This window comes from Tamandua tetradactyla, chromosome 25 (assembly GCF_023851605.1).
Source record: "Tamandua tetradactyla isolate mTamTet1 chromosome 25, mTamTet1.pri, whole genome shotgun sequence".
Lineage (NCBI taxonomy): Eukaryota > Metazoa > Chordata > Mammalia > Pilosa > Myrmecophagidae > Tamandua > Tamandua tetradactyla.
This window is the reverse complement of record NC_135351.1, coordinates 2282326-2354414: the sequence shown is the minus strand read 5'-3', so window position 1 is coordinate 2354414 and position 72089 is coordinate 2282326. Positions and strand designations below refer to the sequence as shown.

The window sequence follows — 72089 nt, the reverse complement described above, 5'->3', positions numbered from 1 at the left end:
AAAGAGAGAAATTAGTGCCCTAAGACTCTTCTGCTGCTTTTTCCCGGAGACTGAGTGGAGTTACAATGATGGCCACCCTCAAAGACAAACCCCCCCCCCCCCAGGGGATCTGAAGTTGCTGTTCAGAAGCAGTGATCAGCAATCCATTAACACTCATTCCCTAGGATTTTTGAGGAATAGGTCCAAAGAAGTCCTACTTTAGCCCTCACTGCTGCCTTGCATGCTGTCAGGAAATGGAGAAGGGTAGTCACTGCATGGAGGTTGAAATTCAATGACATTTGCCACAGTTTACCAGCCTCTTTGTTCAGCTCTTCTTGGGATGCTGCACAGTGTTTCACTAGACTCCAGAGTTTCAAAAGAGTTAATTCAGACAGTTCTCCCAATTCAGTAGGTGTTTTGGTGGAGGGGTTCTTGGGGCTCCCTACGCTACAATCCTCCCACACTCCTTCACTGATGCCATTAATTTTAAAGCACACTTATTTTAATCATAGATAGAATATAAAATACTTAATGTTCACTTTAGTATTCACTCTAGCATACTTAAGGAAAAGATAAATGAAATAATCACTCATATTTAAAGAGATAAATTGCAGTCTTCATTGAGGAGATTAACTGGTGAGCAGGCCAAAAGAATTAAGTCAAGTGAAGACAAAATTTAAGTTTATCTTCAACAAATAATGTATTTGAAGGAGGAGCTAGAAATCGTAGGTGGATGATCCACAGAGGCTTGTGAGAGTGAGAAAACTGCATACAAACCAGGCAAATGACATCAAAGAAAAATCCATAAACCAATATAGTTTAATGGAATCAAGAAGCTAATAATAATAATAATAACTGCAAAATTTTGAATAAAACGTGCATTTGAGAAGAAAGACGAATATTAAGGGTGGAAAATGATAAAGTAAGTAGAGATTTAGAAAGGGCCTTCACAAAAGGCAGAATGTGAACTCTGATATGTGGAAATACTTGAATGGAAAATTCAGATTTTGAAGACATATATTCTGAAACATAGTGGGTGACCAGATGGCCAAACATTTCAATGATTTAAGAACCAGGAGAAAAGCTTATATGCGACAGAAAAACAGGGAAACCTTTCTTTCTAAAAACAAACAGACAAACACCAAGTGTAATGTTATGAATTAGAAGGCACGTCTGCCTTCACATCCCAGCTAGATAACCGCAATGGAGGAAGGGGAGAGAAGAGAACTATTGAAATAGCAGCAGTGTGTAAATAAAAAAAGCCTTAAAGCTTTTGCTTATTATCATATGACAACTTTTCTGAATCTGCGTTTTTGGGTTCATAATGTAGAATTAATGAAATCTACCATGCTTGCCGCAGAGTTCTGTGAGGATGATGTACACTGTCATGGTGCAGTGCCATGTGAGCGTAAGTTATTGTTTGATCTCTCTTACCTGAAGACTAGGAAGATCTTTGGGAGTTATCTATGCCAAGAGGCTAAGTGTAACCTCAAAGACAAAGCTGACTTCCCCACCCCTCACACTTGGTTAACCCACATGTGAAACTCAACACCTGTTTGAACTCTCCCCAATAATCCATTCTTACAAACGCACCATACCCAATTCGGGCATTTCTAAAGATCTTTCAATTGCGGTCAGCCATCCACTCCACATTGCATCATCGACTGGATCCATGGGTATCACTTCTGTTCTGAGTTCCATCTCATGCCTCCATGGTGTGATTTTCTTCTGGTCCTTCCCTCTTCTTCTCCCAAACAAGGCCCATCTTCCTGGGTCTTTCCCTTGTTCCCTCCCCTCTCTTCCTCTCCCTGTATCACATAGAACAATTCAGCTTTCTCTCTTACCGCCCCCAGAATTACAAGAATTCCTCCAAGATACTCAGGAGAACCACCTCCTCCCCATTAATGAGATACATTTACTTAGCAAGCAATTAGGATAAGGAGAGCAAAAACTAATAGCAAACAAAAATAAATTTTAAAAATTCACATAAAAAACACTGGTAGAAATTTTACTGCTTCACTGGGATGTTATACAAATAATTCATTTATTAAACAAATAATGATTTGTGTCCAATGAAGGAATGTTATAAGCCAAGTAATACAAAGAAAGACATTATTTCTTTTTTTTTACATGGGCAGGCACCCGGAATCGAACCTGGGTCCTCTGGCATGGCAGGCAAGCATTCTTGCCTGCTGAGCCACCATGGCCAACCCTATTCTTTTTTTTTTTTTTTTTTTTTTACATGGGCAGGCACCAGGAATCGAACCCGGGTCCTTGGCAGGCACTCTACAAAGAAAGACATTAGCTGGAAGGCACAGTAGAAGCTCACAGGACCATTTCACACAAATACCCAGGAATCTAAGAATTTCAAGAAATTCCTTCTGTGAATACATACTCCTATGGGGGAAAAAATGTATATAGATGAAAAGTAAGACTTCCTGGAAGATGGCGGCTTAGTAAGACGCGCGGATCTTAGTTTCTTCTCCAGGACACCTACTAGGGGAGTAGAAACGATACAGAAAGCGCCCAAAGCCACAACAGAGATAAAAAAGACAGCGTACCCCATCCTGGAACGGCTGGCTGGCTGAGAGAAGCAGCTCGGGTGAGATCGCGGAGGCGCGCGGGCCTTACCGGGCGGGGTGGCAAGCGGCCGGAGTTACTCCCTTCCCCCTTCCCAGGCCGGCTGGGAGAATTGGAGAGGTGGTCCCCTGAAACAAAGACGGCTGGCGCCCACACCACGCACAGCCCCCGGACCAACTGAGAGAATTGGATCGGAAACCCCCAGGCCGCGGAGAACGGTGACCCCGTGACTCCCGGGGAACGTGCACTCTCTCGGGCGGGCCGCTGCCGCTGGCGCCCTCCCACCACGCTTGTTGCCCAGGGCCGACTAGGAAATTCGGACGGGCTCTTTCCCTGGCTGCGGCGACCAGCAACCCTCCCTGCGTTCGGACACCCTCCCTGCGTTCGGACCCGGCTCAAGCCGCTTCGGCTAGCGAACCCCCAGGACGGCGAGAGTTTTCCAAAGTTTAAGGTCCCACAGCACCTTTTACTGGTGGGACCCGCAGACAAACGTGTGCCACGAGCGCCACCTACTGGGCAGGATAAGAAAAACAGAACCCAGAGATTTCACAGAAAAATATTACAACCTTGCTGGGTCCAACACCAAGAGAAATCTGAATAAACGCCCAGACACCAGCAGCAGAAGATAACTGTCCACACTCAAAAGATTGAGAATATGGCTCAGTCAAAGGAACAAACCAATAGCTCAAATGAGACACAAGAGCTGAGACAACTAATGCTGAATATACGAACAGAAATGGAAAACCTCTTCAAAAATGAAATCGATAAATTGAGGGAGGACATGAAGAGGACATGGGCTGAACATAAAGAAGAAATAGAAAAACTGAAAAAACAAATCGCAGAACTTATGGAAGTGAAGGATAAAGTAGCAAACATAGAAAAAATAATGGATAGCTACAATGATAGATTTAAAGAGACAGAAGATAGAATTAGTGATTTGGAGGATGGAACATCTGAATTCCAAAAAGAAACAGAAACTATCGGGAAAAGAATGGAAAAATTTGAACAGGGTATCAGGGAACTCAAGGACAATATGAACCGCACAAATATACGTGTTGTGGGTGTCCCAGAAGGAGAAGAGAAGGGAAAAGGAGGAGAAAAACTAATGGAAGAAATTATCACTGAAAATTTCCCAACTCTTATGAAAGACCTAAAATTACAGATCCAAGAAGTGCAGCGCACCCCAAAGAGATTAGACCCAAATAGGCGTTCTCCAAGACACTTACTAGTTAGAATGTCAGAGGTCAAAGAGAAAGAGAAGATCTTGAAAGCAGCAAGAGAAAAACAATCCATTACATACAAGGGAAACCCAATAAGACTTTGTGTAGATTTCTCAGCAGAAACCATGGAAGCTAGAAGACAGTGGGATGATATATTTAAAATACTAAAAGAGAAAAACTGCCAACCAAGACTCCTATATCCAGCAAAATTATCCTTCAAAAATGAGGGAGAAATTAAAACATTCTCAGACAAAAAGTCACTGAAAGAATTTGTGACCAAGAGACCAGCTCTGCAAGAAATACTAAAGGGAGCACTAGAGTCAGATACAAAAAGACAGAAGAGAGAGATATGGAAAAGAGTGTAGAAAGAAGGAAAATCAGATATGATATATATAATACAAAAGGCAAAATGTTAGAGGAAAATATTATCCAAACAGTAATAACACTAAATGTCAATGGACTGAATTCCCCAATCAAAAGACATAGATTGGCAGAATGGATTAAAAAACAGGATCCTTCGATATGCTGTCTACAGGAAACACATCTTAGACCCAAAGATAAACATAGGTTGAAAGTGAAAGGTTGGGAAAAGATATTTCATGCAAATAACAACCAGAAAAGAGCAGGAGTGGCTATACTAATATCCAACAAATTAGACTTCAAATGTAAAACAGTTAAAAGAGACAAAGAAGGACACTATATACTAATAAAAGGAACAATTAAACAAGAAGACATAACAATCATAAATATTTACGCACCGAATCAGAATGCCCCAAAATACGTGAGGAATATACTGCAAACACTGAAAAGGGAAATAGACTCATATACCATAATAGTTGGAGACTTCAACTCACCACTCTCATCAAGGGACAGAACATCTAGACAGAGGATCAACAAAGAAATAGAGAATCTGAATATTACTATAAATGAACTAGACTTAATAGACATTTATAGGACATTACATCCCACAACAGCAGGATACACCTTTTTCTCAAGTGCTCATGGATCATTCTCAAAGATAGACCATATGCTGGGTCACAAAGCAAGTCTCAACAAATTTAAAAAGATTGAAATCTTACACAACACTTTCTCGGACCATAAAGGAATGATGTTGGAAATCAATAATAGGCAGAGTGCCAGAAAATTCACAAATACGTGGAGGCTCAACAACACACTCCTAAACAACGACTGGGTCAAAGAAGAAATTGCTAGAGAAATTAGCAAATACCTCGAGGCGAATGAAAATGAAAACACAACATATCAAAACTTATGGGACGCAGCAAAGGCAGTGCTAAGAGGGAAATTTATTGCTCTAAATGCCTATATCAGAAAAGAAGAAAAGGCAAAAATGCAGGAATTAACTATCCATTTGGAAGAACTGGAGAAAGAACAGCAAGCTAACCCCAAAGCAAGCAAAAGGAAAGAAATAACAAAGATTAGAGCACAAATAAATGAAATTGAAAACATGAAAACAATAGAGAATATCAATAAGGCCAGAAGTTGGTTCTATGAGAAAATCAATAAGATTGATGGGCCCTTAGCAAGATTGACAAAAAGAAGAAGAGAGAGGATGCAAATAAATAAGATCAGAAATGGAAGAGGAGACATAACTACTGACCTCACAGAAATAAAGGAGGTAATAACAGGATACTATGAACAACTTTACGCTAATAAATACAACAATTTAGAGGAAATGGATGGGTTCCTGGAAAGACATGAACAACCAACTTTGACTCAAGAAGACATAGATGACCTCAACAAACCAATCGCAAGTAAAGAAATTGAATTAGTCATTCAAAAGCTTCCTAAAAAGAAAAGTCCAGGACCAGATGGCTTCACATGTGAATTCTACCAAACGTTCCAGAAAGAATTAGTACCAATTCTCTTCAAACTCTTCAAAAAAATCGAAGTGGAGGGAAAACTACCTAATTCATTCTATGAAGCCAACATCACCCTCATACCAAAACCAGGCAAAGATATTACAAAAAAAGAAAACTACAGACCAATCTCTCTAATGAATACAGATGCAAAAATCCTCAATAAAATTCTAGCAAATCGTATTCAACAACACATTAAAAGAATTATACATCATGACCAAGTAGGATTCATCCCAGGTATGCAAGGATGGTTCAACATAAGAAAATCAATTAAGGTAATACACCATATCAACAAATCAAAGCAGAAAAATCACATGATCATCTCAATTGATGCAGAGAAGGCATTCGACAAGATTCAACATCCTTTCCTGTTGAAAACACTTCAAAAGATAGGAATACAAGGGAACTTCCTTAAAATGATAGAGGGAATATATGAAAAACCCACAGCTAATATCATCCTCAATGGGGAAAAATTGAAAACTTTCCCCCTAAGATCAGGAACAAGACAAGGATGTCCACTATCACCACTATTATTCAACATTGTGTTGGAGGTTCTAGCCAGAGCAATTAGACAAGAAAAAGAAATACAAGGCATCAAAATTGGAAAGGAAGAAGTAACACTATCACTGTTTGCAGACGATATGATACTATACGTGGAAAACCCGGAAAAATCCACAACAAAACTACTAGAGCTAATAAATGAGTACAGCAAAGTAGCAGGTTACAAGATCAACATTCAAAAATCTGTAGCATTTCTATACACTAGTAATGAACAAGCTGAGGGGGAAATCAAGAAACGAATCCCATTTACAATTGCAACTAAAAGAATAAAATACCTAGGAATAAATTTAACTAAAGAGACAAAAAACCTATATAAAGAAAACTACAAAAAACTGCTAAAAGAAATCACAGAAGACCTAAATAGATGGAAGGGCATACCGTGTTCATGGATTGGAAGACTAAATATAGTTAAGATGTCAATCCTACCTAAATTGATTTACAGATTCAATGCAATACCAATCAAAATCCCAACAACTTATTTTTCAGAAATAGAAAAACCAATAAGCAAATTTATCTGGAAGGGCAGGGTGCCCCGAATTGCTAAAAACATCTTGAGGAAAAAAAACGAAGCTGGAGGTCTCGCGCTGCCTGACTTTAAGGCATATTATGAAGCCACAGTGGTCAAAACAGCATGGTATTGGCATAAAGATAGATATATCGACCAATGGAATCGAATAGAGTGCTCAGATATAGACCCTCTCATCTATGGACATTTGATCTTTGATAAGGCAGTCAAGCCAACTCACCTGGGACAGAGCAGTCTCTTCAATAAATGGTGCCTAGAGAACTGGATATCCATATGCAAAAGAATGAAAGAAGACCCATCTCTCACACCCTATACAAAAGTTAACTCAAAATGGATCAAAGATCTAAACATTAGGTCTAAGACCATAAAACAGTTAGAGGAAAATGTTGGGAGATATCTTATGGATCTTACAACTGGAGGCGGTTTTATGGACTTTAAACCTAAAGCAAGAGCACTGAAGAAGGAAATAAATAAATGGGAACTCCTCAAAATTAAACACTTTTGTGCATCAAAGAACTTCATCAAGAAAGTAGAAAGACAGCCTTCACAATGGGAGACAATATTTGGAAATGATATATCAGATAAAGGTCTAGTATCCAGAATTTATAAAGAGATTGTTCATCTCAACAACAAAAAGACAGCCAACCCAATTACAAAATGGGAAAAAGACTTGAACAGACACCTCTCAGAAGAGGAAATACGGATGGCCAAGAGGCACATGAAGAGATGCTCAATGTCCCTGGCCATTAGAGAAATGCAAATCAAAACCACAATGAGATATCATCTCACACCCACCAGAATGGCCATTATCAACAAAACAGAAAATGACAAGTGCTGGAGAGGATGCGGAGAAAGAGGCACACTTATCCACTGTTGGTGGGAATGTCAAAGGGTGCAACCACTGTGGAAGGCAGTTTGGCGGTTCCTCAAAAAGCTGAATATAGAATTGCCATACGACCCAGCAATACCATTGCTAGGTATCTACTCAAAGGACTTAAGGGCAAAGACACAAACGGACATTTGCACACCAATGTTTATAGCAGCATTATTTACAATTGCAAAGAGATGGAAACAGCCAAAATCTCCATCAACAGAAGAGTGGCTAAACAAACTGTGGTATATACATACGATGGAATATTATGCAGCTTTAAGACAAGATAAACTTATGAACCATGTAATAACATGGATGGACCTAGAGAATATTATGCTGAGTGAATCCAGCCAAAAACTAAAGGACAAATACTGTATGGTCCCACTGATGTGAACGGACATTCGAGAATAAACTTGAAATATGTCATTGGTAACAGAGTTCAGCAGGAGTTAGAAACAGGGTAAGACAATGGGTAATTGAAGCTGAAGGGATACAGACTGTGCAACAGGACTAGATACAAATACTCAAAAATGGACAGCACAATAATACCTAATTGTAAAGTAATCATGTTAAAACACTGAATGAAGCTGCATCTGAGCTATAGGTTTTTGTTTTGTTTTGTTTTGTTTTGTTTTGATTTTACTATTATTACTTTTATTTTTTTCTCTATATTAACATTCTATATCTTTTTCGGTTATGTTGCTAGTTCTTCTAAACCAATGCAAATGTACTAAGAAATGATGATCATGCATCTATGTGATGATGTTAAGAATTAATGATTGCATGTGTAGAATGGTATGATCTCTAAATGTTGGGTTAATTTCTTTTTTTCCGTTAATTAAAAAAAAAAAAAGAGAAGGGATAATTGGAGATGAAGGGATACAGACTGTACAACGGGACTGGATATAAAAACTCAGAAATGGACAGCACAATACTACCCAATTGTAATGCAATTATGTTAAAACACTGAATGAAGCTGCATGTGAGGTATAGGTTTTTTGTTTTTGGTTTTTTTTTTTTTCTTTCTATTATTGTTTTAATTCTTATTCTGTTGTCTTTTTATTTCTTTTTCTAAATCGATGCAAATGTACTAAGAAATGATGAATATGCAACTATGTGATGTTATTAAGAATTACTGATTGTACATGTAGATTGGAATGATTTCTAATTGTTTTGTTAATTCTTTTTTTAATTAATAAAAAAAAAAAAGTAAATGAGCAAAGCATGTGTGGAATTGCTAAAAACAGAAATATAAGGGGTATCAGAAAGTAGTACTCAATTATTTGCCAGTGATTTAATCATTAAGGAGCATGATTTTAGTGTAAGAAGAGATCACTATGGGATGGCCCTATTTGGGAATGCTGCAAGGTTGACATAGGTTAAAGTGCTCATGAGTAAGCCACAGATGAAAATGAAGGAGCAGCAGTTAGGAGGCAAGGTATGAGAGAAGACCCAAAGATAAGGAAGCCTGGGACCAGGAAAGAGTGATGAGATCATTTTAGGTGCAGGCTTCACCTGGTGAAATAGGAGAGGGAAGACTGAAGCATTGTATCGGAGAGTCTTGAATGTCAGGCTAGAGCTTACACACAGGAAACTCAAGGTTCTTGTGTAGTGGCATGACATAATGAAATTAGAATATGAGTAAGATTGGTCTGATGGAGTCTGAGGGAGGCCTACAGGATGGATTCCAGCAGCTGCTTTCAGGAAGACAAGGAGGCAATTTCATTGCTCCAAACTTGAGATGAAGAGGACCTGAATTTCAGTAGTTTTGAAACAGAAAATAAAAGAAAAACCAGAAAGTTTCAGTAAATGATTCAATGTAAAGGTGGGGAAGTAAAAGATAAGGAAAGCAAAAAGTGACAGTATCATGATTAGAAATAGAGCTGGAGGAGGGGAGCGGTTGATGGAGAAAGTTGGTGAATAGATACAGCAAGGAGTTTGAGAAGTGGGAAGAAAAAGTCAGGAAAAATCAGAAAATACGTCAGAACTAAAAATTATAGAGGATCTCCCCAGCTTCTTCCTTCCCAGACTTTATTCAAGGTTCAAACGAACAATGTCAACCTGGAGATTTTGCCAGAAGGTCCACTTGTACCCAGAGGTACCATTGCAGCTGGTGAGAGAAGCTCTGTCCAGTGTGGCAGCTTCAAGATGGACATGACTACAGATCCTGCTTCTAGATGGGGGCATGATGGAGACAAGAGGCAGTGGCCTCTAAAAGCAGGAGTTTGGTTGGGATCTGCTACAGTCTGGGTACCTTGGAAGCTTCTCTTTTTGAATGTGCTGAACTTCCTGGCAAGTAGAGTAAACCAAGAAAGGCAAATGGAGAAAGGGAAATCACCTGAAATGGCAAAGTGTGGAACCCCAGAGCTCTAACCAAGCCTCATATCGAAAACCTGGTGGGGTGGGATGGGAGACGAACTCTTACGAAGATAACTCATTTGAAAAATTGTTTAAATTTAAAAATTTTTAAAGCTCTTCCCTCACTGAAATAAATCTGGATGCCTTACTTGGGGCGCTTCATAGAAAATTGTGGGGCTGCGGTCTTGTAGAATATTTAAAAAGGACTTGACATTTTGCCAAGGAACTGCTTAGAATACTGTCATCTTTGATTCTGTGTTTGGAAAAGTCATACAACCATGGCTGTCTTTTTCCAATGGAAACAGCAAAATAAAACTTGTTCAGCTAAACCATGCTGATCTTAAAACATTCCATCCTCTTGAACAACCAGATTAGCCTGCAAACCTCATGTAAAACATTTTAACTTCTTCTGACATTAATTGTTTAATGAAACAACAAAAAAATCTAAGTTTTTAAATACATGTAATCTGTTGCCTTAATGTTTCTGGACTATAATGAGAATAGCTGCTGTTTAATAGAGCATGTCTACTTGTTTTAATCATTAGAGCATGTTATTTCATGAAATTGCTTTTTAACAAGCCACCGATGAATAGTTTACCCTTGATATTAGCATTTTTAACTAATCATGGGCACTAAACCAACTGAGGTTTTCCTTTCTCTTCTGTTTTGGTTCAGGTTGTCTGAGAGAGCAAAGAAGATAACTTTGAGAGTTGTCTTTTATGGAGGAAAGAAAATTAAGGAGGAGCATAAATTAGAGGTCAAGCAAAAATAATGACAACAAAACTCAAGAAAATGTAAAGAAACTCACTGGCAAGATCATTTGTTGGTCTGTATAAGAAGCAAACAAATCATCAATGTTATTACAAAAATAGCATCGTAAGAAAATGATGAACCACAAACACACACATACTTGCCCCTCCAGGCATCTGGGTACTGCAACACAGTTTTCAAGTACTGAAACACCACCGCGAGTAATTGTCAGAATTAAAGACACAACCACGGAACTTTAAAAACACTTGCTGTTCTAGGCTCATTTGAAAAATGATGAAAAAAGAGATACCTTCCAGCAAATAAACAAACAAGAGCAATTATTTCTACAAGTCACTGCGTGTGTTTATGTTTTAATGATTTGCTAGGAGAAGAATTTCATAACTAATTATGCCTAATTGTTAAGAAACTCATTTTATGTTTTAAATGCTTTCCAGTTCCAATAGATAAGAAAACAAACATGAAGAGAGATATAGAGTAAAATAATTTTCTACTATAATAGTGCAGTATTAAGTTACATGTAGTAGACATTACAGTCCTTATAAATTTATGTATAAATGTGATTTCAGAGTTTTCTACTACTTTTTTCTTAGAACCAAAAATTATGAATTAATTCCCCCTTAATTTATTATGCTACTATCAATTAAAATGTATTAAGCAAACATATAGAATCATAGTCACTCCACATTTGTAAAGACAGCCCATTTGGAAGGTAAGGCTTGTTGACTCTAGGGTGCAATTTAGTAAAATGGTACAGTTTAGTACGTGTCGCTTCACTTATGAATCAAAGTGGGTTAAAAGAGTTACTCTCACTTTTCTGATGGCTTAAAAACCAGAGAGGGGCTTTACGTTTACTGTAGTACTCTAGACCAACACTTCAAGAGAAATAGAATAGACTGCAGTGCAAACTACATGTGTAATTTTAAATTTTCTGCTAGACAAAGTAAAATTAACTTTAATAATATATTAAATTTAACCCAAACATACAAATATCATCATATGGCATGAAATTAATCTACAAAACCACTGATACATTTTACATTAAAAGTCTGGTACTAATTTTACACCTAAAATACATCTCAATTTAGTCTAGCGACATTTCAAGTGCCCGATAGCCACATGTTGCTACTGACTACCATACTGGACAAATTAGCTCTATATCAACTGTATCGATCAGTGTGCTCTCAAAAATAGATATAAAATGCAAATGACATCAACTATTACATTAATCCAATTTTTAAAAATTTGTGGTGGGAAGAGCAAAAGTAGTAGATTGAAGGAGACTGGTGTTATTAAATATATTTTAAATGCTTTATTTAATTACTTCTTTATAATATTGCCATATTTTAGAAAGACAGCATAATACTAAAATGTGCCAATAATAGAAATAGCTTATTGAAGAGGATAACGTTTGTTGCCATTTGTCTTTCATATACAAATAGATGAACCATGCAGGCTAACATCTGCACAGGAAGATGAATGCAAGATTCCTTTAAAGATTTGATTTGAACTATTTTTAAGGTAGCTGCAAATTAGTGGGAGACAATTATTAAATTAAATATCAGGAAGATTTTTCTGCTGCATACACTTCCAGAGCATATCACCATGTGAAAATGTAAAGATTATGATAAAACCTAAATAACCCATGAATAAAACATCATCTGAGGAATATTTTCTGTGCAAGATTGCCACTGGTTTGCATTCTACCATAATAAGGCTTCCATGTTAGTTGGAAGGGTTTCATTCCCAGGTATCTACTAAGTAAAGCAATGGTCTAATGGAGAACACACCAACCACTTGGAGAAGAGCAAGTTTTACTCCCATCTGGAGTACCTCTTAACTCAAGGCCACAGCTTAGTAAACTGAGTCTCCTTGGAACCAGAGACTCGGCCCATGTAGGGTTGACTCATCCATCCCATCAGTTTCCAATAGGGAGTCTCACATGAGACTCTGGAAACTGGTCTTGAATCCATTGCTCATGTCACTAAATCTCTCTGCTGCTTGTCATACAGAAAAGAGAGCACTTCCACCTCTCCAGACACTTGAGTGTAGCTCACAGTCTTATGTTTCTGGAAATCACTGGATCTTAAAAAGAAATCCAATCAATAACAAGAGCACACAGAAATTTTAAAGATCAATGAAGCAAAGAAAATTATTATGCTGAGCTTTGCAAAAACCCTAACTCTCAGTATTTAGGAAAACAAAATGGCTCATTTTTGTAATCACAAATGGGAGGCAGATAGATTTGACTGCAAAAGAAGAGGAGATGCCCATGAGACCACAGATGCAGAGATTGGAAGAATGTGGCCACAAGCCAAGCAATGCTGGCAGATACCAGAAGCTGAAAGAAGCGAGGGATGGATTTTCCCCTGGGCCATGAGATACCTTGTTTTAGCCCCATAAGACTCAGTTTGCAACAATGGCCCCAGAACTATAAGAGAATAAATTTCTGTTCTTTTGAATTACTGGGAAATAAAGTAAAAATAGAAAACTCATTTGTAAGAGACACCATAGTAGTAAGAATGACATGGCTTTGGAATTCAGACAGATCTAGGCTCAAATTCTACCTCTGCTAGTTACTGACTGTTTAACTTTCAGCATCATTATGACTTGAACCTTCAGTTTTCCAACACATAAAATACAAATAACAGTTCTATGTCATGGGATAATTAGAAGGGCTAAATAAGACAACACATGTAAGGCATCCAATGTGCCACCTAGTACATAGTAAACAATCAATCAATAAATGATAGCAAGTATTATTAATTAATTAATGAGATCCATGATCCTTTAAAAACTCAATTTCATACCTAAATAAAAGTACACACTGAAGCTCTATACCAAAAAAACAAAGTCAAACCAGCCTGACAAATAAGAAGAGCATTTGATTTTGTTGGCATCTGCACCAATATATATACTTAGTGTGCCATGAGGTCTTAAGTATCTAAATACTGTGCAGAATGATATATTCCCATGTGTACATTGTGAAGTTCAGATAATCTAATGCTGAGCTCTCAAGGGAAAATGGGGTGGATCTGTATGGATATTTCCGGACGCTTTAGATATTTAGATGGCAGGTGGTCGTTTCTAATCACACAAGTGATCATGTGAAAAATGCACTGGCATCTATTGAGGACAGATGTTCCGATGGGCTTCAGATTTTTATTCCACTAAACCTGCACATTCAAGGAGAAGATGGTACGGGAAGGAATTTTGTAACAGTGGCCTTTTCAGGACTGTACCCCTTCTGTACAATTCTTCCACCTCGATAACAACAGGGGCTAAAATCATCCATTTATTCTATATTATAAAAATGGACTGTGGAGCCAGGAGATGGTGGCTCAGTGACAGAGTTCTGTTCTGCCAAGCCAGAGACCCGGGCTCAATTCCCAGTGCCTGCCCAAGCAAAAAAAAAAAAGAATGAACTGTGTAGTTCAGGGGGCAGTTTAAGCCCAGAAGCAGCAGCAGAGCTGCAGCACCCCTTCTTCCATTTTCTTTCTTAAATTGACCTGAAAAAAAGTAGCAAGGGACAGGTTTTAGGAAAAGTGTGCAGGTTACTGATAATGGCTATGTGTTGCGTCAGTTTGAGACTGTTGTGTACCCCAGAAAAGCCAAGTTCTTTAATCCTCATTCCAAATGGTTGGGTGGGGTATTTTTGATTAAGCTGTTTCCACAGAGATGAGTCTCCACCTGTTCAAGGTAGGGTTGCTTCCTAGAGTCCTTTAAGAAGGAATCATGTTGGAAAAACTTCAGAGCCCACACTGCCAGAACCTTTGGAGAGGCAGAAGGAAAACAAGAAGCCAGGAAGAAAAACCTAGCAGAGGCCTTCTGCCTTCTCAGCTGACAGGTATCCAAAAGCCAAACACCCCAGCAGACACCAGGCATGGGCCTTCCCAGCTGACAGAGGTGCTCTGGACAACATCAGCCTTTCTTGAGTGAAGGTAACCTCTTCTTAGTACCTTAACTTGGACTTTTTCATGGCCTTAGAATTGGAAACTTGTAAGGCAATAAATCCCTTTTTAATAGCCATTCCATTGCTGGTATATTGCATTCTGGAAGCATGAGCAACCAAAACATGTGTACCCTCAGATGAGGAGGTGAAACCTGATTGGGTGATGAAGCAGTGGTTCTGCTATGCTGTTAATTCAATATTCACAAAACTGTTGTGAGTGTGTCCTCACTCTGCACAGGTGCTGTTCCTTGGGCTTTTGGAGTCTCATCATCTACATTCCACATCTGGGTTCTGCCAAGTAATTGGTGTGGGACTTTGGACAACGTGCTTCACCTTCTCAAGCCTCTTTCTCAGAACTTGAAATGGGATCATAAGAATACTTACCTATTACTGCTGTGAAAAATGCAAAATGTTTATTGCAGTGCCTGATGTAATAGACAATCATTTTCTCCAAGCTCTTTCTTGGCGTTGGAAAGACTAACTTAAAATTATGTTCTAAATCTCTGAATGAATCTGTAGCTTACCAAAGAAATAATAATAATACCTCCCATTTCTGAGTTCAAGGTACTTTACAGCTATTTACCAGGTTAACAAAGCTATTGATAGAAATTCTACTATCCCCCTTGCAGCTGGGAAATTAAGTCTCCATGGATGGCAGTGCTGGCAGTCAGGGGTTCAGCTAAGGTTGGAGTCTGACCCCAACACCCACATCTCCCATTTTGGCACATTATCTTTACCTATGGCATTGACCTTTCTATGAAGGAAAAAATGTGAGCTTGAATCCAGCCTCAACTCCCAATTTTATCCATGTTGTAAGGTTTGGATTTTTCTGTATTTTTGGTCATCATTTTGATAAAACAGATCTAAAGAATTCTCTTCCTAAGGACTTTTCAAACAAAAAGCTCTACTGTGTAAATAAAAGCACTACTATCGTATCTCTATGTCACCCCGAGAGTGCTGTATGTGGAATAAAAGGTGTTCCTCTTCTTCAAAAATGGGACTTTTCTTGGTTTAACTTTTAGACATAAACAAACTCATCAACTAAAAGATTTAAATGGTGGGTAGGAACCCATCATAGAGACAGACCACATAATTCCCACTGACCTAAAATCCTTCAAAAGGCTAAAGTATTTCCCCGGTAAAGACCAGGCAAACCTGGTTGGACACCTGGTTCTAAAATTTCATCATACCTGTCTACTATTAGTGGACAGCTTTAGGGAAGGAGCATAAGAAAAGACGAATTCTAGGATACTCAGTGGTGTACACCTGTTGCTCCCTTCAGAAGCTGAGAGCCTGGTTATTAAAAGAGCCCTGTGAAATACGCTATTCACCCTTCCCATCAGATAAAGCATCTCCTCCAAGGTACCGAGCGGGTAGCACTTTCATATTCATATTGCTTGATAAACTCTGGAGATCATCTCAGAGTCATATCGCTCCAGAGCCCACCCCACCCCAGTTAGTTTCCCACAGCTATTGTAATAAATTCCCACAAACCTAGTGGCTTAAAGCAATATGCATTTAGTACCTTACAGTTCTGGAGGTCAGAAATCCAAAGTGGGTATCACAAGTTTGAAGTCACAGTGTGAGCAGTGCTAGCTCCTTCTGGAAGACAGGTTTTCTAGGGGCAAATCATTTCCTTGCATTTTCCAGGTTCTAGAGGTCACTCACCTTGCAAGGTTGATCTTCCCCAGCTAACCATCACATCACTGCAATCTCTGCTTTCAACATCCAATCTCCTTCTCTGACTGGGACTCTCATGCGTTCCCCTTATGATTCCACTGGACTCACTCAGATAATTCAGGATAATCTCCTTATACAAGACCCTTACCTCAAAATATTCAACTTCCAGAGACTTCCGTGTCAAGATGGCGGCTTAACAATGTGCGCGTTTTAGTTCGTCCTCTAGAACAACTACTAAATAACCAGAAACAGTACAGAACAGCTCCTGGGGCCACGTCAGTGACCAGACACACAGTGTACCCCAGTCTGGACCAGCTGGACCAGCTGTGAGACCCCCCAGAACCGTGAGTTCCCAAAGCTGCGGCAGCCAGCGCCCCTCCCCCACAGGCCACTTCCCAGAGGGGAAAGGAAAGGACTTTACCAGCAGCAGGGACTGGGCACAATAAAACGCCAATTGTGGAACTAATTAACAAATTCTGACTACTAAAAATAGGCCCCCAGCTTAGGTGAACCTGATCAAAGCAGAGGTTGCCCATTTTTGCCCTGTCGCCAAGGGGACAGGACTGACAGAAAAAAGGGGGGAAAAAAAGGAAACAGAGGTTTTCGTGGTTGTGTATCTACAAAGGCTTGACTGCCTCTGGATACAGTGGCAGAACTTTTCAGGCTGCAACTGCCCCAGGCATAGGCAGAAATGAGCTCTTTTGGGGGCTTGTCTGGAGCATGTGCCTTCCCCAGGGGAGGGGTGAAGCCCAACTCAAGTGGAACCCCTCCATCAAGGAATTCAGACCCCAGGGCTTGGTAATTTGAAGCCATTAAAACCAGCCTACAACCTCTCCTCTGTCTCCACCACACCCCCAGCAGGGAGAGTCTGCCAAAGTTAAAGGTACCGCATCATCTTATGCTGGTGGGACCTGCAGTCAGACAAGCGCCACACACAGGGCAGGATAAGAAAAACAAAGTCCAGAGACTTCACAGAAAAGTCTTTCAACCTGCTGGGTCTTACCCTCAGGGAAAACAGATGCAGGTGACTCTTTCCTCCTGATAGGAGGCCAGTTTGGTCTGGGATAATCTGGCTGGGTTCTATAATATCTAAGTAGACCCTCCTAAGTGTGCGTGTGGGAAAGGCACCACACAAGCAGGGCAAGAAACAAGAAAACAAGAACTGAAAAATTCTCCTCTGTTAAACAAAACTTAAGCTAAAGGTCCAGATAAAGTTGAACAGAATATCAAAGAACAGATAGACAACAAATTCATCCAGCAAGAAAACCCTAGATAAAAGAAGCGAAAGCAATCTCCAGAATAAACTAATTAAGGTAATTAAATGTCTAGACACCAGCAAAAAATAACAAATCACACTAGGAAAATTGAAGATATGGCCCAGTCAAAGGAACAAACCAACAATTCAAATGATGTACAGGAGTTGAAACAATTAATTCAGAATGTATGAACAGACATGGAAAACCTCATCAAAAATCAAATCAATGAATTGAGGGAGGATATAAAGAAGGCAAGGAAAGAACAAAAAGCAGAAACTGAAAGTGTGAAAAAACAAATCACAGAACTTACGGGAATGAAAGACACAGTAGAAGAGATGAAAAAAACAATGGAAACCTACAATGGTAGATTTTGAGAGACAGAACATAGAATTTCAAAACTGGAGGATGGAACATCTGAAATCCGACAAAAAACAGAAACTATAGGGAAAAAAATGGAAAAATATGAGCAGGGACTCAGGGAATTGAAAGACAATATGAAGCGCATGAATATACGTGTTGTGGGTGTTCCAGAAGGAGAAGAGAAGGGAAAAGGAGGAGAAAAACTAATGGAGGAAATTATCACTGAAAATTTCCCAATTCTTATGAAAGACTTAAAATTACAGATCCAAGAAGTGCAGCGTACCCCAAAGAGAATAGATCCAAATAGACATACTCCAAGACATTTAATAATCAGAATGTCAGAGGTCAAAGAGAAAGAGAGGATCTTGAAAGCAGCAAGAGAAAAGCAATCCATCACACACAAAGGAAGCCCAATAAGACTATGCGCAGATCTCTCAGCAGAAACCATGGAGGCAAGAAGACAGTGGGATAATATATTTAAATTAGTAAAAGAGAAAAACTGCCAACCAAGAATTCTATATCCAGCAAAACTGTCCTTCAAAAATGAGGGAGAAATAAAAACATTTTCAAACAAAAAATCACAGAGAAATTGTGACCAAGAGACCAGCTCTGTAAGAAATACTAAAGGGAACACTAGAGACAGATATGAAGACAGAAGAGAGAGGTGTGGAGAAGAGTGTAGAAAGGAAGACTATGAGTAAAGGTAAAAAGAAGGAAAATTAGACATGACATATAAAATCCAGAAGGCAAAATAGTAGAAGAAAGTACTACCCATGCAGTAATAACACTGAATGTTAATGGATTAAACTCTCCAATCAAAAGACATAGTCTGGCAGAATGGATTAAAAAACAGGACCCATCTATATGCTGTCTCTACTCAAAGGACACGAGGCCAAGGACACAAATGGACATTTACACACCAATATTTATAGCAGCATTATTAGCAATTACCAAGAGATGGAAACAGCCAAAATGTCCATCAACAGACAGTTGACTAAACAAACTGTGACATTTACATAAGATGGAATATTATGCAGCTATAAGACAGAATAAAACTATGAAGTATCTAACAATGTGAATGGACCTTAAGGACATTATGCTGAGTGTGATTAGCCAGAAACAAAAGGACAAATACTGTATGGTCTCACTGATATGAACTGACATTAGTGAATAAGCTTGGAATATTTCCTTGGTAACAAAGACCATCAGAAGATAAAAATAGGGTGAGATAGTGGGTAATTGGAGCTGAAGGGATACAGATTGTGCAACAGGACTGAATATAAAAACTCAGAAATGGACAGCACAATACTACCTAACTGTAATGTAATTATGTTAAAACACTGAATGAAGGTGCATGTGAGAATGATAGAGGGAGGAGGGCTGGGGACATAAATGAAATCAGAAAGAAAGATAGATGGTAAAGATGGAGATGGTATAATCTAGGAATGCCTAGAGTGTATAATAATAGTGAAATGTACAATGTACAAATTTTTTAAATGTTTTGGCATGAGGAAGAACAAAGGAATGTCATTATTGCAGGGTGCTGAAAATAGATGATAATACTTTAAAATGTCACCTTGTGTGTGAGACTAAAGCAAAAAATGTTTATTTGTTACAAAATTTATATTTTGACTAGAGCATTTCCTAATATAACTCATGTAGATAGTTTGATTGAATGTCATAAGTACTTGCAATCTCAGGTAGGACATGAGATTTTGTTGATTTGCCCAGAGTGATCCCCCGATGAATCCCAGAGTGATTTGATCAGTGACTGGAAAAGTATTTGCAAGCCCCATTCGGGGAATAGTGAGAGTGGGGAGAACTTCAACTTCCCCAAGTTGAATTCTTGATATTCTCACAAGCAGTGTGGCCAACCAAAGCTATAGGCTGAGCCCCCATTCTTGGGGTTTGTTCATATGAAACTTAACCCCACAAAGGATAGGTCAAGTCTACTTAAAATTTAGGCCTAAGAGTCACCCCCAAGAGAGCCTCTTTTGTTGCTCAGATGTGGCCTCTCTTCCCACCACCATGACGAGCAGTCTCACCACCCTCCCCCTCTCTGCGTGGGACATGACTCCCAGGGGTGTGGATCTTCCTGGCAACATGGGACAGAGATCCTGGAATAAGCTGAGACTCCACATCAAAGGACTGAGAAAAACCCTAGAATGAGCTGAGAATTAACATCAAGGGATTGACAGAACCTTCTCGACCAAAGGGGGAAGAGTGAAATGAGACTAAATGTCAATGGCTGAGAGATTCCAGAGTCGAGAGGTTATCCTGGAGGTTATTCTTATGCATTAAGTAGATATCACCTTGTTGTTCAAGATGTAGTGGAGAGGCTGGAGGGAACTGCCTGAAAATATAGAGCTGTGTTCCAGTAGCCATGTTTCTTGATGATGATTGAACAATGATATAGCTTTCACAATGAGATGCTGTGAATGTGAAAACCTTGTGTCTGATGCTCCTTTTAGCTACTATATCAACAGACGAGTAAAACATATGGAATAAAAATAAATAATAGGGGGAATACATGTTAAAATAAATTTAGTTTGAAATGCTAGTGGTAAATGAAAGTGAGGGGTAAGGGGTATGGTATGTATAATCTTTTTTTTTCTCTGTTATCGTTTTACTTCTTTTTCTGTTGTCTTTTTATTTCTTTTTCTAAATCGATGCAAATGTTCTAAGAAATGAATATGCAACTATGTGATGATATTAAGAATTACTAATTGTATATGTAGAATGGAATGATATCTTAATGTTTTGTTTGTTAAATTTTTTTAATTAATAAAAAAGTTAAAAAAAATATTCAACTTCTCCATTTGAAGAATTCCTGATATGTAGGGTCCACCAAATCAATAGGCCAAGCCCTTGATCTTGGGGGTTGCCCCTGTGAAATTTATTCCTGCAAAAGATAGGCTAAGCCTACTTATAATTATGCCTGATAATTATAAGAGATCCTCTCTTGTTGCTCAGATGTGGTCTCTCTCTCTCTCTCTAAGCCAACTTGGCAGGTGAACACACTGCTCTCCCCACTACGTGGGACATGACTCCCAGGGGTGTAAACCTCCCTGACAGCTTGGGACAGAACTCCCAGGATGACCTTGAACCCAGCATCAAGGACTTGAGGAAGCCTGCTTGACAAAAAGGGGGAAGAGAGAAATGGCTTAGAGATTTCAGACAGAATTGAGAGGCTATCCTGGAGACTATTCTTATGCATTATATAGATATCCCCTTTTCAGTCTATGTATTGGAGTGGCTGGAGGATAATACCTGAAACTGTTGAATTGTATCCAGTAGACTTGAGTCTTGGAAGCCATTGTGCAGCTTTTACGATGCGTTTGTGTAATTGTGAAAACCTTGTGTCTGATACTCTGTTTATCCAGGATATGGATAGATGAGTAAAAAATATGGATTAAAAAAAACAAATAATAGAAGGAACAAAGGTTAAAGTCAATTGAGTAAATTGAAATACTAGTGGTCAATGAGAAGCAAGAGTAAGGAGTGTGGCATGTATGAATTTTTCTTTTTTATTTCTTCCTTTTGCTGGAGAGATGCAAATGTTCAAAAACATGATCATGGTGATGAATACACAACTATGTGATGATATTGTGAGCCATTGGTTGTACACCATGTATGGACTGTGTGTGAAGATTTGTCAATAAAACATTTTTTTAAAAAAGATCCTTACCTCAGTTATACCTGCAAAGTCCCTCCTTCCATGTAAGGCAACATATCCACAGGTTGTGGGGATTAGGATATAGATGTCACTGGCCATCACTATTCGGCTTTCCACCACGCCCAAAGTGGGGACATGAGACTGGATGGAGAACAAACCCAGTAAATAAACAGCTTCCCGCATTAAGGTTCTGCGAGTGAGAGCACGTTCCCCTCCCTTGAATGGGTTTGCCGTTTCTCTGGTCCCAAGTTTATCAGCTTTAACAAAAGCACTGGAGGCTTTGGACTATATTCACTGAGAATGAAAGGAACAACTGAAAGAACGCTTCCATGTGACTTATGGGTTCTAAATCACTCATTTAAAAAAAAAAGAGTAGAATAAGGGACAGATGTATAATAATAAATTATTTCATAATTTCAAATAATTGAACATTGATCTCTTTTTCTATTCAAATATGCGAGATTTTCCATTAGAGCATTTTGTTGACTTTGACATTTTCAGAAAAGGCTAATAAAGAAAAATAATAGAATGTAATTGGAAATCAAAACAGAGTTGAACCCAGAAAATTATTGTCTATTACATCAGTTAATGAACAATTGAGATCATATTAATTTTATTTTAGAAATTACATTAACCCTCAATAGCAATTAACACAGAAAGAGATTATTTGTTTAAGTTATCTGATAAGACAGGTTCATATATTTAGTGCATTAATCTAAGAAAGATATTAGTATCCAGGAAGTCATTGATCTGTTCACCCAAATCAATGTCAGTGAAAACAGCACCCATTTTCCCCCATTAAACTGCACACTGAATCTGAAACCTTACTGCAACTATTGATAACAGAAAAAGAAGTTCTGGCTACTAGAAAATATGTTAAATTGGTTTTTCTGTGTTAGAAGCACCAACCCTTACCTATTAGCATACCCATTCTAAAACACTTATGGTAATGATCAAAAAAAGAATAAAGCAAAAGAAAAACTAAGATCAGCATTTGGAAAATATGTTCAAGTACAACAGTAAAACCACAACCAACCAATGTATGGTTAACAGTTGAAAATTTACCATGGGATAATCATTCTCCACAGATGCTATACATGTAACAGGAAATATACAAATACTCAATTTGTAATCTTTATGATTGCCCAGAAGGCATTGTCCTTTGCTACCTCTAGATTCTTCCATTTTCTTCAGAGTCCTCATGGTTTAATTGCTTAGGTTTTGTTTTTGAATGTTAAACATTTTTATAGATGAGGTAAAATAGCCAATCAACTCACATGAATAAAAAAATAAACCTCAGTTGCTCCTATTCTATCATCCTCTGGACAGAGCATTGTCAAGATTCTGATTTTCCTGACTATTAAAATGTTTCACTGTTAAGTGATGGGTCAGAAATGGAGCTGATATAGTTCTCAAGACAATCTGAAAATTGGCAACACATTGAATTAAATCCTACGGTGGCTGAAAAATATATTTAGTAAATGACACAAAGCAATGATTGCGGTCACCAATACAAACTATCACAGATACTTGGAAAGGCAAAAAAACCCCAAGGCATGAGCAGCAAAACAAGAGACTATTGGACAACTCAAGGAACATATACTGAATACATGCTGCATGCTGGGATATTGGGTACCTGGATCTGTTAGTCAGTATTAGGGACACAAAGTTGATCTAGTCATATTATTGACCACGAAAGTTCAAAGAAGATGACCATAGCAAGTAAATATAACACAATATAGTAGTTATGATTAAAAAAGGGAAATTTAGTTAAAATTTAGTTTGGTCCAAGGAGTCAGAACAGTCACAGAAAGCAAGTGACATCTGAAATGAGTATTGAAAGATGAGTTTCACCAGTGTGATGGTTTGGAGCTATGTGCCCCAGAAAAAAGTGCTCTCAAAGTTAATCCATTCTTATGGGCATGAATACATTATAAGAAGGGCCTTATGATGAGATTTCTTTAGTTAAGGTGTGGCCCTACCCAATCTGGACAGGTCTCAATACTATTACTGGGGTCCTTTATGAGAAAATGAAGTCCAGACAAAAAGAAAAAAGCAGCAGAGGGAACAGCCAGAGTTGAAATCAATGGTACCTAGAAGAGAAGATTGAGACCAGGAGATACTACCATGTGTCTTGCCATATGACAAAGGGGCCAAGGATCACTGGCAGCCAACCCTGGAAGGCCAGTCTTCAGGAATAAAACATTGCCTTGATGATGCCTTGATTTGAACTTTTTCCCAGCGTCCAACCATAAGAAAACAAATTCCCACTGTTTAAGTCAACCTGTTTCATGGTATTGCTTCATCAGCCTAGGATACTAAAACAACCAATGAGGGAAAAAGGAGAAGGTAGTTCCTTCAAGAAAAAAAGAGTGAGCAAAGTAAGAGGCATGCAAAAGGCATGGCCTGTAGCTTGTATGGCTGGAGTAGAGAAATATGTACATGATGATGGCTGGAGATAGCCTCATAGGGGTAAGCTGGGGCCAGAGTGTGAGGAAGCTTCTTGCCATAGTAAAAATCGGCCACAATTCTAGGCAATGAATGTTACATTATGAAATGGGAGTTTCATAATCACATCTATTTTTAAAAGATATATTAGAGATTCTAAGAAGGAAAAATTAGAAGATAGAAAGAGTGATGATGGAAAAAAAAGTTGGAATGCAAGAGTCGAAACAAGATATGATTAGTGTATTGGGCATAGAAATGGCAGTGCTGAGAGCAAGGTACAAAGGTTTATTAATGGTGGACTAACCAAAGGCAATGAGGAAGATGAGGAGAACAGTTGTCACGAATGATTCTCTAGTTTCTGGTGTGGAAAATTAGGTGGATGGTAGCACCAATAACTAAAGTAGGGAAGGCAGGAGCTAAAACACATTTTTAAGTCCAATTTATTGAGATATATTCACATACCATGTCATCACCCAAAGTGTACAATCAGGGGTTCACAGTATCATCATATAGTTGTGCATTCATCATCATAATTTTTGAACAGTTTCATTACTCAAAAAATGCATAGAAGAATAAAAGTGAAAATGAAAAAGGACACCCAAAACATCCCATGCCCCTTATCCCTCCCATTATTTATTTACTTATTGTCCTTATTTTTTCTTATCTGTCCATACACTAGATAAAGGGAGTGTCAGCCACAAGGGAAACACATTGTAAGAAAAAGGTGGTTTGCCTTTGGAGAAGCATAATGGAATAATAACCTAGCTGGGACCAGGGAGTGTTGATCTGGATATATAGAGCAGAAGAGACAGCTGTAGTCATGGGAACAGGTAAAATCATGCTAAAAAAAATAAATTCTGTTGGATTTCATATTTCTTTCCCTATACAAGGAAGACAAAAAGTGTAGGGAAAAACACACCATCCTGGAACTCTTAGAAACCTGGAGGGACTATAACTTAGTACAAGTTTCTGGAAAGTAAGTTTTCCAAATATGTCAATTGTAGTCTAGAAGTTCCAGTTCCAAGAATTTACCCTAAGAAATCACTGAAAATATGATCATGAATTTACTTTTAAAAATACTGCGCAACCCAATAAATCCCAGAGTGATGTGAACAGTGAATAAAGAAGTATTTGCAAAGTCCCCTTGGGGAAATAGTGAGAAAGGGGGAAAATTCACCTTCCCTATTTGGAGAATTCCTACTATTCTTGCAAGGAGTGAGGGCAACCAAAGCAATAGGCTGAGCCCTCCATCTTGGGGTTTGTTCATATGTAACTTATCCCTGCAAATAAAAGGCTAAGCCTACTTAAAATTAGACCTAGGAGTCACGCTTAGAGACCCTCTTTTATTGCTCAGATGTGGTCTCTCTCTCTCTCTCTCTCTCTCTCTCAGCCAACATGACAAGTGAACTCACTGCCCTTCCCCTCTCTACATGGGGCATGACTCCCAAGGATGTGAACCTTCCTGGCAACGTGGGACAGAAATCCTAGAATGAGCTGGGACTCAGCATCAAGGGATTAAGAAAACCTTCTTGACTGAAAGGGGGAAGAGAGAAATGAGACAAAATAAAGTGTCAGTAGCTGAGAGATTCCAAACAGAGTCGAAAGGTTATCCTGGAGGTTATTCTTACACATTATATAGATATCCCCTTTTTAGTCGAAGGTGTATCAGAGAGCCTAGAGGGAAGTGCCTAAAATTGTACAGCTGTGTTCCAGTAGCCACGTTTCTTGAAGATGATTGTATAATGATATGGCTTTCGCAATGTGACTGTGTGATTGTGAAAACCTTGTGCCCAATGCTCCCTTTATCTAGGGTATGGACAAATGAGTGAAAAATATGGATGAAAATAAATAAATAATAGGGGGAATAAATGTTAAAAAAATAAATAGATACACGGGGGAAGGTACCTATTGCAAACTATGCACTATGGTTAACAGTAATATTTTAATATTCTTTCATTAACAGTTAACAATTGTACCACACCAATACTATCGGTGATTGGGTGGGGAGGGAGGGAGGATAAGGGGTTTGGAAAGATTTGGATTTATTTTTTATTTTTATTTTCTTTCTGGAATAATGAGAATGTTCCAAAATTGATCATCGGGATGTATGAACAACTACGTGATGATACTGTGAGCCAGTGTTTGTATACTTCAGATGGTCTATATGGTGTGTGAGTGTATCTCAGTAAAACTGTATTTAAAAAAACTGCTGCTTAAAAATATTTTAATATTTTAAAATTTCTGGTAATGCTTAAATATCAGAAGCATTATACATGATCAGCAAAAAGAATGGTTAAATTACAGTATTTTTATAGTACCATAGCTAAAAACTATGTTTTTAAGGAATATTTAATGCCACGGCAAACTCCTCACAATAAAATGTGTGGCATGATGCAGTTGACCTAATAGGTAATATTACAGAAGTTTCAACAAAATTTTTTAGATGGAAATGCATAAAAGCGTTAATAATGGTTTCCTTGGGATAATGGAGTTGTGGATAATTTTCATTTCCTTTTTATATTTTAATATTTTGTCATCATCTTGTTCAAAAACATGATCCCTTTTTTTGAGCAGAAAAAACATTTTTTAAATCATTAATGGAAATGGTAAATATATATTTAGTTACAAAATATGAAGAGGATGAAAAATGAAATAAATGCACTTGAAGGAGAAGGGCAACCCATCCATGTAAGCTAAAAAGAAACAGAATAAAACTGGGGAGGTAGTTGTGATAATTAAGTTCATGTGTCAACTCAGCTAGGTTAAGGAGTCCAGTTGTTTGGTCAAGCAAGAATTTGCCAGATTGTTATTGTAAAGATATTCCACAGATTTAAATTACTAGTCACTTTATTGAATCTATGACTGATTTTATCTATGATCAAGAAAGAACGATGCCTTCCACAATGAGAAAGTCTCATCCAGTCCGTGGAAGGCCTTAAAGAGAGAATTGATGATTTCAGCAGTGAGAAAGAATTTCTATCTCTATTTCAGGCAATCACCTTCTCCTGGATAATTCATTGAAACCTTCATTGGGGTTTCCAACTTGCAACCAGCCCTGTGGAAATCAGACTTATCATTCCCCATGGTTGAGTGAGCCAATTCCTATAATAAATCTTATAATAGCACCTATATACAGTTTTGTTTCCCTGAAGAACCCTGACTAATAGATACAGTAATCTAATGTGGGTCTACTTTTTCCCCCTGAGGTTACTCAAATTTATGTAACTTTTTCTCTGCACAAAAGACACTATTCCAGTGCAACTGACTATGAGAAAATGATATGCTGAGCTTGTCTACATCACTATGGCACTTTTTTCTCATTAAAATCATGAATTGCCATTTGGGATCAAAAAAGAAAAGAAAAGATGCACAGTAAAGCATCTTTTGGGGGGATATAGCAAAAATAATTAATATCATTATCCTCAGATTCCTGAATAAATTTGATATCTTCTCATGGTAATTATCTGGCACTGGTTGCAAGACGCGTGTATATTTGCTGACTATATAGAGGCAAATTATCGTGTTTGCTATTTGTTAAGTCAATTGATAAGATCCCAGTACCTAAATATCATAAAATGAAATGGTCTGTGAAAACTTAACATTAAAATTTGACTAAAGTACCGGCCCCGCCCCTTGCAACCTTAAAAGTTCTGATTATTTTTATTATCTATGGCGCCAGTCTATATTTGAAGGAACTTAACCAGTACAATGAAGAAAGTGATTTATTTTTGCCAACAGCTTCCTTGTTTTGTCATCACATGTCCAATGATTTTTTTAATAAGATATCTCTTCTTTGATAGTTCACATGCAATTGCTTTCTTCTTGGGTTTTACTGTCTCCTTCTAATCCAACAAGTAATTAACAATGCAATTTTCATTTATTACAAGAATCTATCCACTTGTTAAAAAGGCAAGATGAAGATACTAGGCAGATAGAGAACTATTTAAAGTAGAACAGACCAAGTGTGCTGAAAAGCATTTATTTCTGCAGAAGACACGCTCAGGATAAATTAATTGAAGAAATGAATGCAGTGCCAAAATATGTGTCACAAAAAATAGGTATTATATGTAGTAAGTATTAGAGATAAGAGGTAGAAATATAAGAAGACAAATTTAAAGGCAGGATTTGGAAAGGCAAGAAGCCGTGCTGGGTAACAAAGCTTGATTAAGCAAAGTTCAGAGTCAAGAGTGAGACAAGCCAATGAGAGAAAGAAAGATTCTTTTCCCTAGACCAGGGAGTTCAGGTTGGAGGGCAGAACTGATAAACTCCAATGGTTAAAGTTGTCAACTATAAAGGCAATCTTGACTTGGAAGCTAGGACTGCAGACTTGAGAAGTGGGCAATTGGGAAGCTACTGGAAGTTCCTGAGCAAGGGAGTGAGATGCTCAAAGCAGCGAAGAGGGTGTACTGAACTGGAGCCAAGAGAGATGGGAGGTAGCAGGTAGAGTGAAAAGCTTTACTTCAACCTATGGGTGAAAAGGGGAGATTATGTTCTAAGGTGGTATCTATATGTTTTAGTTTTCTGGACTGTTCAAGCTAATACTATGAAATGGGTTAACATAAGCAATGAGAGTTTATTCACTCACAGTTTGAGGCTGGGAAAAAGTCCAAATCAAAGCAAAGATTATGCTTTCTTCCTAAAGACTGTGGCATTCTGGGGCTAGATACTGGTGATCCTTGGACCTTAGTTTGTCGCAAGGCAATACACATGGCAGTCTCTTCTGGATTCTCCCTTCTCCTCCAGGTTCCATTGGTTTCAAATTCTGGCTGCTCCCTTTGTGGTTTTCTCTCTCTGTTTCTGAGTTTAATTCTTTTTATAAAGGACTCCAGTAATTGAGTTAAGACTCATCCAGATTGGGCTGGGTCATACCTTAACTGAACTAACCACATCAAAAGGTCCTACTTACAACGAGTTCACACCCCCAGGAATGGATTAGATTTAAGAACATGTTTTTCTGGGGTACATACTGCTTCAAACCACCACACTATGCAAATAAGGCCAAGGAATAACACCAAGAGATATTTCAAAGGAAGCATGAGCAGACTTAGCAACTTATGCAGATATAGGGAATAAAGAAAAGACAATAGGGAAAAACACTTCCAATTTTCAAGTCTAGTTTCTTAGGACAATTATAATTCATTAAACTAAGTGAAAAAATTGGGTAAAGGCCTTTTCAGAGTTTAGGGTACCAGGAACATGGAGGCACCAAAATTTTCCAAAATAGTTTGATATTTTAGAAAAAACTCCAAGTACTTACGTTAAGAAAGATCAGAGCTTAGACTTTCTCATGCTTTCTTTATAGTTTAGTATTTTAAATTGTTGTGAGTAGCAGTTGATAGGTTGGAAAGAAGGTGTCACACAATTTTTTTAGTTTTGAGAGATACTGTAGACCCTGCAAGCAAGTGTCCTGGCCTGAACAGAGTTTGAGACTTACTGAGTTTGGTATGAGAATGTGGATATCTCAGGTGGTTCAGAAGTTCATCAGTGTGAGTGCTGAGAATATAGGAAGAACATTACGGGTTTTCTTTTGAGAAAAGATAATTCTACCACACACACAAAAATAACAGTTCTCATTTTTTTCATATCTATGAATTTTTCATCTATAAATAATTTAATAATTTCTAACTTTGTATCTATGAATATGTTGCCATTATAATAGTTACATATGGAATTTTCTATTCTTGATGTTTCCCTTCATAGTCTCACAAGTAGTTCCCTATAATTCTATACCATCTTCACAAAAATGATTGCAATAGTCATCAAATTGGCACATCACGATGAATTCTCCATTTACTTGGGCTATTTCCAGTTTTTCTCCATCATGGATAGTTTTGCATTAAACATTTTCATGTACATAACATTTTCTTTTAAATTATTTCAGTTAGGACAAATTCAAAGGATACGAAATCAAATCATATGAACAATTCTACAATTATTGATTGCCCTGATGTTTGCTTTCTATGTTTTTTCTGTTCATGAAATAGAGTAAAATTTTGAACTTTATAGAGCTCCACAAGAGAGGAAAAGAAAATTCCCCAACTCCAAAAAGTAATCATTGTCTCCTCATCTTAATTCCTAATTATGCCCCACACTTTATCATGTCTTGCCCATCTCTAACCTCAGTTTCAAGAATTCCACCCTTCAACCAGAACTGACTATCATCCTAACTCACTTAAATACCATGATTCCAACTATCCTCCTACCTGACAAGAAGCAAAAGATCCTATTTCCTTTCCCTGTCCCTCATCGCCCTCATACCTCACATCTTTACCTTTCCACGATTTAGTCATTCTAAGAGTCATAATCCTTTTCCTTAACGCTCACCTCTTTCATCCCTCTCCTACTTCATCATACTCTCCTGGACAAGCCATAATTCTGGTTAAATACCATTGACCACCAACTTCATACCTGCACCCATACTGTCAAATGTGACTGGAGAAAAACACAAAATGATGCTGACTGCTCTCATGCTGAAATCCTGACCAAGCCTCTCACGGGATTTTCATGCCAGTGGGCAATCAAAAACGTTGAATTTCCTGGTCCATCTATTCTCATTTCTCCTAGATGACTACTTCATACTTTCTCCTCTCTCGTCAACCCTCCAACAGCTTCTCTTCCTACTTTGGGCTAAGATGATGAACTTGCTTCCTATTTCCCTGAAAAGAGAAGTCTTGCAAGCTTCTACCACCTCATCTGCACACCTACACATCCATGCTCTTCCTTACAATGCTGTAATAGAAATGAAGTGTCCATTCTACTGAACACCAACTGCTCCTCTTGAGCTTATCCTTTCTTACCTACGGGAAAATATTGCTTCAGCAAATCTCACCCATCTCCACTGCATCTATATTTTCCTATCTCCATTGGATCATTCCCTTCATTACACATGCATGTATGCATTTCTCCTACTAATTTCTTATTTTAAACCTCAATTCCCTCTCTAGCTACCAACTCCTTACTCATCTCTTTTGGAGCTAAACTTCTCCAGCATTTTATATTCTCAGCCTCCAGTTCCTCTCCTCTTAGTATCCTTATGGTCAAAACAATCAAGCTTTTTGCCTTCCCTAAAACTACTTTTGGGAAGGTCACCACAGGGCTAAATCCAAGTCAATTCATTCTTCACTTTTCGGCCTTTAGTAGTTTTGACTGTAGTTGGTCATTGCCTCCTTTTTGAAATGCTTTCTTCCTGTGGCTTCCAAGACACCATACTCCTAGTTTTCTTCCTAGCCTGGCCATGCTTTCTCAGTTTCTTTTACCAGGTATATATCTTCCCATTATCCCAATATTGGAGATCCCAAGGACTGAGTCTATTGACATCTTCACTTCTCTAGTTACACTTGCCCACTTTGTGCTCTAATATCATGGCATTAAAACTAGTACTATGCTTGTATCTCCCAAACATATATTTGGCCTCTATCCAGCCACCAAGACCTCCTTTCTACTCTTCCTCCACACCAGGCACATTTTCAGCTCAGGGACCTTTGCACAGGTTGTTCCCTCTGCTTGTAATACTCTCCCCCCAAACTGCTATATAGCCCTTTCCCTCTGTTTCTTCAAAGTTTTGCTGAAATGTCAACTGCTCAATGAATTCTTCCTTGAATGCCCCATTTAAAATTATAGCCTCCCAACCCCCCATCTCTTGACACTCTGTAGCCTCCCTTCCTCTTTTAATTTTCTCCATATTTTTTATTTCATAGACACATAATATTTAATTTGTTTATTGTCTCACCCTCACCCAGCTCCACTGTAATGTTAGCTAAGTGAGAGCAGGGGTTTTATGTGTTCCCTGATTGATTGCCAGTGCCTTGAATAGTTTTTTACTTATAATCTCAATAATTATATGTTGAATGATCAAATGAATGTATAATAGAGCAGTGCATAAATGTGCCAGAATGCTCCAATTAAAAAAATGTTTATATGGTAAGTTTTTTTTAACATTTATTTTTTATTGTAAAATATAGCATACATACAGAAAAACAATACATTTCAAAGTAAATTTTAACAAATATAGAACAGATTTCAAAGTTTGGTATTGGTTATAGTTCTATAATTTCAGGTTTTCCTTCTAGTTGCTCCAAGACACTGGAGACTACAAAGAAATACCAATAAAATGATTCAATAGTTATACTCATTTGTTAAACCCTAACTCTTAGAACTTTTTCTCTTTTGAGCTCCCAATTTTTAGGGATATTTGGGCTATGCCATTCTAACATTTTGTGTTGCAAGGGGTATTGGGGAATGAAACTGGTTGATGTTTCTGGAGATCCTGGCACCTCTGACTTTTAGGAATTATCTGGTTTAGGAATCATTGAAGGTTTTAGATTTCTGAAAGTAAACTCAGTGCATGAAACTTTTGTAAGATCTCAGATAGAGCCTTCGGCATTCTTTAGGTTTAACAGGAATGATGTTGGATGGGGTTTGACAAACCATGGCAATTAGCAATATCTAGGTGACGCTTGCACATGAGAGTAGCCTCCAGAATAGACTCTCAAATCTATTTGAACCCTCTTCGCCATGGATACTGTATTTTGTTACATTTCTTTTCTCCCTTTTGGTCAGGAAGTCACTGTTGATCCCTCGGTCCCAAGGTCAAGCTATCAATAGGAGTCATGTCCCACTTTGCCAGGGAGACTCACACCCTGGGACACCAGGTCCCACGTCAAAGTGGTGGGGGAGTGGGATGAGTAATGATTTTACTTGCAGAGTTGGGCTTACAGTGAGAAAGACCATATCTGAGCAACAAAAAGTTCTCTGAAGTAACTCTTAGGCATAATTATAGGTAGGCTTAGCTTCTCCTCTACAGAAATAAGTTTTATAAAGGCAAACCTCAAGATCAAGGTCTTGACCTATTACCTTGGGAGTCTCTAGTGTTTGATAGAGTGTCAGAGGTGTCCCAGGTGGGAGAGTTTAATAGCTCCACATTTTTTTTCCAGTCTCTCAAAGGACTTTGCCAATACTTTTTAATTATGGGCCCAACATACTCAGGGATGTAGCTGGGTATTACATTAAGCTATACAGAATTACAAGTCCTCATTCCCATTCTGGGTTCCACGTGTTTGTGTTGTTTACATGGTAAGATTTTAAAAAGACCTCAAGGTTTCCTAATGTGAATTTCTCTGAAACTACCAATTACTTAATAAAATTTCTATTTGTTTACCGTGTCTATTCAGAGTCTAGATTTGAGATGCAACAAAACTGTTTTCTGTTTGCCTACCACGATATCACACAACAATCTAAAATAGTAAATGTGTAGTGCAGTTTGTTGATATTGAAATTTAAAATGGTGTACACAAAGAATGTATTATTATTAATAATTTGGAGCCAGCAGAATGCTTTCTTAAATCTTTAGTGCCCTGACTAATCTACCCTGGGTTGGTTTTAGAAAAGATGCAAAAAAGTAACACTACTTGACAATTCAGGAAGGTCATCATAAAAATAAAGAGCCAGGTCTCCAGTGTTCACTTGAGGCTGCTGGGAATGTAAAATGGGGCTCATCCCAATTGAGATATGTGGTAAATGCAAAATTCACACCAGATTTGGAAGATGAATGATGATAAAAATAGCACATTATATTTTATTGCTATTTTACATTAACTACATGTTGAAATCATGATGCTTTTGATAAACTGGATTCAGTAAATATGGGATTAAAATCAAATTCAACTGTTTCTTTTACTTTTTAATGTGACTGCTAGAAAATGTACAATTGCATATGTGGACAGTGCTAGTCTAGTTTAAAAAAAAAGACGAAAAAGCCATGACAACAAATTGCAATGCATGACTCTAGATTCAATCCTGGTTTAAAAAATAACAAATAATTATTTAAAAAATCTTATAACAAAAGAATTTGAATATAGAGTGAAAAGCAGATATTAAGGAATTATTATAAATTTTCTTGGTTGTGATATTAATAATAGCTATATGAAAAATTGTTTTTTTACTTAGGACACATGATAAAATATTTCGGCATGAAATATCATCATGGCTAAACTTATTTTCAAATATGCAGCAATACACATGTATATGGTATAATATTTTATAATTATAGTATTTATATTATATTTAAGTGTTTGGATTTCTTATATTAAGAAATAATATAATATATTTGGGTAATATATTTGTTATAAGTATTTTAATATTTACATGTTATATATTTTCATATATAGCTTTGTGTATACACGGATAGCAAAATATTAATAATTATAGACTCTAGTCAGAAGTTAGATTGGTTTTCACTGTACTATTCTTTCAACATTTCTTTAATTAGAAATGTTTCAGAGCAAAAAGTTGGGGAAGTTTCCGAGCCCCAAAAATCTTTTAACTAACACTGTGTGACACAATTGTGCCACAGTAGCCACCATTTAGAAGACAGCTGGTATAAACAGTTCTATTTTTAAATAGCATATAAATTCTACGCAAGCTTTTGCTTTTTTAACAATGACTATTTTAAAATAATATATAAATTCTATGCAAGTTTATGGATTAATTTATCTCTAAATATACTAATATCCCCTTAAAATTGTTGAGTTGTTTTCTTTGTTTGAAATAGTAATCTTTTAAGGTATACCCAAAATCAGACAATATTTTACCCAGAAATGCCTACACTTTGAAAGTGTGGTTGATTTTTCACTTTCTATGGATGTTAAAACATAGCCCATGTCTTCAGAATCATGGTACACACCTTTGAGCCACACCTATAGGCCTTACCTGCAGTAATCTTTTCTGGTTTGATTGACAGCTCAGTTTTCATATTCACATCTACCTCTAGAGAGTTAGTCTCAAATTCCCTGAGGGTATCTTGGGAAAGGTTATTAGAATGGCATGCAAAAAAAAAAAATACAGTTGTTAATAGGAGACTATTAACACTGTGTTTTACAGATTTAAAGATTGAGTAACACTGATTGTGAAACAGAAGTAGATTTTTAGCAACATGTTTATTTGGTTTCAAAGATATTATGGAATTAGCACATTACTTCAGTCAGAGCAATATTCTCAACACCACGGCAAAACATAAAATGGCAAAGGAGCATTAGATTCATGAAAGACACTTATTTAAATTTCCTCAAGAGCAAGCAGGTAGTGGATGTTTCTCTCTTATAAGAAAAGATTATTGTGGTCCAAAGACTAGGTCTTTGTGATGTCACAGGCTTCAATTTAATACCTAGACAGTTTCAGCTCTGGGGATCCTGCTAAGATCTCACTAGAAGTCATAGTGCCCTAAAGAAAGTTCAAATGCAACCAGAACAATTAGTGGGAAGTAGAGTCAACATGTGAACTACATGCTCAGTCTACAATGCCAACATTTGGCTTGGATTGCCCACAACTCATCCATCCTGAATTGTCCAGCCCAGAGAACCCTTTCTGGTGAAGGCTTCCTTCCCCACCTCCACCATGGAGGGTCCATCAGTCCATCCTTCATGTCTCCAGGGTGTTTTCTCTCTCCCCTGAGAGAACACTCTCTGTTCCTTTTGCCAACCAATATTTCTCTGACAGCAGAGCTGAACGTTTAAGGTTTCAGCTTTCAGTAGCTCACTGACTCATAGTAGATGCTCAAGAAATGGTTAGAGGAGTGATTTTTCAATCTCTTTTTAACTGAAACCCACAGTAAAAAACAAAAACAAAAACAAAAATAAAAACCACCTATTAAGTGCCAGTCAGTAGATACATATACCTGCTTCTCTATATAAACTGGAACAAAAGCTTCAGGAAAAAGTACTCAATCTTACTATATAATACATGGGTATTTTCCAATGTACTCTATTTTGTTTTTAACAAATATTGGTCAAGACCACTAAATTCAACTCAAATCTATTAACGCATTGCTAAAAACCCACTGAATTTTAAAATGTAGACTGTTAATGGTCAGTTAATTGGCTATTTAGGAGTTGGTACAAGGGGAAAACAGTCTTTACCAAAGGTATTCACCGTAGGTTTCTTGGGGTCTGTTTCATTCATTGCTAGTCCAATATACATTTAGGGAAGAGCCACCACCTTAACTTCTCATCATCTTTGCCCATTAGCAAGGCATGTTGATGACAGCTCCTGTATTTCTTCGGCTCTGTCCTCTGTAGTTACCAAGATTTTAGCCCTAGAACTTGCTTGGCATGGATTTCTTGTGTCTTCAGTTCTCAGACCAGTCCTGAAGAAGAAAGTGGACAGAGACCTTATGCAACCACTCAGTGGACTTGGAAATTGAGTCTCCATCCTCAAACTTAGGACCAGAAAGCCCAGCCTCAACCTAGGCTGCTACATTTGTTCTCCTCCCTCCCAAGCCCAGGAGCCCATGAGTTGCAACTATCAACTGTGTCCTGACCCAGTTCTTAAATGGCTGTCTTTAGACCTGGAGTCCAGGCCTCCTGGACCCCAATTAGTCTTTGTTCTCCTCCCACCATTCATAAACTCAGAGAGTCACTATTTGCTCCATGCATGCCAGGCACTGCACTGAGCACCCGCATAGGATGGAAGAGAAGGCTTTCATTGCAGTGTCTTATTCGTGGTGGCCCTGCCTGCTGTGCAGTATGTACACTGACAGTGCTGGCTGCCACCTGGTCTAACATCCGATCACACAGCTTCCTAGGATCCTGACCAGCCATGCTCCACCCCACCTGACTCCTTTGGATTGTAGCCCTGCTGTGGATTGTCTTCCATGCCCTTTGCTTGCAATGGCTTGGAGAGCCAGAAACACTTTCCTGGTTTTGCCTCACCCAAAGCCCAGGAGTATGAGTCCATGTCCTTCCCAACTTCTGCTTCTTCCCACGCATGTTTGGTTGCAGGGTTTCAATCCCAGTCCCAACTCCAAGACAAAGACTAAGGAATAGGTAGTGGAGTTTCTATTCCAAATCCCTCTCAGGAGGAAGAAGAATAGGGAAAGAGTGATTGACTGAAGGTCTTTGTGGACTACATGTCTCCAAGACAAATTGTGCTTAAAATGCACTGCTTAGACATAGATTGTTTGAAATCTGTGACGTTGGCCATTTCTAACTTTCATTTTCACATGTTAAGTTTGGTTAAGTGATGAATGTGGAGAGGTGCATAGCGAAATGGTTAAGAGCACAAACTCTGGAGCCAGACTTCTTGGCTGGGGTCCTGCTCTGCCACTTAGCAGCACAGCAACCCTGAGCACATTACTTAACCCTCCACATTTTGGTTTCCTCTTCTTATCTGTAAGATTGTGGAAATAAGGATGCCTACCTCATAGGATGGTTATGAGGATCAAATGAGTTACAGAACTAAGGGGCTTGGAATGATGCTTGGGAGAAAGGGAGGGAATGGAAGTGGGAGGGAGGGGAAGAGAAAGGGAGAACTAATGAGTCATAGAAGGCACCTTTGGGGTCATTTCAAGTGAGGAAATGAGGGACAAGAACAGGAGGGCTAGCCCCAAGAGGGCCGAAACCTTTAATAAGTAGAATATTTATTTAATCTGGTCCCCTGCAGATTGAAAGGGAAAATATTTTAGAGTCACAGGAGGGAGAGTCACTAATACTGGCTAGCCTCTCTACCCCCACCAGAGAAGTAGGGCTGTGTTCACAGGTCCCCATGCCCCTTTACTGTGTTGTGTCTAAAGTGGATTTAGTAAGGAAGTAGAGAAAACCAACAGTTGCAGAGCATCTCTTGTTGGTCGCTGTGCTCTTGTGATTATCCTCACAATAATCTTGTAAGAAAAATACTTTCCCATTGTGCAGATGAAGACATTGCCCAACATAAGGCCACTTGTAAGGACAGAGTTGTTGATGAACCCAAGATGCTGCCTCCAGCCCCCCAACTTCACTGAGCTTAGCTACATCCATTATAAGGTGAAGGTGTGCTTCCCCACATAACACACATCAACCTATCATCCAGGAAAACTGCACAGGTATAAGGAAGCTGCATCTCTCCCATTCAATTGATAGACCTTTATGTTTTAACCTTTAATAAGAAAAGGATCAACTAACTTTTTCCACATTTTCCTGTTTTTTCTTCATGGGTGGTTTCTGAGGAGTTACTCTACTGTAACATCTGGAATCTCTTAAAGACTTAGTAAAATCTGGCTGATGGTGGTGGGCTGTCTTTAGTAATGAGCTTCTATGCATGGTACAAAATGACTCCTTGCATTACAGGAGAACTTTAGCAGGCAACCTTTAAACAGAAGGCTTACTCCACACCCTTAAAATATGTTTCAATTCCCCCAAATCTAATACCCAACAACTCTCTAGGAACGTATCTATTGTGTAAAGCAAGGCAGACCCATGATTATATCATTATTTTCATCATGCTATCTCCTATCTTTACAAATAATGACATTTTGGATGTAAGAAACAGGTCCTGCAGGCAAAGGGGTTGGTTCCATGTGCAAGAATGAAGAGCACAGGTCTCATCACCCAAGGACCACCAACAAGCTGCCTTTTCCCACTGGAAGGAGGAAAGTGCAGAGCCCTCATCCACACCGCTTCTCATTCTACCAAGAATTCAGAGCAGTCGCAGGCTTGAAATTCAAAGGGATCTGGGAGATGGTCTCTCATTCTTATAACGAGGATGATGGCAGGACCTTGCAGGTCAACCTCAAGCTCCTTTGAACCCCACAACACCTTCTCACTCAGCCCAACCAACACAACCCCTACAGGGGACCTTGGTTTTTATTTACTCGTCCCGGCATCCTACACATCCCACTGCTTCAGAAGAATGAGTTCACTGGCCAATGAACAGGACTCATTTCCCCCTGTGCCCTCTCACTTCTGATGTGCCTGTTTGGAATGACCCTTCTCTGCCTGCCTCATAGGCTTCTCATCGTGGAGGGTCAACCTAGCCCAGCCTCTGCCTTGAAGACATTGCTTACCCCTGTTGTCATTGGTCAACTTGGAGTCCTTGAGCACCTGTGATGTCCACCTGGGTGCAGAAAGCAAGGGGTGGTGTTGGGGGACGGCTGTACCAGAACCTCAGGCAGGTTTCGTTGAATTGCACATCACTCTCTTCTGAAATTCTGCTGCCCTTGCCCTGTCCCTCCTTTTGCAAATGGCTTCTGTAATGACAAATGAAAGCAGAACCACATGGGATTATTCTGCATGTGGGGCTGTGAGAGTGAGGGGTGCAGGGGACAGTGGGATAAGTGATGGGTGAGGCTGCACTTATGGATTTCCGAACTCCCCGCTGGAGGCCAACCTGTGTCAACAGCAACTTTGTTGAGTACTCACTGTGCAGCAGATGGCACGCTAAGTGAATATCAGCATGGATGAGTCAGGCTGGACATGGGCTGCCGAGATATATATCCTGCCACCTGCTCTCTGTACCACCTGGAGCAACTGACTTCATGTTTTTTGCCTGAGTTTCTTCATCCTTAAAGTGGAACTTACATCATAAGGTTGTTTGGAGGATTAAATTAACTAACACACCAAAACACTTAAAAGTTGCTCAGTAAATGCTACTTACTATTTTTTCATCTACACTTTACAGATGAAAGAGCTGAGGCTCAGAGGCATTAAGCAATTTGCCCAAGAGACCCAAAGGGATCTGAGTTAATAAGATGAAGCATGCAGATTGAAGCAGCCATGCCTGGCCCATTGCCCATGGTCTTAGAGAACTGTCTTTTGCTTACCCCTTCCTGGTCCTCCCTGCCATCTTTGACCAGAAGCTGGAAAGAACAAGAACCCTGTGGTCCTCAGGAACAGGTTGGAGAAGCAGGCGCCAGAGACGCAGGTGGAGATACATGACTCAGGCTCAGAATTCCAGCATCCACCCTGCTCCCACTATAGAAAGGAATTTAAATTAGCGCTCTAGAGATTAAAGGTGAGAAGAGCCGACTGGAGTGGGAGGGATGGCTTTATTTTTTCTCTTCACACCAGAACTTAGCATGTAAATACCTCCTTTAAAGACAGAGGCTGCAGGGGGAGATCAGAGGTGAAGCTGGAGGAGGGTGCTGCTTGAACGTGCTGAGGAAGAGCCTGCCATGGTAACCATCTAGTGTGGGCGCAAGCAATTTGCCTGCCAGTCACTGGAATGCTGGGTTTAGAATGGGGCAGTCGGTCTCTTCCTAAGTGCTGCCTGGGGTGGAAAGCAGGAGGTGTGGCCTGCTGAAAAACATGCAGCCTCCTTCAGAAGAGAGGTGTGGTGAGGCAGGTTCTCTGTGGACCTCTGGGATGACATACATGGCGGAGGGTGTCACAGGTGACAATCCAAGTCTATACATGACTTCCATCTCTGCTACTTTCATCTCATGTTATGCAAGATGCTCAGTTATGAAAGTGGAAGTGGTTTGCTCAAGGTCGCTTGGCTAAGATGTGGCCAGAAACCAGGGTTCCAGCCTCCTGTACCCACATCATGATTCTACCATGCCCCTAAAAGAGCCCCTGGGCCTTTAGGAGGGTGGGTGAACCCAACAGTCCTGACACCAGTCTCAGGTAGTGAGTGAGGACCATAGCAACCAAACCTGTACAGCGTCATTGTTTGAGTTATGGCTCTTCTTTTGCTAAAGGTACAGAAAGGAAGATGGTGGACATTCAGCAAACTGAACGTCCTGTGCTGAACCATCTCACAGTTTACAAGATGAATAACAGCTTTATTCTTAAAAATATGGCATCGTGGTAGAATAGAAAGAGGGTTTGCCAGGGACCAAGAGGTCCTGAATTTTGGCTTCAGTTTGGCCAGCCATACATCATGGGGAAAGGAATTTAGGCTCTTTGGATCTCAGTTTCCTTGTCTGTGGAAATAAGAACTTGGACAAGCCCTCTAGGGCTAAAGTTTCTGAGCCTTTCATTTGTAGGAAACCAGAGCTCTGCTTGTGCAAAAAGGTGTATAGAAAAAAACCAGAATGGTTTCAAATGCCTGTTTCACACTTAGAAGACAAATGAGCTGGATATCCTTATTTTTTTCTACATGTAAGCATTTGAGTCCTATAGAGCCAACTATAATCCCAGGTTTATATCCTGCTACTGTTATAACTTTTATTTCTTCAAATTAGGGTTCAAAGTCTCCCAAGTTCCAGTACTATTCCTTTAATGTGACCTTTTCTAGTGTAAACCTACGCATGAATTCATATTGGCAAAAAATTGAATTTTTGGTTACTTATTAATATGATAGGATCTGAGCACAGAATCAGGTTAAGAAAGTTTTGAAAAATCCCAAGACAATGTACCCTGAAGGGGCCATTTTCCTACAGCATGGGGCTCCAGCCCCCACAGTCTTTCCACCCTACTGCAATCACAATCTTGTCCCCCTGTATAATAGTATCAGGTGTTTGTTTATTCCTTTATTTTCTTCAAGTTTGAATCACTGATCTAGGCCAGTGAATGACTTCTGATATGTGATGCATGAAAAATGTTACGATTTTTCTCTTCTAATTTATAGTCAATATACTTGAGCTGGAGAGGTGCCAGCTCATTTTACAGATGAGGAAATAGAATCTAGTGAATCTACATTTCCTGCCTGGAAAGTGGTGGAACTTGGGTTGGAGACCTATCCCTGTCCATGGATTTCCACTGGATAACTTTTCCAATGAGGTTTTAAGGACGCCATCTATTTTTTTTTCAATTGGGAAAAGGAATCTTGAATAAACTTGTGCCAAAGACTGGGGAGACTGAGCTATATCCAGCAAAGGATGATGAATTTGGAGAACTCTACTTTGGAAGCTCAGTTGACCTAGGAGGTCTTTAGCTATGAGTTTCTGATACAAGTGAAACTGGACTTTGAAAATTCACCTGCCTGGCCCAGGTATGTACCACAGACACCAACTCTCCCCTGCAATTGTCAAAGGTGACAAGGGCAAAGTGAAAGTCTTGGAGTCTTAAGGAGAATGTGTGAGTTCAGAGGGAGAAACTAGGAAAAGCAGGAGAAACTGGAGTCCTGCCTACCCCTATGAGGTCTCCTTTCTCTCTACCCCAGACCTAAAAATATCTCATATCCCCTGCACCCTGTGTACCAATTATTGTATTGTTTGTTATTCCTTGAAATTGTAACTGACTAATAAAGAGCCTCTTCTAACATTTGGGAATTTATATCTTACCATGGTGACTGAAATGGATTGAGTCTTGTTCTTGGGTGGTAGGGAATGATTGGAAATCTGAGAATATGTAACTCTTGGGCAGGTAGGAACATCAAGGGCTGCATAGAAAGTCTAAAGTCCCAATGCTGGGGACAGAAGGCAACCAGTGGCAAGACCTCAGCACAGAAGGAGGTTGCCCACAGGTGAATAGGGCTATGAACAGGCCATCAGATGCAGAAAAAATGTTCTTTCTCTTCTTCCCTTTCCCAAGACCCAGAATTTGGGCTCAAAATATCAGTACTCTAGTTTATGTTTCCCAGGTCCCACAACTGGAATACAAACAGGCTTTGCCACACGGGGCTCGGGTCAGTCAGGGCTGCACAGGTGAGTCGTCAGGGCGGCACCTAGTCACCCATGGTCCCACCTTCTGCTTGGGCTCCAGAGCCAGCTGAACAAGCATCCCACTGCCCACCACAGTTATGCTCAGGGATGGATCCAGAGGCTGCTCTGGACAAGGGTGGACCAACATAGAAGTCACCTTCCTTCTTGTCCCCCCATGCATGCCCTGGCTCCATCACCAGGCCACACTCACCTCCAGCACGCCAAAGTCCTGCCCTGGTTGCAGGATATCACAGGTTCTGTGCAAACCACATTTGCATGCTTCTTGGCAGTTCTCTTCTCTTCTCAGACACAAGTCCCTGGGGAGGGTGTCTACAAGTACTTATCCTGAGTGAATGAAGGAAGGAGCCAGTTCCTTAGATACAGTCCATCCTTCCAACACCACTACTCACTTGAGACCATTCCACTCTATCCTCCACCATCCTTCAGCACATCACTGCTTTCCAAAGGAACCCCATACAGGGAGACCAAGACCTTCTCTGATTCTGCAGAGGTCTTTTTGCAAATTCAATGCCTTTCAGGCCCATCAACCCAGGAAAATTTTTTTCAGTGATTTGTAACTTTTTAAAACTATTTTTATTGTGAAATATAGCATATATGCAGAAAAGTGATAAATTTCAAAATACAACCTAAGAGGTAGTTATGTAGTAAATTTCAATGTATAGTATGGGTTAAGGTTCCACAATTTTAGGTCTTGCCTTTTGGCTGTTCTAATATACTAGAAACTTAAATATCTATATAATGATCCAATAGTTTTAATCATTTGTTAATAACTTCTCTGTTACAACTCCTCCCTCTCATTTGATCCTTCTCTCAATCTTCTGGATTATTTGGGCAATGAGCATTCTAACTTCTTTATATTGAAAAGGAGTGTCAACATTATGGGGCAGTGGAATGCAACTGGCTGATATTCTAGGAAGACCAGTACCTCTTAAGTTTCAGAACTTATCTGGCATAGGAACAATCTGGAGATCTTAAGTTTCTGGAAAATAAATTTAATAAGTAAAATTGATATGGAGTCTTAGACAGAGCCCTAGGTTTCCTTCACCGTCTTCAGGAATACTGTTGGTTGAGGATTGGCATACCATGGCAATTTGTAATATCTGGCTGAAGCTTGCATAAGAGTAACCCCCAGAATAACTTATCGAGTCTATTTGAAATCTCAGCCATTGAAACCTTATTTTATTATATTTATTTTCCTCCTTTGGATCAAGAAGGCATCGTCAATCCCACAATGCCAAGGCTAGGCTGCTCCCTGGGAGTCATGTCCCACCTTGCCAGGGAGAGTCACATTCCTGAAAGTTATGCCAGGAGAGCCTTTTATAGAGGTCAATTTCTGCTTCATCTTTACAACATCTTGCAACGCCCCCAACGAGCTCATGCTCTCCTTTCTCAGTCCACGAAGTCCTTTTGAACTCTGTCAGAGGCAGCAGACAGCGATAGATACCTGCTTCTAGGGGAGCCACTGGCAGGCCCTGTGTATACTGGCCCGCCCCTCCAACCTCCCCAAAGCACCTGCCCACTGGGCGGCAGGCTGTTTTCGATCGATCGTAGGTATGGTAGGCAGTTACTGTCAGCGCCCATCTGCGGCATGCACTTCCACCAAGGGGCTCTGGGCATCCCTCTCACCCCGCATGAGCATGACAGGAAAAAACGTCAGCCCAGGATTATCATGCGCAGCCGCAGTTTGTGCAACTGCTCAAAGACACCTGGCTGAAATCTCTCCAGTGCTTGCTTGTCCACTGCGTGCTGCAACTGAAGCTGTGTGCTTCCAGCAGAGAGGACTCCTTTGTCTCATTTCTATCGTGCTGCTACATAGGTGGGGGTCGGTGTGGGAGCTGCCCTTACTGGCTCCTTACAACATCCCTGGTCTCATTTCCCAGCCCCTGGGGCCGCAGTGACAGGTCCCACGGAAGTACCTGTCCATCCGTCTCTCCAGAACCTTCCACCGCGAAACGAGGCCAATGCGAAATCCCAGGAAGAGCTAAGCCACCCTTTTCCTTCACCTGGAGAGCAGTACCTGCGATGGACCTGTACGCGAGGAGTGGGCTCCGCGAGGTCAGAGCACAGCGGCACTCCCGGATTCTGACTCCTGACCTGCCCCGCAGAGCCCCTGACGCGAGAGGCTCCTCCACGCGTGTTGATGGGATGAGCCACGCTTCCCGGGGTCTGAGCGTGCTCAGCGCACGCCCCTGCACACTTCTGTCTTCCCTAGTCCCAAGTCCTCCTGCCAGTTTGGCTCAGACATTAGCCTCCTTGGGGGTCCTACCCTGTCCGCCCCGGGCAGTCCTCTCCACGACTGTCCTTTCCCTCGTGTGGCCTTTGGGTCTGACCCACGCCCCTGAGAGCTGCTAGCGGGAGGTCCCATTAGCAGTCCTTGCTCGGACCTTGACCTTGAGGGGCCACCCTAATTTTAATATACTGTAGAGGCTCCGAAGATATGCATTCTGGGTGAATAAATTAGTCCCTATGCTTTTACTTCTGGGGATCTTTCACATTCTTCACTAGAAAAAAGGCCTCGTTATTGCTTAACATTTTTTCTTATTTTGGATTGTGAAGCATTTCGAAGACATAAAAAAAGGAGAATAATGCAACAAACAATTCCCATTGAGATTAAATAGAAACTACTTTGCTCTGTCGTTATATATTTTTTAAATAAAGTATTACAATATATTCATTAACCATTTGGAATTTGTTCTCTTTGTAGTCCCTGTTTTCTAATTCTTTGGCTTTTGTTTTCTCATCTACTTGAAAAAGTTGGTTGTTGTGTTGTGTTTTGCTTTGTTTTTTAAATACTAAGGGTATTACTCTTTTATCAGTTTTAATTATTATAAATAACTTCTCCCATTCTGTGGCTTATGTTTTCACTTTGCTTATACAGTCTCTTATGTAGATATTTTTGTCTTTACTGTAAGCAATTTATTAATGTTTCCTTTATGGTTTTGTGTTATTTGTATCACATTTAAGAAATCATTTTTTAAAATAATAATATTAAAATAATCCCTGAAGTTTCTATCTAAAAGTTTTACACTTTGCTTTTCAAATTTAGTTCTTTCATATATGTGAAATGTATTTTTATAGATGATGTGAGGGAGGAATCTAGTTTATTAATTTTCCAAATGGAAGGCCCGTTGTCCAAGCACCATTTATTTAGTGAGCCCTTATTTTACCCGTGGATCTCTAATTTCATTCCCATCATATGCCAGTTTTCATACAGGTCTTTCTGGGTTTCTGGTCCATCAGTTCTATTCCCTGTATCAACATGATGCAGTTTTAATTAATATAGCTTTCCAGTAGGCCAAAATATCTGTTAGGGCAATTCCCACTTACTCCCCTTCAAAATTGTCTTGGCATTTCTCGATCCTTTGCTTTTCCATACCTGTTAATTGAGTTTTACAAAAATCCCTGTTTTTCTGGAATTGCATTTAATTTGTTGATTAACCTGTGGAAAATTACTTATGATAATGAATTTTCCCATTCATTAACATTTATTTTGTGTCTTCATTTATTTACTTAACCAATGATTCTCAATTTTCCTCTAGAGAAATGTTGCTATAGATTTCCTGAGTACATTATAATTGCTTATGTGATTGTGAACGGGATTTTTTCCCTGTTATGTTTCAAATTTTCTGAGTGATATTGGTGATACATGGAGATTTTGTTGTTTTAGAATCCTGATCTTTTATTTTTAGCAAGTTTGGTAACTAGCCTGCAAGTTCTCTGCAAACAACATATTTCTTTTTTTTCAGTTGGTATAACTCTTGTTTTTCTTTTCTTACACATGCTAGCTAGACTTCAATTCAGTTTAAACTTAATAGTGGAAATCCTTGTTTCAGTTTTTATGTTAACAGGAATGTTTCCAAAGTGTCACCATTGAGCGATACAGTTGCTGTATTTTTAAGTAGATACAACTTTCGGTTACACCTTTTATCAAATGTGTTTATATTTTTCCTAGGAAACTTCTCGTTGATCTCTGTTACCACATTAACTTGCATAAGATTTGCTTACATTTGCTTGTGTTTTAATCTTCACTATGTTTGCCTTTTCAATCCTAGTAATTTTTGTATGAACTGTCACCTTCTATATGGGTCTTGCTTTTTAGGGGGTTGTTATATCGTCAGTCTGTTCAAAGCGACAAATTTTTCTGTTGACAAAATAAATAAAAGATATTTATTATTTTTACTCTATTTCAGTGATTTCCATTTTTGTGATTGATTTCCCTCCGGTTTCTTTGGATTTGTTGGATTTTTCTTTCCCTAAGTCCAGGAATAAGAATATTAGCTTGTTAATTATTTTTCTCATATATTCCTTTAAAGGTATAAATATTCTTGTCCAAATGTATCAGTTTCATTTCAGTTTTTAAGTACACTTGTTATTTGAGAATAATGTTAGATTTACAGAAAATTGAGAAAACAGTCCGGAGAGTTCCCATGTATCTAATACCCTATTCCCCTACTGTCCACATCTTATATTAGTAAGGTTAATTTGTTACAATGAAGAAAAAACAATATTAAGATATTAGTATTAGCCAAAGTCAATAATTTATTCAGATTTCATTATATTTTATTAATGTCTTTTTTCTCTTCCAGGATCCCACGTTACACTTAGTTGAATTGTCTCCTAGACTCCTCTTGGCAGTGATAGCTTCCAAGGTGTCCCTTGTTTTTAATGGCCTGGGCAGTTTCGCGAAGTACTGGTTGGATGTTTTGTGGCGTATCCCTCAATCGGCCTCTTTCTGATGTTTTCTCATGATTAGAGTGGGGTTATGCATTTATGCAAAGAAGGTCGTGGAGGTCAAACACCGTATCATCACACCAAGTCAAAGGTACATGCTGCCATTAGGACTTATCACTGCGAATATTAACCTTGATCACCTGATGTAGATAGAAGTTTTCTGATTTTATTTAACTTTTTAAAAGAGTCTTGTCCTGGCCCATCCTCCAACCAACAAAAGGACAAACTTTTTAAAAGTTGAGATTGTGCTTACTCTTCATAATGTCTTCACAACTAGCATAGTGCTATGTACAACAATACATAGCCTTTTATGTATGTAAAGGCTTTTACACCAATTAATATGAACGTGGTGGGTCCATTCTATTCTACAGAAGAGAAGTAATTCACTGTATTTTCACATCTGTCTCCTCATGAGGGACTGGGGAAACTACTGAGTGAGAGTTCGCTAAACTATGCTTTCTTAATCTGGGTCCAGAATGAAATCCACAGTGACAATTTCTAGCTCTCCATCTAACCTCATCCAAACTCCAGGCAATATTGGGTATAAGGAATGTGGGGAAAGATAAAAATTAGTCAAGGCTCATATAATTCTGCTAGATCGTAGTTGGCCATAGAATTTTGCCAGGCTATCCCTTGCGAATATTTGAATTTATTTGTACTTTGAAATATCCTTCTATTTGCTGTTTTACAATTGATTGTCTCTTTTAATGGCGTTTATGAATAGTTTCAAATATCTCTTCTCCATGATGTCACTATGGGCAACATTAGAACTAGAAACAATTGCAAAATACCTGAAAATTTTCCATTGGGATTTGGAAAATCCCTTAAAGCAGCTGATAACATTTAAATAGCTTCATTACAGTGAAATTTTGGTTCATGATCATGCATTTTAAAAAGTCCCAGCCAGAGGCCCTTAAAGTAATTCTATAACCACATAATGTTCCTATGTCCTTTTAGTAACAAAAATTTGTGCTGCACCAAAATTATTCCACGTTTACAAAATTATGCTTCTCTGCAGTAAGGCAAAAATAAATGAGTATGTTCAATATTTTAATTCTTTTTTGCTCATTTTCTAGTATTCTTTTACTTAGAAAAACCTGAAGGATTATTTTCATTTGTGTTATAACCATGTGTTCGTCCCCTCAGATTACAGGAGATACTTGTACTAGGATGAGCAGGGGAAGGAGCTCAGTTAGAATACAGAGCCATTTGCTTTTTTTGATTTACAGGTACTCTCATCAAATTAGGCATAAAATCTAGCAAAGAACACTGTGATGATCTCTGAAGGATGTGTGGTCCCATGAGTTCCTTTTCTTCCAGAGCCCTTGGGTGCTGTTTGACTCAAGAAGTATTTGGTCTTATGGGTCTCAATATGTAAACGACCTATGTCAGGATAGCAGTAAATCCTAGCCAAATACCCTAAAAACGGTACTGCAACATAGAATGGTTAGTTTTATTTTGTTTCCAAACTCATCATAGAGAAAATGTATGTGTTTGATTTGAGCAAATGCTCTTCAAAGAGAAAAGAAAGCTCTTGAGAGAAATCCACCTTCGGAAAGGAAGGTAGTATTGGCAGAACCCAACTTTCTCTTTTGATTTCTCAGCTCATCTCAAGAACCCCTACCACCCCGGACGGACCTAAACATCATTTTTAGTCTGAATTTATCTGTGGTTCCCAAATGAAGTTTAATAAAAGATGAAAAAAAGAAGAAAAAAACAAAAATCAGTATCTTTAAGCTTATCAATAATTCTCTTAAGAAAAGGAAAAATTGTGGCTTAGCAACACTCTCAACTTTTATTGTAGTCATGCTTAAAACATAAACTTGAAAACCTCCTTGTCTGAATTCCTCTCCCCCAGCACCAGGGAACTGGTCTACCTGAACTTCTTACTCCTTACAGGGGAATATTCTGATTTTCCAAAACATAACATTTTCTGAGACAGGAACCTAACTTCACAATCCCTTTCAATTTCTCTTCTGGATAAAAACACTTTGCAATCTCCACATAGCGATGAGCCACAGTGAACAACAAAATTCATCAGCTCTGCCTCCTTGCTGACAATCTCAGAGGTGATCTTTACTACACACACACGTGCATATACACACACATGCATACATGTGCACACAACACATACACACAACACAAATGCACACCTGCACATGCATGCATGCAATGCACATACATCACACATATGCATGCATATGCACACACAATGCTGGAACACACACATGCATAAACACAAAGTGTACCCATTCTGGGTAGCTGCAGAAAATACTTCTCATACCTGCCTTAACCGACAATAATGAATCTCATAACAACATACTATCTAGAAACAATGTTAATTATAACCTGGGTAAAGTTAATAACAATTGAAGAAATTAATTAAAAATTAACTGGTCTGCAGTTAATTTCTTTTAGCCATCAGTGTAAAATGCCATGTCTAAGATTAAAAATAAATCTTTTAAAACTGTATAATTTAAATATTTCTCCCTTGTACCATCTGGCCCATAATTAATCTTTTTATATACTCAGAGACTGTAGGGCCCTACAAGGAGGAGCCCTAAATTGTATTTGGAGGAGGCAAATTTGACATTGTGCTTTCCACCACCTCATCTTCCTGAGTTCATCTCCTAGCTTCCCCTACAATCCCATCAAAGATTCTTACAAAAATGTAACATTTCTCACAATCTTCCATATTCCAAAATATTCTTACCTGAATCTTCAGTCAAAACCATCTTCTTAATTTCTAGTCTCTGTTGAAAGTTAAAAGGAAAGCACTCTGATTAAATAATTCCACTCAGGTACATGTAATTTACAGCCACTAAATCTAGTCTCCATTTTTTTTATCTTGAGAAGCATGCCATCCTGTTAAAAATAAATAAATAAAACATTCACTAAACTTGCTCTTCTCTTGGCTTCTGCCATAGTGTAATACTGGTTGTTTTAAATTTTTTTTGTTTTTACATGGGCAGGCACCGGGAATCAAACCTGGGTCTCTGGCATCGCAGGTAAGCATTCCTGCCTGCTGAGCCACCGTGGCCTGCCCTGTTTTAATTTTTTTTTTCTGTTTTCTTCTCCTTCTGGCTTCTACTTCTCGGCCTTTTCTGCAAGCTTATTACCTTTGATGTAGCCATCAAATGTTGCTGTTCTTAAGTCTTCATCCTAGACCCCCTAGACTTTCTCTTCCTGCTCCCTTTGCAGACAATTTTAAACATGTTCTCTCCTACCTGGATGCATTTGGCCCTCCTCTTTACATGGATAATTCACCCTGTCTTTAAGAACCGATTGAAGCTTCATCTCCACAAAACCCTGCCTGACCACCCTCTTCAGTCTCCCACATTCTATCACCACCCTGTGTTCAAGCCCTTGTGGGCACCTGTAGCATCATAATTAGTGTTATCATTTAGCACTGATGAGGATGATATGACTCTCCCTTTGTCAGTCTGTCTCCTTGACTTGACAGGCATGGTACTATAGTCAACCTTAAATCTCCAGTGGCTGCCAAAGGGTGGAGGAGTGCAAAAAGATGGAGAGTGGTCAAAGAGGGGTCCATTCTAAGCATGGAGAAAACATAAGCCAAGACCAAGAGTTGTCCTTGATCTTGTCTTATTCAATAGTCAGGAGAGTCAAAGTGGAAGGTTGAATTCTTCCTTCAAATAAGTATTTGTTGACTTATTTCAAGGTCCCATGATAGCCGATGTGGGAGATAAATTTTGTGAAAGTATGTCATTGCTTCTTAGTTTTTATGATCTTTTTGTCCTTTAATAAAGTGGTCTCTGCCCTCCAAACAAAGGTGCTCACGGATTGGATTGCTCAAAACTCTAGCTGTTGGACAGAACTAAATAATTTAAGAGTTCCAAAATAGAAAGTGTCAAAAGATAATGCAAGACTAATAATAATAAAACAAGCCCCAAAGCTATTCTCTCAACTACTGTCCTCTTTTGCGCCACAATGTATGGGATGAACAAGAGGAAGCAAACAGAGATTTCAAGAAGGGGCCCCAGTTAGTAGACAAGGCAGTAATCGTGGTGTCCGTGTCATAGTTAGGTTGGTGAATTACCAGAGTTCTTGACACATAGTAGACATACAATTGTTTATTGGAGAAGAGAAAGGCAGAAATGGGAGCTGATTCTGACAGTAATGGGCAGAGTGAATTCTGTCATGCTATAAGATCTTGGCAAATACTTAAAAAATTCACAAACCTAGGAAATGTAGAGCACTGGGGAGGGAAATAGATGTAATTTTTTTTTTAATAAGAATATTTGTATAAGGCTTTGTAGTTAAAGAAATTTTCCTACCTTATCCTCACCATAACCTGACCTGGTAGACAAGGGTACTCATTATTTCCATTTAACACATATAGAAACTGTGGCTCTTAGAGTTTACGAAAGGTTAAAGGATTTATTCATTTTAAAGATAGATTAAGAAAACAGGTTTTTAATTTTGACCTGGTGCTTTTTCCATGATACATTACAGGCATTGTGTGCATTGTTTTTCCTGAGTAATTTGAAGGGAAAAAAGAAAAGACACCAGAACTGGTCAATTTTTATGATACATAGTAACATGATAAATGTTTCTTGGTATAAGCATTCATCTCTGACTGTACCACAAAGAAAACTTGGCAAGAAAAAACTTAATTGCAGCTTTTAAGAATGAATTTGTTTTACAAGTTATTCCTGTCTCTAAAACACTGTGTCATGATCACATTCATGACCTTGAGCTAACCTAGAAGTGTGGGGGCCTGTCTAAGGTGCTCAGAGCTGGTCAAAGCCTGTGGGGGCACAGCTGGCAAAGTGGCCTGCCAGGGCAGCAAGACATTTCCGTAGGGGGTGGGAGGAGCATGCACCCAAACCAGAGACATCTGTGACTGAGTTGACCCCTTGCCTGACTGTAATGCTGTCACTTCGGGTGAGGGACCTTAAGAGAAAAAAACCCTGAGTCCCCATTATTTGGTTTACCACAGCATTGCTCTAGAGATAAGAGCTGGAAAGAATTGAGCCATTTCCCAACCGCCTTGCTTCTTAGAATTATTTTTCCATCAAGATATTGATATACTGAAGCGGTAAATTTTCAGCATCATCAAAACTTCTTCCAGGTGTTCCACGATATATCTCAGGGTATTTCACACAAGATGTGAAGAAACTGGGGCATTAACTAGACCTGTGTATTAGGTATGGTGTGCATATGTCTCTGATAAGCTTTCCCACTGGGAGTAGAAGGTTTCATTGCAGCCGTAGAGATGGTGTTGCTGATTTGAAGTGTTCGAATGGAACTTGTCTCTAAAGGGCTAATGGGCATTGTACAATTAAACATAGTTTTGTGTGTGTGTGTGTGTGTTTTATTTCAATAGTGAACATAAGAAAGAGTCATAGCTATCATGTTCTGTATTTTGGTTTTATTAAATTAAATCAAATCCTTTGTGTCCAAGGAGATAACAGAGCATAAAAAGAGCAAAAATAAAGAACAATTGATGTCAAAAGGCTGACCAATAAGCATGAAATATTGTCGTGGGTATATAAAACACGAGTAATTGAGAACCTTTATATGGTGCGTAACCTTCTAACAAGATCCGGTCTGGAAGGAGGCTTCAGATGGCAATTAAGAAACTGGACGACTCTATTCACGGGAAGCTCAGGTAATCATGGATAGGCATTTGGGTAATGAGCAATAGAAACAGAAGTTTGGCTCTTACGTGAGTAGAATCTGCATTATTTTATTCATTCATTTGTTTATTCATGATATCTATTTATTGTATGTGTCAGTGTAAGACATGAGAATAACACCTCTGCAATACTGAGCAAATCCATTAACGATTTTAGTTATTATCCCAATTGTAAACAGTTAAGCCATGAGGCACGATAGGACTTGCTTTCATTTTCCTCCTTAAATCCGCACTATTCAAGTAAGTCATTTTAACGTATTTTCTCAGTGAGAATCTATGAAAATAGAGATGATGTTGACATCAGAATATTCTGGAAGAATGGAAAACATGGCACTGTTTCAGCTTGGAATACTGAAACCATCCTGGGATTTTTCCAGCACATTCACAAATAAAAATCTCTTCGAACTGGAATCCTGGAACAGAAGGCTGTTTTGAGATCTTAATTCAAGCAAATCACACATTGCTCTAATCCTTAGGGAAAAAGCCAAACTGAGCCAGTTACCAGCAACCCAGATACCAAACCACTACTGTCCTCTTGTGGTCTAGGAGATGAGATGCTTTTGATTCTCAAATCAGTTTAGGCAGAAGCTAAAGCTCCCGAGTCCACCCGCCCCATCTTCTGAAAGCTGCCACGTGGTTGGGCTTATTTCTTCAAAGCGTTGATAATAAGGGGGACTCTTCACCTAATGGAGCACCCAGGATTGGATGCTACATGCTGGGAACGAGCAATGGGAGAGAGGGAAAGCATGAAATTACTGTGTCTCTAATGTAGGAAGCCTGCTTTTTTGGGATAGAGCTCACACTGAACTCCAGTGCTCACAGAGGAATGTTCTTTGAGTGAAGTTGGGCACTTACAGTTGATCGGGCCAGGTACTGGAGTAAACGGTGCACATCACATGATGCTACAGGTGTCCTGATCCCAGGACCTCTGCTCAAGCAAACGGGCATCTCTCAATCCCAAACTTTCCCCATCCAAAATCCAGGAATTCAGAGCAGTAATTATATTACACTTTTTGCCATGCATTATTGTTTTTGTTCTATGAGTTCCTTATTTTTAAACGTATCAACATACTCTTGTGTCATTTTGCTATTCATTCAATTAACAAATATGTATCAAGCAATAACCATGAGCAAATCACCCTCCCAAGGATTGGGGATACCATTATGAGCCAACAGATATATCCCTGACCTCTTTTTAAATATCAGACTTAAAATACTCCTTCTGTCCTTCCCTCCTGCCCCCCACCCCTTTCTCTCTTTCTTTCTCCCCGCTCACTTTCTTTTACATCCAAAGTACCCACAAGCTTTAAGAATCTCTTCACTTTGCAATTAGGCGTTTAAATCTTGAAAGTTGACAGCAATGTAGCTATGGGCTCCCTATACGCACAGGCTATGCAGAGCTTGAACCCCTGGACTCCCGTGTGAGAATCTCAGGCAACTCAGTTTAGCTGCTGCTTGAGTCTGCCCCTGGCAGCTCTCCGTAATGATGCCAGTAGCATATTTCTGCTTGGAGCAGAAGGAAATCAGAGTGCATGCTCTGCACAGAGGACCCTTATAGAGAAGCCTCTTCACATCTCAGTTTCCACTTTGGGCATAAGACAGAAGAGATTCCTTCAGTCCCATTTTCCCATGGCAGAGGAGAGAAGCAAGCAGAAGTTCCTGGATGCTGTGCTAGAGCCTCAGCCCTCTGGGATGGGAAGGGTAGAGCCCTGCACCTCTCAGGAGGGGGTGCAGGACTGTGCCAGCCACCACCCTGAGAAAACCTACTCACAACTCCTCGAAGCTGTTGCAGGGGAGGGGGGTGGATTTGTGCTCTTGTTAAAAGCATTTAAAGCCTGCTGAAGGATGAGGAGGCATCCTTTCTTTTGAAATGTTTTACTTGCTTTTGTTTTCTGATTATTAAAGTAACAAATGTTATTCATAGAGCATTTGGAAGGCTTGGCAAGTTCTCTATCCAGCTACTTGTTGGTCTGCCAAATCCTGGGTCACTGGACACTGAGTGGTTTTGGCCCCATCATGACTAAGCTTCAACTTAAAGGTCAGCCTGAGACCATGTTGATGCAATGGAGAACCAGCACCCCCCACCAAGGCTCAGCAGACATGCTCTTGCCCCTCGCCCTGCTCGATGTGCAGGGTGGCAGAGGGCTGTTGCTTGTCCCAGGCTCTCCCTTTTGGATTGTTTATTCCTTCCCTTAGGGCGGCTCTGGCCATTCATTTTAATGCCCTTCAATGTGGATGAAAATGTTACAAGGAGGCAGTGGCCTGCCCTTCACCTATCTAAGGATGGCCTGGGGAAAGCAAGGGGGATTCTCAAATAAGAGTATATCAATCCCTCTAGCAAGCTCCAGCCTACAATCCCCTCTCAGAAGGGAATGCCCAGCAGCATTATTGAGAAATTTTGCTCAAAGGAAGTAGGTGTCTAAAGGAAGAGCCAGCTGACCTCAGTCTAAATTCTGGCTCTGTCATTTGGTGTGAGAACCCAGGTAAGTTAATTGACCTTCCTCACCTGTAAAATGGGTGCAATAAAATAAACCTCATACAATGGATCAGCTTAAATAAGCTAAATTATTAAAGCTTCAAGAACAGTATCTGATGCATAGTAATACTCAGTAATGGTGACCAACTGTGTAAATCTCATTTTTGTCTGAAAGGACATGGGAGGCCCTTAGGATACCACCATCTCGAAATTAAAGTGCATGTGTTAGCCACAAAGGGGCAAGTGGAACAGCATCTCCACTTTCCAAAAAATGTGGCATCTGAGGATACAGTTAGACCATCCACTAAAATGGAAAGAGTGGAGTTCCTTTCTGCGAAGCCCAACAGGCTTGACTTTATCCCCATGCTTATTCAGCCGGAGTGGATAAGAGAAGTGAAACAGGCTCACTGGTCACACATGGAAAACTGTGACTGCGAAATGGAAGAAAAGTGGGGTTCGCATTCTCTTATCTTGCGACATAAAGGAGAAAGCATGACTCACGCCACAGGTAGATGCTAGGACCCCAGGGTTATGAGGTTTGTCATGGTATATGATAGACAGAATAACCTGGGGAAAGCATCGATCAGACCAATGTGTGTTTGCTCCAGCGACCACTTCGCTCTCCTAATGGTTGGGCCGCTTGTGACTAAGGAAACTTCATAAAAGTCGGTTGGAAAATGCTTACCTTCACCCCTTCACTCGGTGGTTTATTATTAAGAGCACACATTATGTAGGGGCTTCCTTGGCGCTACTCTAACCAAAGGCTTTCTCAGGGTACAAGAATGTTCATTTTCCTTCAACTTTGGTGGGTCTCTCCTACACTGTGATTTCACTAATCCAGAAATAGAAAGTAGTTTGGTGTCAGTTTGTACTGGAAAGCTCAGCTGACTTGTTGTGTCTGTTTGCCAGGGCCGCTATGACAAGAAACACACACTAACTGGCTTAACAACAGAATTTATTGTCTCACGGTGTCGGGCTACAAGTCCAAAATCAAGGCTTTGGCAAGCCCAAGCTCTCCCCCTGAGGTCTGTAGCATTGTGGTGCTGGCTCGCTGCCATCTTTGGGGTTCCTTGGCTTGCATCTCTGCCTCCACTACATGGCCATCCTCCTCTCCTTGTGTCTGCTTGTTTTCATTTGCTGAAGCTGCTGGAATGCAATATACCAGAAATGGATTGGCTTTTATAAGGGGGATTTATTAAGTTACAAGTGTACAGTTCTAAGACCATAAAAATATCCAAACGAAGGCATCCAGAGAAAAATACCTTGACTTGGGAAAGACCAATGGGATCTGTAACACTGCTATCAGCTGGAAAGGCATGTGGCTGGCATCTGCTGCTCCTTTGGCTTCTGGTTTCAAACAGCTTCCCCAGGGGTCTCTGTACCTCCAACTGTTTCTGTCTGGGTCAGCCTGAGCTTTTTCCAAAATGATTGCCTCTTCAAGGACTCCAGTAAGCAGATTATGACCCACCTTGAATGGGCAGAGGCACATCTCCATGGAAACCAGCTAATCAAAGTATCCCATTGGTCTGATCGATATTAATCAGGATTAAAGAGCATGTCTTTTCTGGGGTACACACCAGTTTCATGCCGACGCACTGCTCTTTCGACTTGCTCTGATTTTTGGCTCCATGACCTTCTCTGACTGACTGCATTCAAATTTCTTCTGCTTATAAAGAACTCCATAAAATATGGATTAAGACCTGCTGTGCTTCAGGTGGGCCACACCTAAATAGGACTTTACAGGACTCTGTTCACAAATGAGTCAACGGCTTAACTGATGAAATATTTTCAAAGGGTCCTATTTACAGATGGATTCACACCCGCAAGAATGCAGATTAAGATTAAGAACAGGTGTTTTTGTTGGAGTGCACGATTCGATCTGTCACACATGGCAACTATTTATTTATAACTAAGACCTACTCAAAGCCCACTTGGCAAGAGCAGGTCAGGTTGCCCTTATCTCCACTATTCTGCTGTTGACGAATACCTAGGTTTTATGAGACCTACCTCATCTGAATGATCAAGGGAGGCTTTACATTTTATCTCACCTCTCCCAAATCCAAGGCATTGGATGAGACCATAAAGTGACCCTTTGGGTTCATGCCCCTGATTAATCTAGCTGTGGCCTGAGGGCACTTTTATGCTCTAATATCAGGATCTGAAATATAGGTAACAGGTGTGCCTTCCCCAGGGGCCACTGTAGGATAACGGGAAATGGGAACAAATGGTGTGCACTGATATCTGTGAGTGACCATGTGCAAGTCACATCACCTCCAAATCTGTTTCCACATCAAAATGGTCAGCTTGTATACCATATATATTATAGCTAATAACCTATTTATTGATATGAAAATGTACTAATTACATTTATTCTTCTCTCATTTTAATACTGATCCTCAAAACTGCCCACTGTCCCTCCCCACAAATAGCCCATTCTCAGTCCCTGGTTTCAAAGTATTCATATAGTTAAGTTTTAAATTTGGCCTAAATATTTGCAATATCATTAATATAAAAAGAAAAATATAAATTTAGTTCTACAAATGAATATATTGTATCCATATCTATTAAAATTTATCACATGTGAAATTTGAAAAAAAACTGTCCACTGTTGGAAGTAGAACAGATACTATTGTTTCCATTTACAAGGTCTGGAGAGATAAGTGATTTGTCTGCATTCACAGGACTAGTGTGTGTGTGTGCGCGTATATATGTATGCATGTATAGAGGGTATGGAAAAATCCTTTGCCCTACTTGTTTCTCAGAGGTATAACATTTGTGTGAAACAGCTTTTATAGGAGAAAGCATTATGGAAGTAGTAAAATTTTTATTGTTAATTAAGCATTTCAAATAAATCAGTGTACTCATCAAAGACAGTTTTGGCCGCTCCCCAAACCAATAAATACAGGTGTTTTCATTGTTTCTGGCTTTTTAAAGAGGCATTTAAGATGTAAAGAAAAGATGATTGCATCCTCAGTTTTTGGAACTCTGTGAGCGTATACAATAAATAGCAAAAGCTGGAGAAACATATCAACAGATTTTTTTTTAAGATGAAGTTGCCATTAAAATGGTCATCCTTCCATTCAGCATGACCATCGAGGAACGGGCTGAGGGGCCCGTGGCCTCCTGCCCCTGCTGGAACTGTGCATGGACCGCCAGGTATGAGGCAGGATTCAGAGGGGGCTTCCCTGCAGGGCTCCTGCATTTACCTGTGTGCTTCACATCAGGGCTTAATGTCCACTCTTAACTCTGAATTTGGGGGCAATCTATTTGAAAGATACTATTCAAAGGCATCCTATTGTGTGGTGTCTCTCAGGAAGTGGCTGGAGCTGCAGGAACGGATGACTCATTGCTTTGGCTTGGGCAGATCTTAGAGACTTATTGGTTATTTTGTCTACACCGAGGATGGGTTACAATACGCTGATGTCATTGTGACGGCATCGGTCTGCTTCTGTTTGAAGGAATTCATTTTTGGCGGCAGGGGGTACTTGTTAGATCTTTGTTTATCTTACAGTTGCGTTCTCAGCTACAGTCATGGAATTTTGATTTGTCAAGTTTCAGGAAATTATCATCCAGAGGGCGAAGAATTCTCTCTCCTCCTTAATTTACTGATGAAAAAAAAATTTTTTTTTGTCACTAGAAGAGAAAAAGGAATTTTCTTTCTGAGTATTTTCTTAAATATTTTCAAATGCATCTGAAAGAGGGTTTTGGCGGCTTCAACAACTGAAAGAGATAAATGGCATTTCTCATATTTAAAGTATTACATCAGAGGTAAGCGCAGTAAAAGGAATGCTACTATAATTCATTTTAGTTGAAGAGTTATTCTGATTTCTAAAACTATGCACCAACTACACATAAATTAATAAGTTCTTGAAAAAGAGTATTAAATACATATATATATGTTTTTCTATGTTATATATGTTATATATATATACACACCAAAGGGGTGGGGGGACTAGCAATGGCAATAATATAATATTTATTGAACAATTATTTGACCTCTCTAATCATTTTGATTCTGGATAAATAGAATCAAATGAACAATGACATCAATACATATAGGCAACTTAATGCTTCAGTAATAAACGAGTAGATCAAAATTAGAAGTGACTCTCAGAGGCGTAAAACAGCAAAGAATTGCTTCTTCGCTGTACTGCATGTCTGAGTGGGCTAGCAGGGGTCTTTGCTCCCCAGGCTGACAGAGCCACCGTCTCGACTGCTGCCCGCCAGGCCCTGCCGAGAGAGAGCACAGCAGCTCAGAACCCAAGAAACTTTCAGCTCCTTGGCAGAACTGGTAACATGGACCAACCCAACCTGAAACCTGTGCTGATTTGAAACTGTTATGTGCCCCAGAAAGGGCCATGTTCTTTTAATCCAACCTTGTGGGGACTTTTGAGTAGGTTGTTTCAAATGAGATGTGACCCGGCCCATTCAAGGTAGGTCTCAATCCTCCTTTATGAGGATAAATGGTGGAAACTCAGAGAGGAGAGCGCCCTGGAGATGCTAAGAGAGGACCCACAGATGCTCGGAGAGAAAGCCGTTGGAAGCAGAACCTGAAGGCTATAAAATCCAGGAGAGAAGGACCAGCAGATGCCTACTAAGTGCTTTTCCATGTGGCAAAAGGAACCATGGATGCCACGGTCCTTTCTTCAGAGAAGGTATCTTCTTCTTGATGCCTTAATTTGGAAATGTTCATGGTCTCATTGTAATAAATAATAAATCCCCATTGTAAAGGCCAACCCATTTCTGTTATGTTGAACACAAAGCCCACCCACAGGCCCCAGAAATACAGTCCAATCACATGCCTAGAAGGTGGAGAACTGGAGATATTTGATGAGCAGTATCAATGATTTCCATAATAATGCTGCATTCATTAATATTAGCCCATATAACTTTTTAAACTTTCATAATCACTACTGCCTTTCAGTTTTCTTTTCAGAAACAATGAATTGGCATGGCAGAGACTTCTAGTTAAGCCTACCCATTATCCATGCTCCTTTTTCTTACTAACAAGAACCCAGTTTTGTTGAAGCAATTGTGTGCTCAGTGACATTTCCCAGATTCCCTTGCAGCTCACAGTGGTCACATGGTACAGTTCTGACAGATGAGATATAAACTTGGGTAAAACTTCTAGGAAAACTCTTTAAACATAAACATAACTGTCTAGTTTGACCTTTTTTCCCTTTTCTCCTTGCCCTCTACTTTCTTTGAGCCTGGAACATGGATGTGATAGCTGGAGTTCCCGCAACCATCTTGTGAGCATGACACAAAGGCTCACATCCTTAGGATAGCAGAATGGAGATTTATAATGAGCTTGAGTCTCCAGTGACAGCAGCTGCTTACCTTCTTATTATGAGAAAAAAATAAACATCTATCTTATAGGAACCACTTATTTGAATTTTCTTTTGGAGAAAATTAAGCAATTTCTAAAGGCTGAAATTATGCAAGTAAGGAATATACTGCTCAGATTACAGCATTGATATTGTGTTCTTATTTTATACTTCTTGTTCATGGTTATTATACATGCCTTGGAGAGTTTTAACTGCTAGAGGAGGGAGCTCAAAATGAAAATTCCTTTTTGAACCAACTTCCTCCACTTTTACTCTTTTTTCACACTTTTTATGAAACATATTCCACTTAAAGGAATAGATCATAGATAAATATAGGTAGGTGGATATATAGATAGATAGATAGATAGATAGATAGATAGATAGATAGATAGACAGATAGATAATAGATAAATAGATAGACAGATAGAAAATAGATGGATAGATAAAGTATAGATGGATGGGTAGATAGATAGATGTAGACAGATGGTAGAGAGAGGATAGATGGCAGATGGGTAGCTAGATGGATGACATATAGAAGATAGAGGTAGAGGAGGATAGATAGATGATAGAATGAAGGAAAATATAAATAAATGGATAGCTAGCTAGCTAGATAAATATAGATAATAGATATAGATAACTAGATATAAATGATAGGTATAGATAGATGATGTGAATTGATGAATGAATGAATGTATAGCTATACGATAGATGGGTGAATAGGTGATAGATAGAGATACATAGATATAGATAGATGGTAGATATAGATGACAGATCTAAAGATAAAGAGATGATAAATAGAGACGACAAATGATAGATTTAGAAGATGGGGAGAGAGGGAGAGAGAGAAAGAGATGTGGATGAATGGGTAGATGGGTCGATAGACAGACAGAGGTACACAGATACACAGAGATGGCATATGTAGATAGATGATAGAAATAGAGGGATAGATAAACACATATATGCATACACACACACACACACACACAGGTACAATAGAAAGAAGGATATAAGGCGTGGACAATGGTCAATCACACAGCACCAGCAGCCTAACAAACAGAAAAATGACTGCTCCTCTTAAAGTTCTTTGCTTGCACCTCCAGGATCCTATCATGTTCCATCTCTTCTTAAAGTAACCACTCTCATGGGTTTTATGCTGACCATTTTTTATATCCTTTATTTGATGTATCCTTAAGCCATACTGTTCAGTTTGACCTGTGCCTTATACAGATGATATCATGCTCTTCGTATCCTTCTGTAATTCCTTTTTACCCAACATTATGTTCCTGTAGACTCATTCACATCAGTACACATAGCCATAATTCACTCATTTTTCACTGCCGTGTGCATTGAATGGTATGACTACATCTGATACATTTATCTGTTCTCTACACATATGTGTGCTGTTTCCAGTTTGGAGTATTTACAAAGATTATCACTATGAACCTTTCAAAAATGTCTCCTGGAACGCACGTACAAGATTTTATCTGGGATAAATAGTCAGAAGTGCAGAGTCATTACTGACTGGCAAACTACTTTAGGAAGGAATATGTACCAATTTATGCTCCCAACAGCAATGTTCTAAGAGTTTCTGTTGTGTGTGCTCATCAGCCCTAGCTTCCCTCTGCCGCACGCATCCTGGCCTGAGGGGCAGCTGGTCAGTGCTGGGACAGGACACAATCCCATGGGTCCAGCCTCACAGTGTCATGGGACCCGGCAGGCAACATACAATCGAGTATATCACCCCAGTCAACTGACTTGTTTCTTATAGGGGGTTGGGTACTATAGCACGACAGCAAACCATGGGAAAGAATTTAATATACGCAGAAAGGGCATGATATTGAGATACCAGCCGAAGATTCAAGTTCTCAGGCTGCCACTGAGCAATTTCATAATGACACATATGGCATACATAGATTTCTACAGATCTAATTTCCTTAACCTGCACAATTGAGGGTGTCAGATTTGGATATTTCTCTAGACCCTACGAGGTCTGATGTTTGGCAATACCATAATCTCACTTTACGAAGGAGAAGACAGGCTTGTGTGTGACAAGCTGTGAGATTTATTAAGGTTCTGAAAACTTCTGACCACATAATCCTTTGACTCAAACTGTGAAACCTTGCTTCCAACTGCTGGTTTAAAACAATAATAATTTACACTTGAACTTGGCTACAGACTCAAATTAGAACTTGTCCTTAGCAGTGATTTGGTCATCACCCATTATTTACTCTGGAAACACACTCAGCTTTCTAACTTACTCTGTGCTTTTGAGGCGTACAATTCACAACACTCGGGTTTTCAGGACAGCTTTGTGGGTGTGGCCCTTATGCAGCCACACCATCCCAGAGCCTTGTGGTTAGCTGAAGGCACAGACACTGCTATTCTGAAGTTCTTAATACTTTATAGACAACGGGCCTGGCATTTTCACTTTGTGCTGGGCCCCATGAATTATGTAGCCAGTTCTGGGTGTTTCTTACCTAACGTCATCTGTACACAATTTTCCTCACAAAATACAAGCAGAGCAAAACCAAGAGAAAGTGGCATGCTTTCTTTAAAAATAAGAGTGATATATTTATTCTTATTTTTTTCTTTAGTTGCAATCAACATGCATAAATGTTTTCTTTGCACAGTTTAGGAAAGGAAGCTTTATTCTTAAACTTTGCCCTTCCCCTCATCCCCATCCCAGAGGAAAAGAGTTCCTTTCCAAGATTCTGTTCCTAGACCCTTTAAAACACCAACTCCTGCAACCCCCACCCAAGTGTCAGGTATGCTTTTGAGAGGGGAAGTGGAGGGAGGATGAGAGAGAGCTGGCAAACGGGGAGCTTATACACATCACATCTCACATACACACACACATGCACTCATACCCTAACACATGACACACTAACGCACATGCACCTTTCATCCCTACACACACCCACAAGCATACACACCACATGCATCAACGCACATACCACATGCGTCAACTCACATCACACTGCATCGCACATACGCATAGCCACATATGCTCACACACACAGACATGCCACACACTGAGAGATTTCTGCCCACAGCGTACTTGGTAGTTTTTAATATGCTCATCAATATCTGATGGACAGTTTATGGGAAGGGATTTCATTACTTCTTTTATAGAATGTTAGAGACACCCCCCCCCAAAAAAAATATTGCTTCAGTGCTGTATATAGCATATGAGAAATCCTCAGCATTTCTAAATTTGTTTCTGTTTCAATTTAAGATTCCCCCATAAAATAAAATTTCTTAAAAGCTGCACCTTATTGCATTTAGACCTAAAATTAAAAAACACTGTAATTCTTTTGATTTTGTTAATATTCCAAAAATAAATATATTACTCATAAAGGTTAAGGAAAATTCATTCCTGTTTATGGCCCAGCACATGTCCTGCATTGGTTCCAACTCTGTCAGCCAAACAGCTGTCCCCTGCGCCAGCTGCGTGCCCTGGTCGCTTAGAGACCTGTTAAAACGCGTTTACAGACTTTCATATGGACAGGTGTCCTTACAGAAAACAAAAAGCTGCCTTCTGAAGAATGCAATGAGAAGGATAGCGTATTTCACACTATAAAGTATTTTAAACTGGAGGCAGGTAATAAAAAAAGAGAAACACCCGGACAACTTAAACAATAAGTTAGTTATTTGCCAGCTTGGCCTTGCTCTGGTGAGAAGGTATCTCACTCTGGCAGGTCTCACATCCCAGGGGCAGCCGCTGTCAATCAGTTTTCCATCCAGTGTTCCCTGGAGCTCGGCTTTTCCTCCAGATGGGATGGGATCCCATCAGTATTCGTGGTGATGCAAAATGTGTCAAGAGCTTGGCAAAGGAACTCCTCACTTGGAGACACCTTCAACGGTCATTGCTCTTGATAGAAGTATTTAATGGAATTTCTCCAGGTGCAGAATTTAAATTATAGAGAAAAGCTGTTCTTTTACTTTAGTGCCAATCGTATTAGACGCTGCAATTTCTGCTAGATATGAGCCAGTTGTGTTAGAAACATGCAAACTCAATTTACTTGATTATAGGTTGCTCAAAATTACTCTCACAAAACCACAGGCTAGCCATCTCTGGCAAGATTAGATGAAAAAACGCAAATAAACCTTCTGAAACGTCTTCTCGCCAACTTTTAACTTTTTATGTTGAAATAACCGAAAATTTACAGAAAACCTGCAAAAAATTGCACAAAGAGTTTCCATATCCTCTTTGCCCCGACTTACTGATTATTAGCATTTTATCACACGTGCCTTAATAGTCTGTGTGTCGGGTGGGGGTGGGGGTGCATTCTGGAGCCATCTGATGATAAAAAACTGGAGATGTGATGTCCCACTACTCCTTATTACTTCATCATATATTTCCTACAAACAAAGACATTCTTCTACACAGCCAAGTAGGAAATCAGGGCATAAACATTTCCCCAAAAGCGCAACCACATCCGCTGCCTGCCTCCAAGCTTCCCTGATCTCACCGACAATGTCCAGGACCACACGTTGCATTTAGCTTTATACCTCTCATCCCCTTCAATCTGATCTTTCATTATGCTGACATTTTTTTTAAAAGTACAGATCTTTACTCATTAGAAATACCCCCTCAGTTTGGGTTTGTTTGGTATTTCCTTCTGGTTTATGCATTTTGGACCAGACTACCTTAGAAGTGATGCTATGCTCTTGGGCATCATGTTTGGGGCCCAGAATGTTGAGTGATCCCATCACTAGTAATGCTAAGCTTGTCACTTGGATGAGAGGGTGTCTGCCAGGCTTCCGTCCTATAAATTCAACCAGTAAGTATTTCATACCCACTAGTGGATAAGCAGTTACTGAGCATTTGGAGGGGAGGAATTTCTCAGCTTCTACAGTAATGTAGAAACTTCCCTTCCTTCCCATTGCTTCATTTATATCAGCATGCACGCTTGGATTCTTGCTCTGCACAAAAGGTTCCAAACTGCAACTACTTTTATTCATTCCAACGCTCGCATTGTTCCATCCGCCCAGTGGGAGCTGTATCTCTTTAGCATGTTGGCTCCCATCATTTTTTGAGCGCTCTTTATTTTCTGGCACGCACACAAGTGCTCCAGGCTCACCGTGTATTTTCTCTGCTCCAACCCTGGAGTCAGCCATTTACCCATTTACCCAAAAAGTTCCAGTTTTTGAGTGGAATACAGTATATAGATAGAGCTCAAGCTTTGGGCACAAGGTATGCTCATTGCTACCAGGTGTCGTTGTTTCTGGTCCCTTTGATAGGCTAACTCAGGAAATACATGTGTAAACACATACACATACGTTTTTATCTATTTCTATATATATATGTATAAATATTTTTTTAAATATGAGTTTATGGCAATACCTCCAATCAACACTGTAGGGTATGTTTTTAACCATTCTTCTTTCCATACATGCGATTTAACTTTGTCAAAAGTGGAAAACAAACTCTTCAAACTGCTTATTGGCTCAGTTTCACCTGCATAACCAGTCTCTCAGCCAAGCTGGCTAAAAGCACTCTCTTCTTTGCCAGGGAGATCGCTGAACGCTCCAGCACAATGAAGGGAAAGGAAAAGAGAGAGTACGGGGATGGGGGAAGGAAGAAGGAGAAAGAGCTGTTCTTATAGCAATTTGGTAGAGTACTTTTATGCCTTGGGGTTGTATTTTGTATGTTGCTTTTCATGCTATTTTATAGCTATTCATTTTTGTTGTATTTTACAAAATTATTGGTCTGTAAAGTTTTTGAGAAACAGCAACAGCAGCAGCACTTAGACCATCACTGCAGATAGCTGCACTAAACCACTCTTCCATCCTGAAAATGGGGTTTGGCAAACAACTGCCTGCGGTTAACATGGCCACACCCATTTCTAAGGTATGGTCAACGGCTGCTTTGCTATAAGGCAGAGACTGTAAGGTCCACATAGTGTAAAATATTTACTACCTGGACTTTTGTAGGGAAAATGTGCTGACCTCTAGTCTAATATTACTATATAGCTTTTTTATCATGTATTTTGTTTATTTTCCCTCTCTCTATTTCTTCTCCTCCACCCCCTTCTTTCTCTCTCTACTAAATGGTAAACCCATGATGACAGTGATCAGATCTGTTTTTGCAGATGTATGGCAACCACTTGGGAGAATGGCCAACATATAATAGCTGCATTAGCAAATACTTACTGATCTGGTTACAGAAAGGGCCTTGGGGATCTTTAACAAAGCTGGAATTCAGATGGGTTGAATGCCGAGCAAACATTCATTAACAGGGCCTGAAAAAGAACCCAATTAACCCAGATTTGTAAATGCCTTGACTGGTTCTATTTTCCCTCTCCATTCTACCTCTAGTGTTGAGTCAGTCCACCCAAAAAACCACCTGCACCAACACAAACGAGGCTGAACTGTCACAGTTTGAAGTCAGTTCTCCATTTCTGTAGCTGTGGTTTAATAACTTTTAAGTGAGTAGAACTATCTTTGCAGAGTCTCTAGGAAAAGAGAAAGGAGACCATTGGTTTCAGATTCTCAAGATACAAATAACTGTATGAACCCCAGGTAAGAACTGGCCCTTAAAAAACCTTGTCCTGGGCCAAGCCCTTGGCTTGGTTAAAAACCCAAGCCCTTGGCCTTGAGTCTCTACAGAACATTCTAGAGTCTCCGTCTCCACGGAAGCTTCTCCAAGTTCTAGGGCACCTTCTAAAGGCACACTGAAGGCTCTCTGTAAACAAAGCCAGACTGCTTTTCCAGACATCACAGAGCCCAGAAACCACATGCGTTTCCCCCATCTTGGTGGGAGAAAACAATGCTGGAAAGAAGCCAAGTGAGACTGTGGCTGTTTTCCCAAGGCATGGGGTACTCAGCTTTGAAGATAACACAAGAAAAAGATTTCCTTGATCCTAACTGACATCAAGGGTACAATGAATCGCCAATATAATGATAGTTCTTTTAGCAATTAAAAAAAGAAATACCCCTATGATAAACGTGTTTATATCAATTGAAGAACGAACAAAATCACTGCGAGATTACAATGGAGACATATGAAGGGAAATTGCACCTTCAATAGAAGCGATGCCTTACAAATGTTCCTTTCCAGAATGTTATTATCTAGTCATCCATTTGTTAGACACGGGGCTTCCACTTGCCTACCTCTGGGCAGTGGTTCATAGACCCCACCGTTGAGCATGTACTTGAGGGAAAAGGATACAGGAAGGCACAGGTCTCATCCCTACATCATTTGATGGCCAGTCATCCCTACATCATTTGATGGCCAGCCTGCTCTTCCATATTATTCCCTCTGCGTTTCTGGTCCTCTAGGGCTGATGGAGAAAGGAGTGCATGCCCACATTTAACCAGTTCTTGGGAGAGGATATGGGAGAAAAGCCTCATGACCGAGGCACAGAACAGACACTCACACACACTTTCACCCACCACTAATTTATTAATTTGTGCAACAGATGCTTGTTGAGTATAACCATTAATATTCTTGATGCTCCACCAGAAACTGCAATCCCCCCAAACCGATGACCATGGAGCAACCAGCAAGTCTACCTAAACAAAAAGGAAGAAGCTCTTGTGCCGAACAGACCATACAAGCTGCACTGTATGTTATATACCTAAATACAGGAGATGCCACAGTAACAGAAGCAGATCAAACTCCCAGCCTTCCTGAAATAGTAGCCTTCCAGTATAGTAGGATAGCAAGTTGGTTACATGGGCAATGGAAACGCTAGGGAACAATCAAGACATTAGTCAAAGTAAGAAGTGCTGACAACCCCATGGCTGGAGGAGCAAAGCAGAAGCAGGAACTGAAGAGTGAGGCTGTGGGGTATGACCTGGGATCACTGCCAATACTAAATACAGAATGGAAGTAATACCCTAACTTTTCTCTCTGTCTGCCCACCAATTTCCAACAGTGCCTCTGATTGATCCAGCTGACTTGGAAGTCAGAGAACAGGCCACTTGGGAGAAGCAGGTCCCCTGCAAGCAAGGGGAGGGCACTGGGATGGCTCCAGAGCAGACAGGTGGCCTCCCGGCTTATGGTGAAAGAGCAGGTACAGAGGCAGGAGAAATAGCATCCATTCCAGAGCCACGAGGGCCTGTAATAGCAAGAGTTTTGGCTATGTAGGAAGGGGAGAAAAAATGCTGAGGCTAGCTTGCATAGTGAAGAAATGAGGTAGACCGAGGTCAGATCACATCAGCATGGTCTTCGCCAGAACGTACGTTATAGTGAAATAATACCAGATTTGAGTATTGCTGTGTTTCCAAGGGCTCTTTTCAGACAACCTAATGCAAACACCTCTAAACATCTTTGCAGAAAATCTAAACATTCAGCCTTCCAGAAACATTTGTTGATAGACTTCTTACCACTAAGTCCTACAGTAAAAGGGAAAGAAGAACAGTTGACATTCTTATGTTGCTCCAGAAACCGAAGTAAGTCCAGGCCCATGGGCGTGGAGCTGCCTACAAGGCTACCTAAGCACCGAGCAAGGGGCTCTGACTCTGCAGATTTTTCACAAAGCAGAAGGAAATCCTGGCTCTTATATGGCAGTACAGTAATGAACCTATATTTCCCCAAATCTCCCATATAAAACTAGCCAAGATAATGAAGCAACACTAGTCTTTTAATGCATAGAGTGAAGGGCTGAAGCTGAGAGGACCACCCACTCAGCCCTATCCTCACCCCACTTCTCTACATGCAGGGATGTAGGTGATTCTCACTGGATCATGGACCATGGTTTAGCTGGGTCCATCAAACACTTTTGAGTCATTTTCATTAGAATAAGAAGGCATTGTGATTAAAGCACTTGCTGTATCTCATGACGAGTTTTAAAAGTTCATAAAATCCCAGGATCAGCAAGAATAATAAGGCTTTGTGCTTGTAAAGTACTTTTCTTCTCTTACTGTAAGAAATGCCAAGCCCTGCACTCGTTTTGTTTTATTAATAATTACGATCTACCATATTGCCATAAATAGGGAAGGAGAAAGTATTGTGATTTGTCACTGCTAAGGGGTGGGGAGTGGAACCACAGGCAATGAACTTGAGAATGAGCCAAGATTAGAAGTCAGGTAACGATGCTTGAGGTATTCAAGCCTGTTCTGAGAACAGCGTGGCCTCAGCCCATGCTGGCAACGAAAGCAAGAGCGGGAAAGCTGGGAATCCCCTTGACCTTCTTGGAACGTCTGGATCTGTCCACAGTGCACAAGGCAGCAGAGCAGCTGTGTTGATGGGTGCTGTCCAGTGGAGGTGGCAGTGATGAAGCTGAAGATGCTGATGTGGATGGAGTTGTGGGATGGAGTGATGTCACCTACCCAGAAGCATCTCTTCACCGTGATCTCAAGTTAGCACCAAAGAACGAGGGAGAGCAACAGTGGCACATGTTCATTTGCTTGTCATGAGTAAGAGCCTTGTTTAAAGCAGGGTGGCATGCTGGGATTAGTGCAGGGGTCTCCCAACATGCCCTTGCACCTCCCCCCCTCTCACGTTTTATCATTTATATCTGTGCCACTTATCTGGTGGCTCCTAGTACGAGGCCCAAAGACGTCTTTGGCAATACAGCCTTGGATTGTCTCATGGGTTGAACTGTGTGACCCAAAATGCTATGCTGAAGTCCTAAGCCCTGGTCCCATGAGTGTGACTTTATTTGGAAACAGGGTCTTTGGAATTGGTGAAGATTAGGCCAAACTGGAGAAGCGTGGGCCCTTGATCCAATATGACTGGTGTTCTTACAAGAAGAGGGACATTTGGACACAGACACACAGAAACAGAGAAGAGAGGGCTATGCGACAATGAGGCAGCGACTGAAGGGCTGCAGCTGCAAGTCCAGGAATGCCTGGGATGACTGACAAACCAGCAGAGGCTAGGAGGCGGCAAGGAGGGACTTTCCTGTACAGGTTTCAGAAGGAACATGGCCCTTCCAACACCATGATTTCAGACTTTAGACCTCTAAGAACAGTGTGACAACACATTTCTGTTATTTTAAGCCACCGGTTTGTGGGACTTTGCTATGGCTTCTCAAGCAAAATAAGACAGATTGCTATTGGACTCCCATCAGGTTTTAAATGTCAGTGCATCAAATATGCAACTAAGTTGTAACTTCTTTAAAATCAGGAGTTGTCTTTCTTCCTGACATCCACTGCTGGTCCAGTGTGTAGGCTGAACAGATGGGTGGTTGTTTGAAGCTATATGTACCCCAGAGAAAAACCATATTTGTAAATCTAATCCACTCCTGTGGTTATGAACCTATTGTAAGTAAGACTTTTTTTTTTTTTTTTTTTGGCATAGGTAGGTTCCAGGAGTTGAACTTGGGTCTCCAGCATGGCAGGAAAGAATTCTGCCACCGAGCCACCATCGCCCACAAGTAGAAACTTTTGATGAGGCGACTTCAGTTAAGGTTCGACCCATCTCAATCAGGATGGGTCTTAATGCTATTACTGGAGTCTTTTAAAAGAGAATAAAATTCAGAAAGAGGAAGAGAAAGCCAAGGAAGCAAGAAGCTGAAATCAATGAATCCCAGAAGAGAAGGGGGAGGCCGGCAGATGCTGCCATTTGCCTTGTCATGCAGCAGAGGAGCCAAGGATCGCCAGCAGCCAGCCTCTGCGAAGAAAGCACCGCCTTGATGGTACCTTGATTTGGACTTTCTTTTAACCTCAAAAGTGTAAGCTGATAAATTCCCATTGTTTAAGTTGACCCATTTCATGGTATTTGCTTAAGAGCCTAGGACACTAAAACAGGATGCTTGCAGGTTATGAGAGATGCCCACTGATTCCTGACTGCTGCCCTTAGATGGCTGAGAAGCAGAGTGTGGCTGCCACCAGCAGGGGCCATGGGGGAGACGGCAGGGCTGTGTGAGTAAGTAGCAGGCCCTGGCCTGGAACACCGCCCCATTCAGAGCTCAACAAGGGCAACACAGTGTCCCCAGGCCATGCAACAGCCACCACACAGCTGCTGTATGGACAGATGGGAAGGGTTTTTCTCTCCCATTCAGGATACTCCCATCATCACTGTACCCCAAGACCACTATTTGTGACCCCCCCCAAGTGCAGGGAGCTGTGGCGGGGGTGGCAATAAGTCCCTGAGAGTGGTCTGCAGGTCACTTCAGAGTACCACTGACTGTGCTTGTACGAAAATATCTCAGCCGTTTCACAGATATTTTTTTTTCCTATTAAATTTCCTTCTTCACAGTTCTGTTAACTTTGCTAGTTAAACTGTCAGGCCAGTTTTGAAAGGGAGTAAAAGCTTTGTCCCTCCTCCCCATCCTGAAGCCAAAATCTATTTTGGTTCACATAAAAATAATCAAATTACAGCTCTCGGCATGTCTCTTAATTGGGAAAAAAATAGCTTGGATTAACTAGTGCCAATAAACGAGGTATTTTCAATTAAATGCTAACATTAGTCGAAATATCAGTCACAGCAGTCTAAATCCTAACCAACTTAAAACAGTATGTGTAACCCTCAAAGC

At 39.9% G+C, this 72089-nt stretch overlaps 1 long non-coding RNA gene across 8 annotated transcripts; it reads right to left on the bottom strand.

Annotated features, from left to right (window-relative positions):
* Positions 1–36009: 36009 nt before the first annotated feature.
* Positions 36010–67283, bottom strand: LOC143668814 (uncharacterized). 8 transcript variants are annotated; one of them, XR_013168563.1, is made up of 5 exons: positions 66976–67283; positions 66817–66905; positions 49909–49948; positions 38925–39107; positions 36010–36251 (listed from the first exon to the last, which is right to left on the bottom strand). It is a non-coding gene; the product is annotated as an uncharacterized LOC143668814 (long non-coding RNA). The 8 variants fall into 8 exon arrangements; XR_013168566.1 differs by lacking the exons at positions 36010–36251; positions 38925–39107 and adding an exon at positions 47061–47335; XR_013168564.1 differs by lacking the exons at positions 36010–36251; positions 38925–39107; positions 49909–49948 and adding an exon at positions 56280–56479.
* Positions 67284–72089: the final 4806 nt, after the last annotated feature.